A 72,089-nucleotide genomic window follows, 5' to 3' on the forward strand; every position below is an offset into this window, starting at 1 on the left:
GCCGTCATTATAGTGACTTGTTCGGCTCCGGGAACATGCTTTTCATTCGCATGGATTTGACAGCTGTGACATTCCGCTACCATCTTTTGGGAATCCTCCACCACATTTGGCCAATAATATCCCATCAATTTGACTTTTCTTGCCAACGCCGCGGATGCTTCATGTGCGCCACAAATTCCTTCATGGAGTTCTCGCAGTACATAGTCTCCTTCATTGCGGCTAATACATTTCAACCATGGACATGTATATGATTTCCGGTATAAAGTTCCATCTCGAATTGAGTATCTCGCTGACTGCCCAATTAGTTTTCTGGCTAAGCTTTTATCAACCGGCAAATCTCCATGTTCCAGATATTGGCGGATGGGCATCCGCCAATCTTCATCATCTTCCAGCTCTTCGATGACCATAATCTGATCGACTTTGAATGATGGTGCTGACCTTATTTCCAAATTGCATGCTTTTTGACTCCATGGTTCTCTACTCGCCGCTGCTTTTGCCAACTCGTCAGCCTTTGTGTTCTGGCCTCTCGGAATATGCACCATTTCCCAGACGACTCCCTTGTTTGTTAACTCCTGCGTCAGTCTGCCGACCACCTGATGATACTTAACCAGATCCTCCTGTTTCACCAGATAATTTTTTGTGATCTGATTTATCATGAGTTTAGAATCGCTGTAGATGACCACTCTTTCTGGCGTAAGTTCGTTAAGCAACTTCAATCCGCATATCATTGCTTCATACTCCGCGGCATTATTGGTAGTTTCGAATGTTAACTTTGCCGCATAGTACAGGCGAATAACATCCGGTCCCTTAATGACGACTCCCAGTCCAGCTCCATCTGTGGACAATGCCCCATCTGTGAACATACTCCATTCTTCTTTTTGTGCTTTTGGACATTCGTCTTCATCCCACGTGAACTCATTCACGAAATCGGCAAGTACTTGACTTTTTAGAGCTGGTCTTCCTTCGTAGCGAATATCGAACTCTCCCAACCGAATTGACCACTCCATTAATCGGCCGGATGCGTCAGGTTTCTGTAGTACCTTTCACATTGGGATTCCAGTTCTCACAATGATAGTATGCGCCTGAAAGTATGGCTTTAACCTAGCCGCCGTGGTTATCACTGCGAGGGCCATTTTGTCTAACCTTGAATACCGAAGTTCTGCGTCTTTCAAGACTTTGCTCACATAGTACACTGGATATTGTTGCCCCTCTTCTTCCCGCACCATCACCGTGCATATCGCCATACTGGTGACGGATACGTAAAGAAATAAATCTTCTCCATCCTCTGGCCTGCTCATCAAGGGCGGATAGCATAGCCATCGCTTTATCCCCTCAAATGCTTCTTGACAATCCGACGTCCATTCAAAGGACTTAGATTTTTTGATGGCATTGTAGAAAGGTAGACATCTCCTAGTTGAGCATGATATGAATCGCCCTAATGCCACCAACCGCCCGTTCAGTCTCTGTACTTCTCTTATGTTCCTCGGTGTCTTCATCTCCATCACTGCTTTAACCTTCTCATGATTCGCCTCAACTCCTTTGCCGCTAACAATGAAACCCAGGAACTTTCCTGCTCTTGCTCCAAACGTGCATTTCTCTGGGTTCAATTTGAGGCCATATTTGATCAGTACCTCCAGGATTTCTTTAATATCCTGCGGGTGGTCCTGCATCTTCTTGCTTTTAATGATCATGTCATCTACATAAATCGAGAAGTTCTCGCCTGATTTGTCTGAAAATATCTTGTTCATCATCCGTTGATATGTTGCTCCCGCATTTTTCAGTCCAAAGGGCATCATCTTGAAGCAATAAGTCGCCTGATGAGTTATGAACGACGTCTTGATCTCATCCGCCTTCTCCATTGGTATCTGGTGGTAACTGGATTTCACGTCGGTGAACGATAAAGCTTCAAATCCCGCAGTCCCATCTACCAATATATCAATGTTAGGTAGCGGATACATATCCTTCGGACAAGCTTTATTCAGATCTTTGAAGTCGACGCACATTCTGTACGTTCCATTTGGCTTTTTGACTAGCACCACATTGGCTAGCCACTCCGGATAGGTGACTTCTCGAATTGCATCTGATTCTAGCAAATCCGCCACTGCTTTTTCAATCGCCTTCTGCCGTTCTGGAGCATGTCCTCTCTTTTTCTATCGCACTGGGGTTGCACCTTTGTCCACATTCAAACGATGGGTTGCTATATCTGGACTTATCCCCTTCAGCACTTCATTCGGAGTGGCGAATGCCGACTCGCATTGGATCAACACCTCGGTAATGGTTTTCTTCGTTTCCTTTGGAAGTCCTGTCGCTATCCGTACGTTCTTATCATTTGAGATGGCGAATAGTTCTGTTTCTCCTAACGCTTCAGCCGACAACTTCTCATCAACTTTATCCTCTCCATCTGGCTTCGGTTCAAGTGACAATGTATAAGCTTGTTGAGATATAAGTTGATCCCCTTCAACAATGACTCGCCCTTGGTGTGTTGGCAAATGCAATGTCAAATGCTTCATTGAGATGAGCGACTCCGTTTTCGACAGGAACGGACGCCCCAGAATTATGTTGTAGGCCAATGGGAGATCAACAATTGCGAATTCTAGATCACCTCGCCATTTTAGATTCTTGTCGCCCATTTCTGTCTCCAACACCACCTGTCCACTTGTTTGAGATGATTGACCTCCAAAACCAGTTACATCCATGAATGTATGTTCCACTCGCTCGTCGTCAATTCCCAATTTGTTGAATGCAGTTCGAGTAATGACATTGCAAGAACTGCCTGTATCAATAAGGACCCGCTTAACGTCCCATCCTTCAATGGCCATCGTAATCACCAAAGCATCCGCATGCGGCTCCGTGATTCGCACAAATGAGTAGTTGAGGGCATCCCCCTACGCGTGTTGCTTTTTCGCTGTTCACGGCGAGCCCTTTTTGTTGGAGGCTCATAGATCCCGCCTGCTATCACGTTAATCACCCCTTTTTCTGCTTTTTTTCTGGCCTTGCTTCTACCTCATGCGGGAGCGTTGCTTTCTCATCAATCGTTTCTTTTCTAATGAATTGACTCAGTTTTCCCCTCTCAATCAGCTTTTCAATCTCCCTCTTCAATTCATAGCAATCGTTCGTGTCATGGCCGTTCAATCTGTGGAACCTGCAATATTTGTTAGGATATCGCCCCAAATTGGTTCGACCTTTCACCTCAGGAAACTGCACATCCTTTTTCAGAGGGTTTTTCTCAATCCAAAGTAACACCTCATGACGAGTCGTGTTCAATGGTGTTTGATATCCCCCCCCCCCTTTAAAGGAACGATCGCTTTTTCGAACCAGATTACCCTTAGAATATGCTTGGCCTTGATGGCGGCGATTGTCCGAGGTGGATCTAGCCGCATCTCTTTCTCGCCGGGTTTGAGCTCTATGCTCCCTGTTAACATCGTCCACTTCCATGAATTCTTTTGCTATCTTCATGAGTTCAGCCACTGTGCGTGGTTTATTGCAGATGATTTCCTCCCGCATGCTCCAATCTGTGGTTCCATCCGCCATGATGTTGCGAATGCTCACGATATCTGGGTTCTGTAACCGCACCAGAATATCATTGAATGCGACTACAAATTCCCTTAGGGAATTATAGTTTCTCTGTTTGATCTCCTTCAGCTGCCTATTCGTCACATCCGCTGCCTTACAGCCCACGAACTTTGCACAGAAATCACGACTGTATTGATTCCAGTTGTGAATAGATTCAGTTGGTAGGGACCGAAACCAATCGGATGCTGCTCCTCCCAAAGTGGTCGAGAACAATCGACAAATTATGCTTTCGCTTGCTCCTGCAACATCCATCAACTCTCTATAGTTTCTGACATGCGCCTCAGGGTCAGAATTTGGATCCCCATAATATTTAGGTATCGTCGGTGCTTTTATTCTGTGATCTGGAATAAATTCTCGCAATGATGGGGCAAAAGGTGAATCACTCTGCACCGCTGCTCTTGCCCTAGTTGTGTATCCCATCCGCTCCATCATGCTTCGCAGTTGATCTTCCAATTCAGTATTGGGTTCCCGCCGAACTTCTTCCATCCGTTGCTGATGAATTCTGGGTGACGTCCACCCGCCATACCATGTCGTCACTTGTTCTCGCCGTGGGGCTAACCGCTGTCCAGTTATAGGATCAAAATTCCAAGTATGCTCCCGCCCAGACATATTCCCTCCAGACGTCATCGACCCTGAATGTTCGTGGTCAAAGGGTTCCGTTTGTCGTAGCGGAAGAATTCCTTGCATTCCTGACATTGGTTGGGATGACTGCCAGGTCGGATGGATCGTCATAATAGGATCTTGGTGTGAGTAGTGGTCTGGATGGCTATGTGGTGTCATGCGACTACTCTGACTCATCCGATTTGGCTCTCGAGATGGCTGTGGAAGCGGAGATATGGCAGGAATAGTTGGTTGTTGTGTGGAGATGACAACAGGCTCTTGAGGGGCAGTCGTTACGGCGGTATTATGTTCAGCGATTGCAGTTAACAAACTAATCATTCGATCCCCAGCCGCTTGGCTCATATTCGAAGCCAAGACCTGTCCTGCCATTTGTACAAAATCGCTATTAGACATCTCCATCTCAGTTTGCACTTGGACCTCCAATAAGGGACTCAACTGCCCTGAAGGATTCGACGAGCTGGGTACCACAGGCTGTGTACTCGCAGGCTGCCGTGGACCTCTTGAGTTCGTACTAGCTGATCTAGTTGTAACTCTGGCCGTTCGTGATGGTTCTGACATGTTCTTAGGGTACCTTTAACCAAATGTTGGTAAAAAAGGTCCACGCTCACCGCACCAATGATAACTTGCTAGATTCGATTTGATGATCTTCGCCGCGGTTACCTGCAAAACAGAACCGGAGACAGGATCTCCGGAAAAACTCTCCGACGATCAAGTCAGTTTTATGGGAAGGTTGGTAAATTGATACTGGTATTGTGGGGAAAAGATGTGAAAAAAATGTACCTTCCCATTTGCTTCTATGTCCTTTTTATAAGTGTTCCTAGGTAACCGTCGGGGGCGGTTACTCTTTCCAGACCACGTCCCTTACGTGGCTACAAACGTGGTCTCGTTTGTTTTGAGTGGGAGGTTTGGGAGGTTTAATGCTCCGTTTAGGATTTCGGGGCGGTTACTCATTTTACCCGCTTCCTTTATTCGGAGCCCGTTTGATCTTGAACCATGGGCCTAAATATAGGTTGGGCCCGTGTTTATGATTCGGCCCGGTTTGGTTTCACGGATCATCATATTATTATTATTATTATTATTATTATTATTATTATAAGCTTATTAATGTCCAATATTATCATTAAATTATTTTAAAGTCTAATATCATCATTATTGTTACGTTCGATTAAATTCGGTTAAGTTCGGTATCATTCAGTTAAGTTCAGTAGCATTCAGTTAAATTCAGTTCAGTTCAGTATTCAGTATCATTCAGTTCAGTTCAGTTCAGTTCAGTTCAGTAGCATTCAGTTCAGTTCAGTTCAGTTCAGTTTTTTTCAGTAATAAAGAACAGAGCCTTACTTCATCTTACATTACCTTACTTTAATTACACTCCACCGAGACAATGCATTAGTTGATTAAACATTATTCTTAAGTCATTAACCTTGAGTTTACAACAATTAGGATCTGTGGTGCAATTGTAGCGCGTCTGACTCCAGATCAGAAGGTTGCGTGTTCGATTCACGTCAGGTCCAACTTTTTAAAAATGCACAATACAATCAGAATCTCATAAAAACCGTTTCAAAATTTTATAAATAAAAATTAGTACAATTATTTACTCTTTTTTTCCTGAAATAGTACAATTATTTACTTATTTTAGCTATTATATATATTAAATAATACATGTTGGCTATCTATCTTTTAAAAATACACAATACAATAAAAATCTCATAGAAAAACGCTTTCTATTTTCCTTAATGAAATAATTTGAAAAAGAAGAAAAACAATACCTAAAAGAAGATTAGGTTTCAAAATCATAAAATCAAAAATTTTATAAATAAAAATTAGTAAAATTATTTACTTATTTCAGCTATTATATATTAAATAATACATGTTGGTTTATCTAAGAGCTTTAATTGTACAATTTGTAAAAAAAATTGTGACTGAAATTCTATACGTTAAAAATTAAATTGGTTATTCGCAAAAACATTAAAGCTATTTAGTACATTATCTCTATGTTAAAAACACTATTAAATTACCTTTAGATACTATTGATGTATTCATTTATTCAATATGCTCCATAAGCTGTATGTAAACAATAAGCACATTGATACATTATATTCATCTTTTTTTTTTTTTAAGTAAAAACAGGAAGTTGGGGGAAACTCGACTTATTCCAACTAAATTGGTATAAGACAAAGTAAATCAACTCCATGCAACTAAATTTATTAATATAAAAAGAAAAGAATACAAAAATTGAAAAAATAAAAAAAAATAAAATAAATGAATAGAAAAGGACTTAGATGTCTCGTATTTCTCGAAAAAGTGATTCGATTGCGGGGAGGACAACCAGAATCAAAAGAGAACCTTTCAATAGACTCTATGTCCCAGGCTAGAAGACTAGTTAAATCTTCTATAAACAGTTATATTAGCATCATAAAATACGAACTGAGAACAAAAAGGGGGATACCCATCCCACCACTGATCCATTGAGGCAGTCGTACCTGTGCGGGAGAGGCAATCTGCAACTGTATTCTCCTTCCTGAAAACATGAGAGATGAATACAGTTATGGTGTTAAGAATATCCAAACAGTGCAACCAATCAAGCATGAACTTCCATGGAACTTCTTTCCGTTTTTCCTTCAAAAGGTTCACTGTAACCAAGGAGTCATACTCTATCCAGAGTGGAAACCATTGCCTGGCCTCAGTAGCCTTAATCGCGTATATTACCGTCTACATACATTGTATTCGTCAACTTTAATTGTTTTGTTAAATAGAGGTAAAATTTATTTTATTTGAAAAGGTTGAAAGCAAAATTTATCATTTCATATATTAAGGGTAAATATGTACTACTCCAAATATAATGTGAGTAAATTTGGACCTTTTACTCTTGTTATTATTATTAAGATAAATTACAGAAAAAAATCATGTGGTTTAATGTATCATGAAATTGATGTTTGTTTTTTTTTTCTTTTGTTGGAATGTTAAAATAACAATTTTAGTTTGTTATTTTTTTATCAACTTGAAACTTAAATATATAACGGATAAATGGAATAACTTGAAATATGTCAATTTATTCTATGTCATGCGATCTTTTTAGCATATCATATTTCCTTGAAGAATATGGTTGTGTTGGTCGGAAATATTCTAAATGTCTCTAGGTCATTTTCTTATTTTGAAATGGTACATGAAGAAATAACTATAAATCTTCTGAGCTGTAAATAACGATAAATCTTCCGGCTCACCAGCTCACAGCATATGAGCTTTTTATTCCGTCCTTATTTGAAAATTCTATCTTGTATTTAGAATGATTATTCTTTAACCTCTTTTTAATACAAAAGTCATTTTATATATATATATATATATAAAAACTTATACATTTTTTAGTTAAAAGAAAAAAAAACTCATTATATAATGCAACATTAATAAATAAATAAAAAATGGATAAAGTTCAGTGGTCTCTTCCTTAGTGAAAGTTTGCTCTGTCTCTTCCATTGGTGAGAGTTGTTTTCTGTGACCTAGGTTTTTAAATCTGTTTTTCTTCTCATCGTTCATCCTTCCTATCTGTGGGGAGGCGCGATTCTCTGGCGATTCTTTGTGAGGGTTTTTAGTGGCCTGGTTTTTCTCCTCCTTGTCTCTCTCTGCTGCGATTTGCGGGGTTCTTCTTCCGAGTCTTTTATTGTCGGCGTCAATTTCAGTTCTGTTTTTCACAGGCCTTCTTTTTCTGATTTATCCATGGAATCTGTTTTGTCTGGGTTACATATCAGGGATGAAGAGGAGGAAGGGCTCGATTTAGGGCTGACCCCAATTGAAGGGGAAAAACGGAAAAGGGTTTGTGCCTTGTAGGGCAGTTCGTATCGGATAAACATATCAATTTCCCAGCGATGAAAATCAAACTTTCAAATTTGTGGAGGCATGGCAGAGGAATTTCAATTCAAGAAATCGACACCAATCTGTACTCTTTTGAGTTTTTTCATCTAGTTGATCGTGATAGAGTTCTTGCTGGTGGTCCTTGGTCTTTCGACAATTACGCCTTAGTACTAAACTACTGGGAGGTAGACTCTAATCCTAAATTGGTTGATCTTAGTTGTTTGGAAATATGGATTCAGGTGTATGATTTATCAATTGGGGCTATGTCAGAAGCGGTGGGGAAGCAATTGGGTAATTTCATTGGTTGTTTCCGGGAGTACGACCCCAATAATAGCATTGGTGTTTATCGACAATATATGAGGATCCGTGTTTTGATTGACACTCAGAAACCGTTAAAAAGATTCAAAAAAATCAGGAAAGCTCAAGGAGATTGGACTTTTGTTCACTTTAAATATGAAAGACTTGGGATTTTCTGCTACATTTGTGGTTTGATTGGTCATCCGGATCGTTTCTGTGAACGTTTATTTGAAGCCCATTCATCTGAAATAAAGAAAGAGTGGGGGGAATGGCTTAAAGCACCGATTCACAGGGGTGGGGATCAGGGTGGATCCAAATGGTTACGGGCGCCTGGCGGAGGCAGTTTGGGAGGTAGTAATTGGGGTATTATTAATTCATGGTCTTCCCCTAATAGTAAGGTTCTTTCATCTCATTCAACTGATGCTATTGGAGGTATTGACGCACAGGGAGGTGATGTTGAGATGGTTCCTAATGAAGAAGAAGGGTTAAATCTTCAAGAAGATCGTAAGCGTCGAAGGGCTAAAGATTTTAGGAGTGATAAAGAACCTACATCTGGCAATGAAGAGGGTAGTGTTTTGAAGTCGGGGTCAGAGCACAGTTTAAGCATCAAGGAAAATTCTAATTCACAACATGATATTGAATCTTCCTCTATTCCTGAATCGGCGAGACCTGCAGCCCAGGTCCGCCGGTCCAAATGAGATGTCTTAGTTGGAATTGCAGGGGTTTAGGGAATACCCGTGCAATTCGTAGTCTTACTGAGCTTGTGAAAGATCATTCCCCCGGAGTGGTTTTTTTGATTGAAACTTTATGTGATGATAGGCGTATTGAGATGGTTAGGAAACGGTTGAATTTCAGCAATTGTTTCTCGGTTAATAGTTTTGGTCATAGTGGTGGTTTGGCGGTGTTATGGATGAATGAAGCAGGGGTGGAAATTGTCAGTTACTCGGATCACCATATTGAGCTTCGTATAACTGATAGTTCTGGGGATTGGCGTTTGGTGTGTTTTTATGGGTATGCTAACCGTTTTGAGCAGTTTCTCTCTTGGTCTTTACTTCAGCAAATTGCCTCAACGTCTATTCTGCCGACTTTGTTTATTGGCAATTTTAATTGCCTATTGGATCAGTCTGAGAAGCTTGGAGGGCCTATTTATCCACAATCCTTAATTACTAAATTTTCTGAAGCTATTTCCAACTGTAACTTGCGTGAATTAGTGTTGCTGGGTGATAAATTTACTTGGGAACGTGGTAGGGGGACTAACGGCTGGGTGAGGGAGAAGCTTGACAGGGCTTTTTGTTCCGACAGCTGGTTATTGAGGTTTGAGAATCATAGACTATCAAATTTAGTGGCATCTTATTCTGACCATTCTCCTCTCTTGTTGGATTTTTCGGTTAGGTCTTGTCACAGACGGAAACACCTGTTCAGGTTTGATATGAGTTGGCTTTTGGAAGATGGTTTCGAGGATATTGTGCGTCGACATTGGAATGTGGGTAGAGGTGCTAATATGGTTTCTCGTTTAGCGGCTGTTTCGTTATCTATGGATCAATGGGGCCGCAATTTTAGAAGCTGTTTTACAAGGAAGATTGCAAATTGTAAAAGTATTTTAGAACGGCTTAGAGGTAGTACTGATGCGTCTGATGTCACCCGTTTTCTGGATACTAAAAAGATGTTGGGATGATTTATTATATCAAGAGGAGGTCTCCCTACAACAAAAGTCTAAAGATTTTTGGCTCAAAGGGGGAGATTGTAATTCTAAATTTTTTCAAGCTTGTATGCGAGGCAGATTAAATCATAATAGAATTAGCCGAATTCGTGGTGAGGATGGGGTAATGGTGGAAGGTCAGTTTAGCTTGGGTTCAACTTTAAAAGATTATTTCACTAAGGTTTTTGCTCCCAGCGGTAACTCTGATTTCTCTACGGTTTCTGTTCTTGCTGAAGTGGTTACTGCTGATATGAATGCTATTCTAATTGCTCCGTTTTCTGTTGATGAGTTCAAAAGTGTTGTTTTTCAAATGCAGACGGATAAAGCTCCTGGACCTGATGGTCTAAATCCAGGTTTTTATCAACACTTTTGGAATTTGTTAGGTGATGATGTTTTTTCATGCTTGTTCTGGTTGGTTAAATAGAGGGGAATTTCCGGCTAATCTTAGCGATACCATTATTACCTTGATTCCTAAATGTGAAAATCCGGAATGGGTAAAGGATCTGAGGCCAATTGCCTTATGCAATGTACTCTACAAAATTATTGCTAAGGTTTTGGCGAACCAGCTTAAAGTTGTCCTTCCTGATATTATATCCGAAAGTCAGTCTGCTTTTGTTCCTGGTAGTTCTATCATTGACAATGTGTTAGTTGCATTTGAGTCTATACATTTTATGAAACGCCGGAATAGGGGTAGAGTTGGCAATGTGGCCCTTAAAATTGACATCAGCAAAGCTTATGATAGAGTTGAATGGGGTTTTTTACAAGCTGTTTTGGCTCATCTAGGCTTTCATTCGTAGTGGATCTCTTGGTTAATGCTTTGTGTCACTACTGTTTCATACTCAATTGCTGTGAATGGGGAGTTGCTTAGACCAATTATTCCTAGTAGAGGCTTAAGACAAGGGGATCCTTTATCTCCTTACTTGTTTATTCTTTGTGCTGAGGTCTTCTCCAAACAACTTTATCGTGCTGAATCAGATGGTTTGATTCATGGCTGTAGTATTCATAGAAGAGCTCCGTCTGTGTCCCACCTGCTATTTGCTGATGATTCTTTTTTGTTCTTTAATGCTAGTATTGATGAGACTAAAGTGGTCATGGACATTCTTAGGAGATATGAAGTGACTTCTGGGCAAGCAATCAATTTACAAAAGTCAGGAATATTCTTTAGTCCCAATGTTAATGAAGATCTGCGATTAGAGATTAAAGCACTTCTGAATGTAAGTCTTCCTCTTGACACTGGTAAATATTTGGGTTTGCCTTCTCTGATAAGGCAGTCCAAAGCGGCTATTTTCAGTTTTCTAAAGGAGCGTCTGAGAAAACGGTTTAATAGTTGGGGGACCAAGTTTTTATCTTGTGCTGGTCGTGATATTCTTTTAAAATCTATTACACAAGCGATCCCCACCTATAACAAGAGTACCTTCCTCTATACCTCCACTCACTCCTAATCTCTCGCTGAGTACTATAACCGAGTACTCAGCCTCTCATTTCTAATCTCTAGAAATGATAAAGATTTGTCCTAAACAACAATTGCTAAGACACCTTAGATGATTGAATAATCACTCTAGACTTTTACACGAAAGATATATAATTTGGTGTAAGTATTTGCTTTGCTTTCTCACAGAACTTTGAGTAGAATTTTGGTCAGCGTAATGGCTTGATAAAGTTCTGTGTTTTATGAAGCAACTGAAAGGCCCTATTTATAGAGACGTCTGAGGCATCAGTTATTTCGAATTTTGAAATAACCGTTGGAGGGAAACGGCTTCCTGTCGTTGTCACTCAGTCCTGCTCAGTGCTCTCGGCCAATCAGATTCAAGTATCTTCTGTCTTCGGTCAGTGCTGAGCAGCTTTTAGTCAGTCCGGCAGAATGTCTCTCCATTTATGGTAAGGTCAACTAGACAGCTTTCTGTGTCTTCTGAACTTTACCCAAAGTAGAAATACTTTGTCTGGAAGTTGTTCTTGCTCAGCTGCTGTCTTGTACTCTTTGTCGATACAACTCAGCAGCTTCGTTCCGAAGTTGTTCAACGAAGGTCTTCTCGAACCTTCTCTCGTTGAGCTGCGTTTTGTACACAACGGCAGCGTTTTGCACACGCGGACCAAGTGGTCTTGATCTGTTTGACTTAGGCTTTGACTTCCGTATTGGGCTTAAAGCCTTTTAGTCTTTATGTCTTATAAGCAATATAACTTAACATTGAACAAACACATTAGTATTATAAATCAAAGCATTTAAACTTAGTGTGTTTAGAATATATTTAATTTTACTTAAATAATTTTGTCAAATCAAAATCATGTGGAAAGGTGTTTCAACAATAATATTATTTTTAGAATTTATATAAGTTTAGGAAAATATCGAAATTTATTTCGTCACGTTTTACAGAATTTCCACTGAAAATTCGGTAGAGTCTCCTTTGTAAACGAACGTCCTCCTAGTAATAACTAGGGTCAACCCTGTAATAAAATACACTTCTATATTCAAAATATCAAAAGTCCAAACCGGGACTCCATAGACTGCAATTTATCAACCCGGTTAGACATCAATCATCCATCAATTCCATAACTGTCAATAATTCCAATGTTTTACTTCCAAAATGACTCATCTTCAAACAACATATAAACATTTATATTTATAATTCATATTCATAATATATATCCCGATCAAACTAAATACTCAATAAGTCTAAGAGCATAATTAATTAATTAAGTATTATTTTAAACTTATATATTCTGAATTTTTTTAACGAGGATCCAAAAATTATATTTAACTTAATTATTTTCCTTACAATGATTATATTTTAGTAATTTATAGAGACTAAACGGTAAGAAATTTGGTCAAGGTCTAAGAATTAATATTGTTTCAAATATTCTGAAATTAACACAATATTTTGTTCTGCACTAATTTCGTATGTCATTAGAAAATATCATCGATGGTCGGATCCGCCTACTAGAAAAATTAAAGTTGGTTACTAATTGTACCTCTTTGTTTCTTATGATTCCATCAGTCTATAACCACTCTCAAAACACCCAAACTCGACCGGAAAACTGAACTTTGGTAGATTTCTTAATTTTTCCCGGTGTAGTTCCGATTACCCCTCAAAATTCCTTGCATGCATCAAAAACTAGAGTATCCATAGGTAAATCGATCACACTGAGTCCATTTTTTGTGTTATAATTGCAAAAAAATGAACATATGGTAGAGAAACAGAGAGAATAACAAAAGTGATAAACTCTCTCTAAACGATTTTTAAAAGTCAAAATCCCACAATAAAACTTACATGTACTTGTAGATGGAGTTGAGAGCTTCATTTCGGTATACAGAACGCAAAAGAACAGTGAACAATTGAAGAAGATTAAGGTTAGAGAAGAATGGAGAACAAAAATGGAACTTGAAAGGCAAAGGAAGCAGATGATGCGTACCGGTGCAGACTTATTTCTTTAATGGTGGTCAAATTTCAGATTAGCCCTTCCTCTTTTAATATCTTTTAAATTCTCTAAAAACTAATTACAAGTCATAATTAACTGTTCCAATTCAATTCTAAAAATTTATAATTCTAGAAACTAAATAAGATTTATTGGGATATTATATCAATGTACACTCTGATGTTAAAGTTAACGAAATAAATAAAAAAGAGAGATAATACAAGTCATAATGAGAAGCTTGAGTTATATTTACTGTTCTACACTTTATATATGTTCTGGTGGTGTTAAAAAAAACTAGTTTGCCCTTTTGGAGGCAGTTTAGCTTGGCATCCTTTTGTTAAAATGGGTCTTTAAGGTACTTTGGGCTATTGTTGGGCTTGTCTAAAGCAGATGCTCCCCTCCCTTCTGTTAATTGAGCATTGACAAGAAAGGATATTAATTATTCTGACTTTACATTGATCCTAAGATTAAATTAAACTACATTGTGTAATAATTGACTGTTGTTTTAAGTTTTCAAAAGGTATATAGACTCATGTCTAGTTCTAGGAACCGTGTCACATTCACTTGGAGTTTACTGTAAATATTGTAGAAAACATCATTCATTCCTTTAGTTTGACGAAGAGAAGAAAATTTGATTATCAGGTTAGTTATTTCTCTATTTCCTTCCCTTTTGTTGTTATTTATCATTTTCCTGATTCATTTTGAACGAAAACACTCCATCTGAGAAACATACTAATAAAGTATCCCTTGATGAAATGTCAATATTATCACCTTCTTTAAACATCTTGTGAACCAGTGATTCTGACAAAGAGGCTATTGATTTCTTTACGAGTGTGAAATGATAACTCGTTAGAGGTTGTGTCAAAGAAAGTAGAAGTAATTACTCGATATAAAAGAAGATATTTACTCACGATACACAAAAGCCCATTAAGTTTCTAAAGATTATAATGATGTTAACGTTAACTTGGATCTTTTGTCTGATGATGCAAAAACCAAGCTATAGCTGACAGGGAACCTTAGGGCTCCCTAGGTACTCGGTTTGAACATTGCAAGCGCCCCACACCCCTGAAGAAACTTTGTCATGATAACATGGTAGAAAATTTTGTTTGTTAAAAGATTCAGAAGTAGGTATATAAGGATTCAGATTGTGTTCTTGACCAGAGCAGCATGGTGGTAACTGAGTGCAAATTTGTAGAGAAGTCTTCGTGCAAAATAAAGCAAGCTTGCCCAGATTCCCGACCCCAAATTAGTTTCTGATCTAAAGAATGGAGTAAAAATATAGATTTTGAATTACCAAGGGTATTGTATATTGTGTACCTTATGAGGGAGTTGGAGCTTGATAAGTGCAATTTATACCTGAATTTTTACGGGATTTAGACTCAAATTAGAACCCAAAAGAGCCAAATACTATCCATAATTCTTATAAATTGCCTTATTTAGTTGTTCTCTTTTGTGTCTGATTCTTCTCAAGTGGAGTCAAGAACAGTCAAACTAGGAGAGAGAAAGAGAGGTCACGTGATGCAGCTGCATGAGGAGAAGAAATCTTGAATTCTAATGATGACCGTAATAAAGTTAAAACAATAGTTATTTGCATGTTGTCCTTTTGTGACACATGGGAAGTTGAACAATTTGTTTGTTTGTGAGTAGTTTGTTGTCTACTTGTGCTTGTCCTACTTCGTGGACTGCTTTGTCTTGTCCTAAACTGTTCTACCGTTACTGACTTTTAAGTTGTTGTTTTATTATCTTTATTTTAATGCTTTCTAGTACTCTATTTATAGCTCCTTGCTAGGATGCTATGGATATCAGATTGTATCTTTGAATTATTATCTAGATCACTGGTTGATCTATTATCTATCCAGTTATCATTTTATCTCTTGTTTTCTAAAAATATCTTTTGTGAGTTGAATATGAGCATGAGTGAGTAGTCACCTTACGGGCTGAAACCAGCCTTCGAGAAGGCTTTTTCTTCAACAAAAATGAGAATTGTTCTAAAAGAATGTTCGCGAATGTGATAGGGTCAAAACCCCCTATCTTTAGGTACGTTTTTTAAGGTAGTTTTAATTAGTTTTTGGTAAATAAGCGAACATTTCTCGCACTTGTATGCATTTATATCTTTCATTTAGTTTTTCGCACTCATTTTATTACTTTTTGTAGTTATTAGGCATTTCTGGGTGTTTTTAGGCAAAATATCGCCAAAACAGCACACACTTGAACTTCATCTTATTTATTTCGGCGAATTGATCCACCAAAAGTCACACCAAAAGGAGTTTTTATTCGAATCTAAAGACTGGTAGGTCAATATAGCATCTGGACTAATGATTTTTGGAGTTTGATGTGTGTGTGCAGGTTGAACGTGACCAAAGACAGCAGAAAATCACATCTCGGAGACCCCTAAGGTTCAACTTGCTTAAAATAATTTATTGGTTATCTTAATTTTAATTTGTTTAAAGTGACCTATGACCCCTGAACTGCTTACCATCATCCATTTGACACATGAACTTTTTTTTAAGCGATATGCATTGCAATTTATAAAAAAAAATTAAAACTTAAAAAATAAAAGCCATAATTTATAATTATAAACCTTTAAAATAAATTATGTAACGACCCGGTCTGGAGAGGGTGGCGTCGGGGTAGAAGGCATGAGCAAGGAGCGGCCCTAAGGGATGGCGATGGGGGCAGGAATGAACTGAATCCCACATCCGAAATGGAGAGGGAGTGATTGGGAACTGAATCCCACATCGGAAATGGAGAGGGAGTGATTGGGGCTTATTAGTAAAATGTGAATCCAATACATGCAGACGCGTTTTAAAGCCGTGAGGCCCAATGTGTTGGAATTGGGCCAGAGCGGACAATATTTACATGGTATTGGACCAGGGTGTTACAATTGGTATCAGAGCCGACTCTCCACGTACGATGTGTGGTTCGGGGACGAACCAGGCGGAAGCTGGTGGGCTTGTAACGACCCGGTCCGGAGAGAGTGGCGCCGGGGTAGAAGGCCTGAGCAAGGAGCGGCCCTAAGGGATGACGATGAGGGCAGGAATGAACTGAATCCCACATCGGAAATGGAGAGGGAGTGATTGGGAACTGAATCCCACATCGGAAATGGAGAGGGAGTGCCGGTCCGGAGAGAGTGGCGCCGGGGTAGAAGGTCTGAGCAAGGAGCGGCCCTAAGGGATGACGATGAGGGCAGGAATGAACTGAATCCCACATCGGAAATGGAGAGGGAGTGATTGGGAACTGAATCCCACATCGGAAATGGAGAGGGAGTGATTGTGGCTTATTAGTAAAATGTGAATCCAATACATACAAACGCGTTTTGAAGCCGTGAGGCCCAATGTGTTGAAATTGGACCAGACTGGACAATATCTACATGATATTGGACCAGCGTGTTACAAATTAACTTTTTGTTTTATATATTTTGGTTTTATATATTTTGGTGAGGTTTTTATAGATTTAGGACTTAATCGTAATATTTTTAAGGACATATTTCGTAAGTTTAGAGTACCAGTCAATTTTTTTTATTTTTTATTTTTTTTATTTTTTTTTATTTTTATTTTTATTTTTTGTATAAGTTCAGGGGTCAACTGTTTATTAAGCGATGAAAGACTTTCCAAAGATGGCAAGCAAGCATGTCACTGTTGGATTTCAGCAGCACCCATTGCTAGGCTAGTGCGTGCTGAGCTCGAGCTCGACCACTTGCACTTTTTGCCTTGGTTTTATTCAAATGCTACTGCGTGCTGCCATCCTACAACCATGTTGCTCTCTACGCCGCTTCCTCGTCATCTCTCATCGTTTCTCCGTTTCCCCAAATTTCTCCTCCATTTCTCAACCGCAGGTGACGTACACTTTCACTTTCAATTTTGTCATTTCAAAGCATATCCTGTTACTAATCATTATTATTATGTGAAGATATCCGCTAATTGTTTATATTGCGGGATTTTTTCAACATAATTTGCAATTTTAATCGGCTTGTTGCTTTATCCTGACAGGTCTTGAGTCATTTCGACGAGGAAACTGAAGATTTTTTGCCTTGGTTGGAGAGGAAAGCGGGTGTTGCAGTTTCATCCAAGCTATACATTGGGAAATCCCCACATGGCAGGTTTTTTCTTTTCTTTTCCGAGTTATGGAATTATCAACTGCAATTTGTCTGAATTTTTACCAAATTCTGTAAATTTGATGATGAATGTGTGGCTTCATATCAATGGTTGGATAGTATTATTAACGTAAGCAATTAAGTACCTTCATATACATCGAATTTCTCAAAACGGAATGTTTATGCCCACCACCACCATTTGAGTTTCACAGGAAAGTGTTTCTAACTGCCCCTGCTATGTGTAAAGAAATGCCTGGATATTTTGGCCTGGCATCTCTTTGTTGTGGGTGTGCCATTTTTATCTGGTAGCTGTTTGGCACATAAGGTTGTTATGATTGTGCCTTACAACAAACAAATGTATCCTTCTACCTGGGTGTATTCCTATATTTTAGAAGTATCTGGAGCTTTTACGGGTGAAAGTGCACTAATGTCCCTGAACTTTCTCGAAAGTTTTGAAAATGCCCCAAAATTTTAATGTGTAAACGAAGCTATCAATTTCAGTTTCATTCCAGAAAAAGCTGTTTTGACCAGAATCAGATGATCAACTTGCTCGAAATGCCATGTTGGTAATATGGCACGTAAGACTGTTATGATTGTGCGTACACAAATGTGTCCTCCCTTAAATAGCTTATTAGGTGTGTTCCTATATTTTAGGAGTAGCTGCAGCTTTTACGGGTAAAAAATGCAATAATGTCCCTGAGCTTTCTTGATAGTTTTGAAAATGCCGTAAAAGTTCAATGTGTAAAGGAACCTATCAATTTCAATTTCATTCCAGAAAAAAATTGTTTTGACCAGAATCAAATGATCAGCTTGCTGGAAATGCCATGTTGGTATCTATGTAATCCTACATATGCTGACTTGGATTCCATATGTTAACTCGGATGACATGTAATAAAAGAAGTCAACTTGATAACAAAACACATCATCCATGTCATTGTATGCATTATTACATGGATGCCAATGTCAGGTTTCCAGGGGCTGATTCTGGTCAAAATGGCTTTTTTTTTTCTGAAAAAAAGGGAGTAGAAATTGGGGAGTTTTGAGACACAGGTTGAATACTTGTGATATTTAAATATTATTTGGAAAGTTGAGGTATGGTCTATACATTTTATTTTTACTAGAGCTTGTATTAGTTTGTACTTTGTAAACAAGGGTTAATTGTTTTTTTATGATTTTTATTTTTTATTTTCTTTATCTTTATAAGTTTATGGATGTAAACTCGTTTGCTTAAGATAAGCAGCAAGTTAGCAACCATCATTGGAAAATATTTTTCTGTTGTGAAAATGTGTCCAATGATGCATCTCTCTCTCTTTCTCTCTTTCTCTCTCTCTTATTATATATATTGTTGGTCTGATTATAATATGTATAAATTCAGGTCATTATTTGCTTCAGAAAGAATACAAACTGGAGACTGCATCTTGAGGGTTCCATATAGTGCGGTATGGGTGTATTTTGCTTTTTCTGTTGGAAGAGTAATTTGACTGTAGTAAGCTATAACATAAAGTGGTTGAAGTTTTATTTACACGAATTTGCAGCAAATAGCATCAAATAGTCTACTCCCAAAACTTTCAGTCTTGTTAGACAATAAAATTGGGAGTGTTGCAAAGCTTGCTCTTGTGCTTCTGGTTGAGCAGAAAGTTTGCAAGGTAAAATATAATACGTGTTCTATATGGAAATTATATGTTTCATTGAAGAATAATTTTCAAATCTTAACATTATATATTTATATGCTTCAAGAGAGTTCTTATGTATTTTCTTAGCTGTTACACTGAAATTTGAGAAGCTCTTTTGGATCTTGTGGCCCCTTAATAGTTTTTATTTTAAGTGCTCAAAATAACAATATAGAACCTCGAGGTGAATCTGACATTGAACAAAAAGGTCAAGTAGCACATGAAAAATAATGTCATATAGAGCTTTCCTTTCTCAGTCCTAAAGTTAAGTCAGGACATAAAGCCGGTCATCTTTGTGCTTTGACAGAGAAAATTCGTCTCTTTTGAAAGTTGTCTTGTTGATTTGGCTACACATAAACCAAAAAGAGGAGGGATCAAAGATAAAGGTTTTTTTTTCACACGTGTCTCTCTATGCCTTCAAGTTATCCAACTCGGTTTAGTTGCTATCCAGAAAATTTTAACAGTAAATAGTAGATACATGATTGACTATGCTGCATTCTAATGCAAGTAGCATTACTAATGACTATTTCCCCTCTTCTTTCCCTTAATAGGAGGAAACTGAATGGGGCCCTTACATCAGCTGTCTTCCTCAGCTTGAAGAAATGCATAGCACGGTGAATGTTATAATGTTGTTCATTTTCATGAAAAGAATTTTTCTTTCATTAATTCTAAAATTCTCTACAAATTTTGTTTCATCTTTCATTTGCTACACAATACCTATTTCACTTTGAGTGATGCATTTTTACTGTTCTGGTCCTTTTGGATCCATTTGGTGTTGCAATCAGTGGTTTCATACATGCTCTGTCCTGGGCTGTTGTATTGGAAGAACTACTATATATCTGTAGGACAATCTTCTTTTTTATTCAAAATCATTCTACCTTCTTAAAACAAAACGGTAAACAGGTTGACATGGCCATGGTTCAAAGTTCAAGGTTGGGTCAAACAACAAGAATTTTGCCTGTCATATTGCCCTTAATAAAAGAATAAGGGAAAAGTACAAAAATAATCCATGTGGTTTCATCGATTTGCAAGCAGAGAAACGTGGTATTTTTATTGTAAGAGGGGGCATGTGCTTTACACAATCAGCAAAAAAAAAAAAAAAAAAAAAAAAAAAAAAAAAAAATTGACTAATGGTGTTAGTATTCAATGATGTGCCATGTTGACTTCGATGACTTGTAATGTTGACTTGTTGAATTTTCTGACATGGCACATATGAAATACTGAATTGATTATGTGGCATGTTGACTTCGATGACTTGTAATGTTGACTTGTTGAATTTTCTGACATGGCACATATGAAATATTGAATTGATGATGTGGCATGTTAACTTGATGAGGTGGCAAATGATATTAGTAAAATTCTTTTTTTGTTAACTATGTAAAGCACATGCACTCTTTTGCAAAAAAAAAAAAATATACCACATTCCTCTACTTGCAAATTGATAAAACTACAGAGGTCACTTTTGTACTTTTCCCTCAAAAAAAAATATATATTCAGGCATCTTAAGTTGTGAGGTTCAAGCTTGAGTGGCTTATTTCAGTGCTATTTCTTTCTAGGGAAAAGTACAAAAATAAACCTTGTGGTTACGCCCATTTTCGAACAACACCCATGTGGTTTAAAAGTTTGCAAAGTGGTACCATGTATTTCATTCCGTTAGCAAACACGTACCAAATTGACTAACGGTGTTAAAAGTTAAAGGAAAAAGAGTTAGTTTGGTCCTTATATTTATTTATTTTTATAAATTGACCTCCTTATTATCTAATTATCACAAACAAACCTCAAAATAAAAAATAAAAATCAAATATACCATCTTCTCCATCTCTCTTTAATTTTTTATTTTTCTTTTCTTCTTTCTCTCTTCTCTCTCTTAATTTCTCTCTCTAAAATTCAATGTGTTGATCAATAATCTATGATTTTCTGATTAAAAGAAAAGCACCATTATTCCCAAATCCCATTCGATTTAAAGGGACTCTGCCCAGCTAACGAATTCGCTCAACAACATCAATGACAAACCATGTTCTATTTGATATTCATCAGAAACATAATAGAAAGAAAAAGGTTGAATCTTGCCAGTGCTGATATGTTATCATATAGATGATTTGAACCTGCTTTCAACCATTGCTCAAACTCATTGAAAAGCACATAATAAAAGTTGAACTTCTCCTTTAATTACTTTGGTTTTCAAAACGTACTGAGACTAGTATACATAAATTTTTTGGTATTTCAGTATCCTTTTACTGAATTCGAGCTCGGAAGGCTCTCAAAGTAAATAACTGTTTTTGTCATATAAAAAACTCGAACCTGAGACCTTACTTAAACTGAAGTAGCTAGCTCCCAAAACTATACTATAAGGCTCAAACTTGAGCCTGTAACTGTGGTTATGTCCACACTTTGGGTTCATCTGTACTAGGTATAGCTTTGCACTAGACTAAAAATGTGAGCATATAATTTGTTTCTATAAGAAATTTTGAAGTTGTCTACTTCCCATGGGAAAACTGGCGAATAGCATCAGTCAGGATTCAGGAACATTGCTTCTTCGGGGCTTTGGCCGGACTTCCAAACCTTGAATTTCAATTCATCTGAAAATTTATCAGTCCATTCTTTAAGCAAGGAGATTGAGTAAGGTCCTGCTTTGAACCCATGTGAACTCAAACAGTACCATATGGATTAATTTCTATTGGAAGTGTTAAATAACCGAATGGGATTTGGGAACTATGGTGTTTTTCTTTTAATCACAAAATCATTGATCAACACATTGAATTTTAGAGAGAGGAATTAAGAGAGAGGAGAGAGAAAGAAGAAAAAAATAAGAAATTAAAGAGAGATGGAGAAGATGGTATATTTGATTTTTATTTTTTATTTTGGGGTTTGTTTGTGATAATTAGATAATAAGGAGGTCAATTTATAAAAATAAATAAATATAAGGACCAAACTAACTCTTTTTCCTTTGACTTTTAACACCGTTAGTCAATTTGGTACGTGTTTGCTAACGGAATGAAGTACATGGTACCACTTTGCAAACTTTTAAACCACATGGGTGTTGTTCGAAAATGGGCGTAACCACAAGGTTTATTTTTGTACTTTTCCCTTCTTTCTAACTGATCAGAAATACATTTGTGAGGTTCAAGCTTGAGTGGCTTAGTCTTTCGGTGTTGTTGCTTTCTAACTGATCAGAAACACATTTGTATTTAGGCATTTTATAGTTTTTCGTTGTTTGAAAATTCTGGAGCAAAAGTGAGTTGGACATGATTTCTCCAAGCTCCGTTTATGAGGAAACAATCAAACAAAAAGCTCAAATAGAAAAATATTTCTTTACAATGGAACCAGTAAGTACATTTTGCTTTTTATTGGTTAGTTTACAAGCTTGGAATCTGAAATTTTTGTCTTGCAGATGTGAACTGTAAATCCAACTTCTATACACTTTTTCCTTCTTTTCACCAGCTTTTGCCTGTTTCATAAGCCATCTTTCTTCTAAGTTCATTTACTCATTAGACTGGGCTTTTAAATTAACAAACAATCTTATACGGAATTGCACAATCAGGGTTTCTTTTTACTGTTTTGACTTGTAGAAATTATAATATCCCAAACAAGTTCTTGAAAAATTAAAAAGATCTAATCATGTCCGTCCAAAATTAGAATGGAGAACATATTAGCAGCAGTAATCTCATGTAAAGCTCCCATTTTGGCTCAAGTTTTTGCAGATGATAAAGTGGAGAGTAGTTAAGATACTAATCTTTCCACTTCTTTGGCTCTTACTATCTCAAGAAAAAAGTAAAGAAATGGGGATAGAAAGAGATTAATAGATGTGTTAGCATCAAGCTATTATCCTATATTTTGATAATAGCTTGAAAGAAAGAGGAGTTTGGTGTTATGATCAGTATGATGGGAAGAAATATGTGTCAGTATCTCATATCCTTGAAGATATTTTGCCATTTCAAGATATGAGATGATGAAATCCTTAAAACTTCAAATCATACTGATTCAGGCTTAATTGTACCTAATGAAGACGTGTGATTGTTAATGCTCCTTGTGTATTTTTGTCATAATAATTTTCTCCTTTGTAGATTCTTGAGGATTACCCTCAAATTTCAAGGAGCATCACATTTCAGGATTTCATGCATGCATATGCTATAGGTGAGGAACTTCTTTTGATAACTTGGGTCATTCTCTGTTTCTGGTTGTTCGTACTTAAATTCCTGTTTTGAACATAAAGAGCTTTTTCTACCATTAAGAACATTCAAATCTTTTTAAAGATTTTCTCCCTCTTTAACCCCAATTGGTTACTCAATACTGTTTTTTCTAATCTGCAAATATTTTTCCAACTTTGTTGCTCAAACAGCTATCTTGTATAAAGTATAAATGATGGGTTGAATACTATGAGTTAATCAAACAGCTAATCTTGTATAAAGTATAAATGGACTGGATGATGGTCCTAATGATATAGATTGCTTCAGAAATACTTAAATTTGTATGTTGTGAAAAGAAAAATCAGAAAGCTGATTTCGTTTTAATTTGCTGTTGCTGTTTAAGTGCTAGCACTAACTCCTTTTGGAGTATGTCAAGCTATAACGATAGTTTCCTGGAATTCAAGATCTCCTTTGGGAAGATTATTTGGGAACTTCTTTCCCCAGATTAATTGCTACTTAGTGTAGTCTGCTTTGTTGCTCTTTTTTTTTTTCCCTTTTCCTGTTTTTTTTTTCTTAGCTTTCCTTGTTCACCAAAAAAAGAAAGCTATGGTGATATTTTTTTGTATGTGTGTGAATATGACAGTTAAATCTCGAGCTTGGGGAAGCAGAAAAAGTGTATCTCTGGTAATGCCTTATCATGAAATTATATTGAAACCTTATCTGAATTGATTCTGGTGTAAGAGCATCTGAATTTTTGAAATATTTATAAAATTGTCCAATTAGAACCCTAGTGTCTTTACTATTATCTATAATAGAGTGCATAAATATGGATCTTGACCTGAAGGTAATACTAATATATTAATTATTTAATACAATTATTTTAAATTGAATATGTAAATATATTTGTCATGATTGTTTTCCCAGTTCAGTCTTATATTTTCTTGGTTGTACATGTACATTTCTTTAGGTATAGTGGGACATGATTTGTTATATCAATTATCTGACATTATACTTCTCTACTCACATGTACATGCACCTATAACAATTCGTTAATTTTGATTATATTATTAAGTTGGCATGCATAAAACTTAATTCTGTTATTTTATTTTCACTTTTGTTAATTTTTAAAGAGATTTGGCCACAAGTATGGACTAGATCATCTTTAATGCATTAGGGTTTGGATATGGACAGGTATTTCAAAATCAGCTGGACTAATGGACAAAACAGCCTTCAAAAATCATTTACAGAGTTTCTGGAAACCCCCATTTTGGGTGGAATCAATTCAATTGAAATTCTATTTGCACAATTTTCATGTTTGGAAAAAAAAATACAAGAAGTGATTTTCTCATATTTTAGAGTAGCTTGTGATGTGTGAATTAGGGCAAAGATGGCCCAATTTTGTGATAATTCAATTAAGAGTAGCTTGTGAAGGACATATTTTCTCAATTACTAATTCTTGTATATTAGATATGTTTTCCAAACATAGGAAATGGTTTGGTACTGAATTGAATTCTAGTAAATAGATTCAAATATTTTCTTGCATGGGATTTGATCCAAACAAGGTTAATGTATCGGATTTGGTGTAATTCAATCGAGTCCGATTCGATGACAATTCTTGTCTTCTGTGTTCATTTTTTCATATTAAAGTGCTTTGAATCATTAGGTTATTCTGTAGATTCCATTTGCAGATTTCCTGAACCATGATGGGTTTTCTAAAGCTGTTGTATTAAATGATGAAGAGAAACAATTCTCCGAGGTATACTCTTTCTTTTGGTGACTTATTTATGTTTCCTTCTATGTCTAATTATCACGAGTGCAATAGTAGAATGGCACTTGTGAGTTGTTTTAACTAAAAAACTATCTTTTTTTTCACTTCTATTTCTTGGAATCACAATATGATCTGGGAGCTTTATTAATTTTATTTTTTTAAAAAAAAATTCTTCTGAGTTTGATCTTGTGTCATTTCTTCTAATCCTTATTTGCAGGTCATTGCTGACCGTGATTATGCAGCTCACGAAGAGGTCAGAGATTGAAATATTTCATCTCCATTCACATGAAGTATTTCTGTGTCTGAAATGTGAAAAATAATCTTTTTTATGAAGCTCAACCACTTTAAGCGCATTATTAAACTTTTTGAGCAAAATAGCTAGGATCAAATTACAGTAACATAGTTGCATGCTCAGTGTACATTGCTTTAGGGTAATCCTTTCTATAGGTCCTCGTTTAGCCCAATCCTCACATGAGGATTCCCATCTCTTCTATGTGCTTGTTACAGATGTAATAAATTGTGAATTATTAGGAAGTTGAACTAAAAGAAAAGATTCTAAGTTAATGAATATGGAATAAGATACTTTTTTTAAAAGAAAATAAAAATAAATTCATTCGAGACATTCATGCAGGTACTTATTAGGTATGGAAAATTTTCAAATGCTACCTTGCTCCTGGATTTTGGGTTTGCACTACCTTATAACATCCATGACCAGGTTAGCCTTGGATCCGAAGTTGCAAGTCTGCTTAGTTGTATGATCTTGCAAGGAGTTTTCATACATCAAAGATGTTTCGGCTCAATTCTCAATATCTGTAGTAAATAATTGACAGACTCAGTATTATAAAGCTGTCTATATTCTGCTTTCAATATTTAATTAAGAATGTAACTGTTGTCACTGCTGTTCTCTGTTTCAGACCTTTTCAGGAATTTATAGTTCACAGTAAATTCACTTAATCAGTATTGAAAAGCTGTATATATCTTTATTTTGAAATTTTTAAATGAGGACTCTATCTTTTCATCTTAGTGAGATTACTATAATATCATGTTCCATTAGTGCTTTTCATCCTGTATTCCTATTAGTAAGTATGCTTTTACAAATGATTTTGGTGTTTCTAGGTGAAGATACAGCTTAATATACCCCATGATGATTTATTGCGTGAAATGAAGTCGGAAATTCTCCAAAAATATCATTTACCGACAGTTGAAGATGATAATGGCGTAGACTCTTCATGGAATACTTTTGTAATCAAGTCAGTACTCAGGCTCGCTTTACAATTTGATATTGAAAATTATGTTGAATCATTGGTGGAGCTATCTCAATATTGTTTTGTTAGAATAAACAACAAAATTAGAGCAAATCTTGAGTTTTGATTGAATAGTATAAATGCTTAAGGTCTTGAGCAAAAGCTTTTAGCTATTGCAATATGTTCTTTATCCTGCAACTGTGATGTTTCAATTAGATAAACATGCTCCTGATTATGATATCTGTGCTAAACATTTGCCTCTTTTGAATCTATAAAATTATGTCCAAGTTAAAATGAGCAAGTTTGTCTATATTTCAATTTGTTTACATTCATAATCACTAATATGCTTATGGCGCATTTTTCATTTAAATATTGGAGGTTTAAATCGTTGCTTTAGTGCTCAATCTGGCATGACTTGAGGTAGTTGTTATGAATGTACAGTTCCTTTTCTGACGACTTCATCATCACACAGGGAAGTGAAATCGGCTTCAGGAAAAGGGAAGGGTCTGCCACCGTCACTTCGTGCATTTGCACGTGTTTTATCTAGCATCTCTTATGAAGGTGCGTTTCAAATTGTACTGATTCACCTGGTCTGAAACTCTTATATGTTGCAGAATTGGTAATATTTTTTCCAAGCCAGTTCATGTAAAATTTGTTTATTCATTTTACTAATCAGTAAAGTGGAATATTCAGATCTAAGCAATTTGGTCAATGAAGCTGCTCGAACTGATGGCCGTTTGGCTCGTCAAGCTCTGAAAAATGGCAGCAGAGAGATCCAAGCACACGAGTTCTTGTTGTTAAGAATCGATCAAATTATTCAGGAATACATTGCCTGTATAAAGGTAAAGAATTCATGCATAGTTTCTTCTAATTCATAGTTCATGTCAGGCTCTAGGTTATAAAACTACTGAAAATTTGCTGTTTAAAGACCCAAGTGAGCTATGTTGCACGAACACTCCTCTTTAGTAGCGTGTATGTGTTTCGTGTCCGTTTTCGTTTGAAGGCTATTTTGTGAAGGTTATGTTTTAGAAATAACGCTCCTGTGTCCGTGTCCGTGTCCGTGCAAGTTGTTTGAAGCTTTTGTTGATGTAAAGTACAGGAATTGGGGCCTGCTAATGCTAATTCAAGCTTCGAGTGTAAAAGATACAGTCTTCGAAAGCAAATGGCTTTATATCTCCTTATGGGTGAGCTTCGTGTCCTTGAATCTGCATCTGCATGGCTCAAAAATTACTGTGCAGTAGACACTGATCATGGAAGCTGGCAATTAGGGGATAATACAAGGGCATAATGGGCAGAAGAATAGAGAGATTAAAGCTGTGATAACCATTTATTGTATCCCATGGAAGGTTGAAAATGTGAAGATCCTTTGAGATTTTGATCGCTGGTAAAATTGATCACTGGTAACACTACAAAACGTGAAAATGTGTCCCATGGAAGGTTTTTTTCTTTTCTTTTGAGATTTCAAATACTTAATTTTTGAATTAAATTATAATTCATAAAAATTGATTGAAAACAAATTAAAGGTAGGGCTAGGCACCTTTAAGTGTTGAGGCTCAGTATCGCTTTGATGTGTTCGAGGCTAAAACTTTTTTTTGTCCAGCTCTAACTGGTTGGGCCTTAGATAATTGCCTCTCTAGCTCTAGGGTTGGCTCCGCCACTACTAGAGATAGAGACAGTGCAGGGTTGGCCCGCTGCTACTACAGATAGAGACAGTAAGCACGGGTGTCGACATGCTGTCGACAGACAGATAAGGGTGACAAAGCTGATCAAACTAGTAACCGAATTGGAAACTGGAAAATTGAACAAAAAAAACCAATTAACTGAACCGACTGTTTTAGTTTTGGTTTATACAAGTATTTTCTTCGATTTTCAATTTTGGTTTTGAATGTAGAATAATATATATATTATATCAAATCTAAAAAAAAATATTATTATTTAAATGTGAAATTGTATAGACTAATTGATGAATTGTTATATATAATTAGGTTATGTTTAATGGCCTTTATTTTATTTTTCTCTGTTATAATATGAACTTTAATTAGGTTGTATTCTAATTGATTTTGTTTGAATAATTAAAATTGCATGATTTAAATATTCAATACAATAATTATTTGTATATTATTGTTTAAATATTTAGGGTTGGATAAAAATTATAGCTAATGGTTACTTTTGTTTAACCATTGAAAAAAAAAAGAATAAAAAACGTTAATAGGAAAACCTAACTGAACGGTTAACTGCCAGAGATAATGGTGAAGCATGGGGGTGTCGATAAGGTTGGTCCTGATAATTTATTGGTTCTAGATGAAAAAAGAAAAAAAAAATGATCCCTTTTAATAAAAAAAAAAATTGTACATAAAAATTAAAAATGATGTATTTTGATAGATAATAAATAAAAAAAGTAAGTTGTCAAAAAAAAATAAAAAAAGTATTTCATTAATAAATATACGGTACGTATTGTTAAGTTCATTAGATACATTTATTTATCCAAAATGAAAAAAATATTTCACAATTTCTTTAAATTAACCTTCAACTTATATTTAAAATTTCAATTGGGTCTCTCTTTTTTTTTTTTGAAGAATGGTCTCTTTTAAGTAAAAAATATTAATTATTGGAACCATTTAAAACTTAAATGGTATTAATATAAATATATATAAAAAAAAAATTACTCTATATATATAGACCTACAATTCTTTTGGGCTCCATTCAGTCTTAGATCCTAGACCGGCGTATTCATGTCCTTGGTTCAGGGTCTGGTCTAGGTATCGACGCGCTCTTCATAGTTAGATGAGGGCGATGAAGCCGATCAAACTGGTAACTGAATTGGAAATTGAAAAATTAAACAAAAAAATCAGTTAATTGAATCGACGGTTTAAGTTTGGATTTATACAAATAGATTTCTTCAATTTTTAGTTTTTGTTTTAAATGTAAAATATTTCGGTTAATAATTCATGTTTGAATTTATTTATTTATGTTTTAAATGTGAAATTGTACAAAAAAAAAAAAAAAATAATTGATCAATCATTGTATATAATTAAGTTATGTTTGCATATGATTTTTTTTTTCTATAATGTGAACTCTAATTAGATTGTAATTTAATTGATTTTAGTTGGATATTTACGTGATTTAAATGTTTTTTTTGGGTAATGAGAGGAGGGTGAAAACCCAAACAAAATAAGAAAAAACAAACAAACATATTAACGACTTATTTTATGGGAGTGTCGGCCAAGCTGATCCCCACGAAGAATAGCTTGGAGGTCGACGGGAGGCACATCACACTTGTGATGATCCAAAGTGATCCTGCGAAGTTCGTCATCCAGTCAGCAATCTGATTTCCTTCACGAAACGTATGAATCAGACTTAGCTCCCAATCTCGACTCATGTACTCCTGACATCTCATCAATAGCAAAGCTAGTCGATGATGCCCGCTAGTCACCCCATGTATCATTGCCAGTACAGTCTGTGAATCAAGTTCCACTTGGACCGTTCTGTAACCTCTATCCCAAGCCATTTTAAGCCCAAAGTAGCGACCCTAGAGTTCGGCTAATACTGTCGTACAAACGCCGAGATTCACCATAAATCCACATCTCTAGTGTCCCTGCTCATCCCTGATTAAGCTCCATGCTGATGCTTGGCCTTGGTTCCCTTTATTGGCACCATCAGTATTTACCTTAATCCAGGACGGGTTCGGTGGATACCAGCGAATCCAAATATCCCTACTTTTAGCACATTCGGCATTAACTAGCAAAAGTCGTGCATTTATAACTTCCTTCGCTCGAGCCATGACGAACACCACCTTATCTCGTACCCACTCCTCATCTCCAAACACCATTTGACAGCACCATTTCCAAATCCACCATAAGCACATTAAGAACAGACACGACCAGGGGATACCATCATACAGAACCATATACGTTAAGTTCTTCCAAAGCCATTTTTTTGCAATCTATATTGAAAAAGCGGGTACGATGAGTACTTGGACTGAATCTGAGTCATATTTCTACCGCTTTTGGACAATCACGCAAAACATGTATTTGGCTTTCCGTTTCTCCACACTCAATACAGTCCAAACTATCTGTAAGGTATTGTTTTTGAAAGTATAAAAATTATAACTATTTTTTTGAAAGAATAAAAATTATAACTATTAAAAGAAATAAATAAATGTAACTGAAAAACTTAACTGAAAGTATTAGCTAATCGTTAATAAGATAAATTGGTATTAATGGACCGATTTCAAGTTTATTATATTAAAAATCGATAGTTTCAGTTAATAAAAAGGATGAGTATCAAAATAGGTCTCAAGTGTTTAGGAAAATATCAATTTAGATGTCACGTATAAAATAGTCATTTACAAAATAGTACTAATTTTAAGCCTCGATATATATGACACATCATTTTCATATTTCTCTTTCCATTTACAGTTGGCAGAACTTAACGGAATAATATGAATAACGTGTCACGTTTCATTATCGAGACTTAAATTAGTATTCTTTTATAAATGTTAAGCTTATATTTATATTATTTTATATATAGAGTCTAAATTAATAGTTTTTTTAAAAACTTTAAATCTATTTTATTACCTTATCTTTTAATAAAGGTTGTGCATGTTTGTTTGTTTTGTTTTATTTTTCGGATGCTAATTGAACCGTGAGAGATGAAGGTTGTGCATGTATATTTTCTTTTTGCTCCAGGTCAAACCGTGTAGAGGTAAAAAAAAAAAAAAAAAACATTTAAACTCAACTAATATTAGTTGAATTTATTTTTCACACTTCAAACAATTAAAGGCAGACTCCTCCACTATTTGTGTCCAATTGCTTTATATTGAAAACGTTAAGTACACAATTTTACAATTTCTTACCATTAATGATAGTGTCTACATATTTTTAGGCCTAATTTGTTGAAATTGGTCATTTTACCCATTCAACTAATCGAATGTTCTATTTACCCCCTTAACTTCATAAAAATGGTATTTTTTACCTCTTTAACTTATCCAAATTGGTCATTTTACCCCTCGCCAACTCATCGAATGTCCTATTTACCTCTTAACTTCATAAAAGTGGTATTTCCCACCTTTTATAATCCTTTTTACCCCCTTAACTCCATAAAAGTAGTATTTCTTACCCCTTTATAGTGCAAAATTAATATAACTTATTCAAATGAGTTTGAAACTATATTTTTTTTTAATATCAACTTTTTTATTTTGTTTTAATTTGATAATTATAGGGTTTTGCTATACGTCGCACCTATTTTACTTACCGTCGCCTCCTGTTTGACATTTTTACCCTTTTCATTTTTCATTCAAAAAAGTTAAATTCTCTCAACCCTGAAGAACAAAACGAAGAAAAATCATGCCTTCAAAACAAAGAAAAATACTTAAACATCTAAGTTCCGTATTTACCAATAATCTGAAATTTAACGAATCGAACTTAAAACGATTTTTTTTCGTTGAATTTGCTCTAAACGGGTAGCCCATACGGTCCGGTCCATGGACCGGTAGTATGAACTACCTGTTTTTCCTAGGTAAAACGGGTAGCCTACCCGTTTTTACCTAGGAAAAACGGGTTTATTTTTTTTAATTATAATAAATATTAATTATAGATAAATTATATATTGATTGGATAGAAAAAACGTATAGATAAATTATTGATTGTAAATAAAAAATACGTATTGAAGTGTCCAATTAATTTTTGTTTGGTAAACTATATTTATTTACCTTTTAGAACGTAAATTTAATTATACGTAAATTATGTATTGACTGGATAGAAAAAACGTATATATAAATTATTGATTGAAAATAAAAAAATACGTATTAACGCGTGCAATTAATTTTTATTTGTTAATTTATATGTATTTATCTTTTAGAACGTAAATTTTTTTTTTGACAACTTTTAGAACGTAAATTTAATTATTGATAAATTATGTATTGATTGGATAGAAAAAAAGTATAGATAAATTTAATTATAAAAAATACGTATTGAAGCGTCCAATCAATTTTTAATATTTATTATAATTAAAAAAATAAAATAAACCCGTTTTCCCTAAAGGAAAACGGGTAGCCTACCCGTTTTTCCTAGGTAATTTATATCAAATAAAAATGATTTTCGTAGAAATTGTTTGGATAATGGTATTTAAAAGTAAGTGAATATAAGTTTAATTAGGTAATTTTATTTGTATTGAGGTGTAATTGAAGAGCATAGTAAGTGATGGTAGGTGATGGTGAATTTTTGATAATTTTTCTTACATCCCAAATTTGAGGAGAATCATGGTACATATTTTTTTCTTCAAAAAAATACCATCTGTCTTTTATTTTATTTATAAAAATGAAATGATATAAAAGTAATTTTATATAATTACATTATGAAATCATCATTTATCTTACATTCTATCCAAACATAACAATCTATTTCATACACATCACTTAGGCCATATTCTTTATTACTTAATTTCAGTAACAATCAGTTCAGTTCAGTTCAGTTCAGTAGTAATCAGTTCAGTTCAGTTCAATTCAGTTCAGTATTCAGTTTCAGTATTCAATAATTTATCATTATTTATTATAATTATTATATATTATTATTATTTATATATAATTTATTATTATTATCATTATTTATTTATAATTTCAGCAATTTATTATAATTATTATAATTTATTATATATTAATTTATCTATTTTCATTATAATTATATTTATATATAATTTATGCTTTGTCATTATATATATTATCATTATTTATTATAATTATAATTATTTGGTGCAACTTATTTGCAAATTTTGCGAAAAGTAAATAAATATTAGTATATTAATACGTTTACATTACAATGCTCTAAAAAATTAACTGGCTCAACTACCTTAATATCTCAAATAGTGCAATTTTATCCCTAATATTAGAAGCCAATAGCAATTTTACTCTTAACATTGATAAATTGAGTCAAGATTTTGTATTCATATGAAAATTCATATTTAGACGTTAGGAGTAAAATAACCCCGGACCCAAAACGTTAAAGGTATTTTTGTACCTTAATACTTAATTGTAATAAAAAGTTAAGAGTGTGTATTCATATAAAAATTTGTATTTAATTTCATAGGCTTTAAATTATATATAAATTTGTGTTTGTATGTAATTTATATTTTTAATTTAAATTAGACTCATTTTTATTTAATGTCATAGGATTTTATCGAGCCTAGATTTTATTTGATATTTAATTTAGTTTAATCTTTAATAATATGTTTATTTATTATTAATATTATTTTTTTTTGGTAGAAATAATAATATTATGATAACTTGCTAGATTCGATTTGATGATCTTCGCCGCGGTTACCTGCAAAACAGAACCGGAGACAGGATCTCCGGAAAAACTCTCCGACGATCAAGTCAGTTTTATGGGAAGGTTGGTAAATTGATACTGGTATTGTGGGGAAAAGATGTGAAAAAAATGTACCTTCCCATTTGCTTCTATGTCCTTTTTATAAGTGTTCCTAGGTAACCGCCGGGGGCGGTTACTCTTTCCAGGCCACGTCCCTTACGTGGCTACAAACGTGGTCTCGTTTGTTTTGAGTGGGAGGTTTGGGAGGTTTAATGCTCCATTTAGGATTTCGGGGCGGTTACTCATTTTACCCGCTTCCTTTATTCGGAGCCCGTTTGATCTTGAACCATGGGCCTAAGTATAGGTTGGGCCCGTGTTTATGATTCGGCCCGGTTTGGTTTCACGGATCATCACATGCCTCCCCCTTAGTTTGGCAAGAGCCCTTTAGGGTCTTTTCATATGCTATAGGGGACTCTTCGTCTTCGTCTGGATATTCAAAATTCGAAAGTGGTTCTTTCGTTCTCCGTCATTTCTTCTCCGGCGTCAACCCTTTAGCGTTCGTTCTTCTCTGTGTTCTCTTTCACATGTAAGTGTTCCTTTCCGCAACTTGTAACTCGTTCGACCCTTTTCTTATTTCTGCTCGTCTTTCTTCGTTAATATGTCGAACCCTGACCTCGATTTCGCACCGTTCGACGAAAATTACGTTCGCGAGGTGTCTCATGAGGTTGATGAGATGGTTGATGAAGTTTCAACCAGCTCTCCTTGGTCTGATTCCCATCCCGCCGATTTTCTCCATCTGGCGAATACAACTGATGAGGGTCTAGGTTTTGACCCTAAGAAGTTGATTCCACCACCTGTCCCAACTCCCCGTTTATTACCAAAAAAGGACAGGTTGGGAAGCCTAGTTTGCCGCGAGACGATTGATGACTTGTGGGAGCAGTATCCTTGGCTCCAAGGTCTGGAAACCATCATTCCCGGGGAGAATAGAGGGCCGGGCGACTACCCAAAGGGGCATTTCACCATTTTTGTCGCCCAGATTATCTGCGGTTTCACGTATCCGCTGGCGGATGAGATTGCTTCCATCCTTGGTGGTTATGGAATCGCACCCGGACAACTGCATCCCAACGGATGGGCCGACTTAACCTTGGATAAATTTTTGGCGGATTGTCTGGAGGTTCCCCTCTCGCTCAAGATTTTCTCCAAGCTTCATCATTTCAAGAGTTCGGGGGAGTACTTTACTTTCATCCGACAGAGCGGTTACTACGGCTTTGATGAGAAGTCGAACAAAATCCGCGAGTGGGATAAGTCCTATTTCTTCATTAAGTTCCATGAAGGGAATCCAAACTTTCTTCGCTGCTGGGGCTGACCCAATGTAAAGAGTTTCAACTTTGGTTACCCCAGCAAGGACGAATCCGATATTATAAAGTTCTTGAAGAGCACTCCTCCTTTTGTATGGACATATGATCAGGCATTCCATATGCTAAGAAGTCGAGTAGCGATTGCCTACCGCGAGGGAGATCGTGTTGTCTATATCCCTTATCGCGTTTTTGTACAAGGTACTATTAACTTATTTCCAAGTTGATGATTTCTTTTAACCCTTTGCAGGGGTGATCCTTTATCTCAACTCGCTGCAGATCGGGAAGCGAAAGCCCTGGCGAGAATGAAGAAGCGGATGGCGGGAACAACTTCCGTTGCAGGGGCGAATTATCCTGTGGGGGCGACTCCTTCTGTTGAGGCGGCTTCCCCCCTAATTGCTTCCGTTTCACAGGGGCCCCGCTTCTGTTTCTGAGGAGCTTCCCTTAAATAGGAAGCGGAAGAGTAATGTGGATGTGGAGTCTTCTCCCCCTAGGAAGAAGAATACCTCCGTATCCTTGACTGTCGGTGGTACATCTACGTCCACTCCATCCAAAGCCAAGGGCGGTCCCCCATTTCATGAGGTATCATAATTTATTCTCTCTTCTTGCGTTATTTATTTTCTCTTGTCAGTTTTCGCTGTTCTCCTGACCCTTCTCCTTGTGTATCCATAGCCGATTCCTGATATCAGCGGATGGTGGACCAGAACCTTTGGTAAAGCCGTGAGCTTTTCCTGTAGGGACATTGTTTCTTCCATATGCAATGTCCTTGGGCGACTTCCCTCCGCTTCTCGTGTGCGCGAACAGGTGCCGCTTCCGACTGCCATGGAGGGGATTGAGAAGCGAGCTATAGAGGTATATTGCTTTCCACTTATGTTCTATCCTTCAAACCCATGTCTTTATTCGCTCTTTTTATTCGCGTATCGCCTTATATGCAGATTATCAATTTCGCGGAGGGTGCTCTCTGCAGGGATGCTGAACGAGCTAGAGAGTTGGAAAGCCTTGGTACTGAATTGGCGACTCAGAAGTCGCTTTTTGATGATGTCCAAGGCAAAGTAAAGGTCCTTGAAGGTGCTTGTCAGAAGGCTATGAGCGAGAAGGAGGAAGCTCTCAAATCCCTCCAGGCTAAGTCCGATGAGCTTCAGAAAGTCATTGATGATCTGAATTCGTCCAAGGAAGCCTTGGAGATGCAAAAGAGGAGGGCCGAGGAGATCACAGCTGAAGATGGTGCTCGCATCTATTGGTATGGAGAGCGGATTCATGCGGCTTATGAGCATGGACATCCAGATCATGTACTTAATCGCCCCAAGGTTCCCATTCCTAAAAAGGATTTAGCTGAGAAATGGGACAAGTTGGAGGCCGAGGATGCTGATATGGATGAGGTACTTCTCCTGGATTGGCAGAGTTTTTATGATTCTCCAATTAGCTGTGAGATCCCAAATCAGAACGTAGAAGGAGGGGCACCACAAGATGTTTCCCACGTTGAACAAGATGTTTCTCGCTCTGATGCGGTTACTGATTTGATTGTTGGGGATTTGCTTGAAGCAGATCATCCCACAGGAGAAGATGAAGGAGCCGCTGAAGGCGAAGGGGGCAATAGAGGCGAAGGAGAAAAAACTGTAGTATAATTTTATTTATATCCGAACTGTTGTATGTAACAAACTGCCAGTATATATATCAACCGAGCGACCTTGCCGCCGCTTTTCATATATGTGCAATTGTTGTTTTATCCTTCGTCGCTTTAATGCCGGTTATTTTCGTATGTGACCCTTGCCTCTTGCCGACTTCACACTTGTAATTTTTCGTAGTTAGTTTTGTTTTCATTAGGGTGGCCAGACCCTTTTCGCAATTTTTTGAGTACTCGTTTATTCGCTTAATTTTATGCCTTATAATTTTTCTTTCAAAAATAATCATAAGGTTAATCATAAGGTTTTGCGAATGATGCGTAATCATGCATCCGCCTTTCTTTAATAGGCAACACATTTATGTGTGTTTAAGATTAAATATAAGGTTTTGCGAATGATGCAACAATTGAATATCTTTATTGATAAAGAAAAAAGACTTCTTGTTACATGGGTATACAAACTGTGCGGGATCAAAGCCTCATTAAAACCTTTTATCAGAAAACCCAGTGGGAAAAACTCATAAAAGGAAAAAGAGTACTTGTCATTTCCCTGAACTACTCGGCCTGTTTATATAGGCGTAGATTCTCTAGATTCCAGGTGCGCGGGAGCTTTTTTCCGCTCATTTCTTCTAGTTCAAAAGTCGATGGTCCCAGCTTCTTGGATACCTTGTAAGGCCCGAGCCAGTTGACGCCTAATTTGCCTTTGCCTTCTCTGGATTGTATTTTATCCGCTTTTTTCAAGACCAAGTCGCTCTTGTTGATTATCACCTTTCGCACCCTTCTGTCATGATACTTCTTGATTCTATTGCGGTATACTGCCATTTGCATGTAAGCTTTTTCTCTTCGTTCTTCTACAGAATCCAATGCATCTCTAATGTTGATAGGATTTTGGGTGTCACAATAATAAATTATCCGATCTGTGGGCGACTTGATTTCAACAGGCAGGACTGCTTCGGCTCCATAAACCAGCGAGAAAGGTGTTTCGCCTGTTGCTGCCTTTACAGAAGTTCTATATGCCCATAGCATATGAGGTATCTCATCCGCCCAACATGTTTTTTTATCGCCTAGCCGCTTCTTGATTCCCTGAATCATGGCCCTGTTGGTAACCTCTGTCATACCATTCGATTGGGGATGATTTACAGAAGAAAAATGATTTTTGATCCCCATGCTTTCGCAATATGCTTTGAATTTTTCACAGTTGAACTGGATGCCATTATCAGTTATAAGCGTTTGTGGGATTCCAAACCGCATGATAATGTTCTCTCGTAAGAACTCGATCATTCGCTCAGGTGTTTGAGCGGTTACTGCCTCCGCTTCTACCCATTTGCTGAAGTGGTCGACTGCGACTATCAAGTACTTCCTTTTCTTTGTCGTTTCTGGGAACGGGCCCACTATATCGATCCCCCATGTTGCGAATGGCCACGCCGTCATTATAGTGACTTGTTCGGCTCCGGGAACATGCTTTTCATTCGCATGGATTTGACAGCTGTGACATTCCGCTACCATCTTTTGGGAATCCTCCACCACATTTGGCCAATAATATCCCATCAATTTGACTTTTCTTGCCAACGCCGCGGATGCTTCATGTGCGCCACAAATTCCTTCATGGAGTTCTCGCAGTACATAGTCTCCTTCATTGCGGCTAATACATTTCAACCATGGACATGTATATGATTTCCGGTATAAAGTTCCATCTCGAATTGAGTATCTCGCTGACTGCCCAATTAGTTTTCTGGCTAAGCTTTTATCAACCGGCAAATCTCCATGTTCCAGATATTGGCGGATGGGCATCCGCCAATCTTCATCATCTTCCAGCTCTTCGATGACCATAATCTGATCGACTTTGAATGCTGGTGCTGACCTTATTTCCAAATTGCATGCTTTTTGACTCCATGGTTCTCTACTCGCCGCTGCTTTTGCCAACTCGTCAGCCTTTGTGTTCTGGCCTCTCGGAATATGCACCATTTCCCAGACGACTCCCTTGTTTGTTAACTCCTGCGTCAGTCTGCCGACCACCTGATGATACTTAACCAGATCCTCCTGTTTCACCAGATAATTTTTTGTGATCTGATTTATCATGAGTTTAGAATCGCTGTAGATGACCACTCTTTCTGGCGTAAGTTCGTTAAGCAACTTCAATCCGCATATCATTGCTTCATACTCCGCGGCATTATTGGTAGTTTCGAATGTTAACTTTGCCGCATAGTACAGGCGAATAACATCCGGTCCCTTAATGACGACTCCCAGTCCAGCTCCATCTGTGGACAATGCCCCATCTGTGAACATACTCCATTCTTCTTTTTGTGCTTTTGGACATTCGTCTTCATCCCACGTGAACTCATTCACGAAATCGGCAAGTACTTGACTTTTTAGAGCTGGTCTTCCTTCGTAGCGAATATCGAACTCTCCCAACCGAATTGACCACTCCATTAATCGGCCGGATGCGTCAGGTTTCTGTAGTACCTTTCACATTGGGATTCCAGTTCTCACAATGATAGTATGCGCCTGAAAGTATGGCTTTAACCTAGCCGCCGTGGTTATCACTGCGAGGGCCATTTTGTCTAACCTTGAATACCGAAGTTCTGCGTCTTTCAAGACTTTGCTCACATAGTACACTGGATATTGTTGCCCCTCTTCTTCCCGCACCATCACCGTGCATATCGCCATACTGGTGACGGATACGTAAAGAAATAAATCTTCTCCATCCTCTGGCCTGCTCATCAAGGGCGGATAGCATAGCCATCGCTTTATCCCCTCAAATGCTTCTTGACAATCCGACGTCCATTCAAAGGACTTAGATTTTTTGATGGCATTGTAGAAAGGTAGACATCTCCTAGTTGAGCATGATATGAATCGCCCTAATGCCACCAACCGCCCGTTCAGTCTCTGTACTTCTCTTATGTTCCTCGGTGTCTTCATCTCCATCACTGCTTTAACCTTCTCATGATTCGCCTCAACTCCTTTGCCGCTAACAATGAAACCCAGGAACTTTCCTGCTCTTGCTCCAAACGTGCATTTCTCTGGGTTCAATTTGAGGCCATATTTGATCAGTACCTCCAGGATTTCTTTAATATCCTGCGGGTGGTCCTGCATCTTCTTGCTTTTAATGATCATGTCATCTACATAAATCGAGAAGTTCTCGCCTGATTTGTCTGAAAATATCTTGTTCATCATCCGTTGATATGTTGCTCCCGCATTTTTCAGTCCAAAGGGCATCATCTTGAAGCAATAAGTCGCCTGATGAGTTATGAACGACGTCTTGATCTCATCCGCCTTCTCCATTGGTATCTGGTGGTAACTGGATTTCACGTCGGTGAACGATAAAGCTTCAAATCCCGCAGTCCCATCTACCAATATATCAATGTTAGGTAGCGGATACATATCCTTCGGACAAGCTTTATTCAGATCTTTGAAGTCGACGCACATTCTGTACGTTCCATTTGGCTTTTTGACTAGCACCACATTGGCTAGCCACTCCGGATAGGTGACTTCTCGAATTGCATCTGATTCTAGCAAATCCGCCACTGCTTTTTCAATCGCCTTCTGCCGTTCTGGAGCATGTCCTCTCTTTTTCTGTCGCACTGGGGTTGCACCTTTGTCCACATTCAAACGATGGGTTGCTATATCTGGACTTATCCCCTTCAGCACTTCATTCGGAGTGGCGAATGCCGACTCGCATTGGATCAACACCTCGGTAATGGTTTTCTTCGTTTCCTTTGGAAGTCCTGTCGCTATCCGTACGTTCTTATCATTTGAGATGGCGAATAGTTCTGTTTCTCCTAACGCTTCAGCCGACAACTTCTCATCAACTTTATCCTCTCCATCTGGCTTCGGTTCAAGTGACAATGTATAAGCTTGTTGAGATATAAGTTGATCCCCTTCAACAATGACTCGCCCTTGGTGTGTTGGCAAATGCAATGTCAAATGCTTCATTGAGATGAGCGACTCCGTTTTCGACAGGAACGGACGCCCCAGAATTATGTTGTAGGCCAATGGGAGATCAACAATTGCGAATTCTAGATCACCTCGCCATTTTAGATTCTTGTCGCCCATTTCTGTCTCCAACACCACCTGTCCACTTGTTTGAGATGATTGACCTCCAAAACCAGTTACATCCATGAATGTATGTTCCACTCGCTCGTCGTCAATTCCCAATTTGTTGAATGCAGTTCGAGTAATGACATTGCAAGAACTGCCTGTATCAATAAGGACCCGCTTAACGTCCCATCCTTCAATGGCCATCGTAATCACCAAAGCATCCGCATGCGGCTCCGTGATTCGCACAAATGAGTAGTTGAGGGCATCCCCCTACGCGTGTTGCTTTTTCGCTGTTCACGGCGAGCCCTTTTTGTTGGAGGCTCATAGATCCCGCCTGCTATCACGTTAATCACCCCTTTTTCTGCTTTTTTTCTGGCCTTGCTTCTACCTCATGCGGGAGCGTTGCTTTCTCATCAATCGTTTCTTTTCTAATGAATTGACTCAGTTTTCCCCTCTCAATCAGCTTTTCAATCTCCCTCTTCAATTCATAGCAATCGTTCGTGTCATGGCCGTTCAATCTGTGGAACCTGCAATATTTGTTAGGATATCGCCCCAAATTGGTTCGACCTTTCACCTCAGGAAACTGCACATCCTTTTTCAGAGGGTTTTTCTCAATCCAAAGTAACACCTCATGACGAGTCGTGTTCAATGGTGTTTGATATCCCCCCCCCCTTTAAAGGAACGATCGCTTTTTCGAACCAGATTACCCTTAGAATATGCTTGGCCTTGATGGCGGCGATTGTCCGAGGTGGATCTAGCCGCATCTCTTTCTCGCCGGGTTTGAGCTCTATGCTCCCTGTTAACATCGTCCACTTCCATGAATTCTTTTGCTATCTTCATGAGTTCAGCCACTGTGCGTGGTTTATTGCGGATGATTTCCTCCCGCATGCTCCAATCTGTGGTTCCATCCGCCATGATGTTGCGAATGCTCACGATATCTGGGTTCTGTAACCGCACCAGAATATCATTGAATGCGACTACAAATTCCCTTAGGGAATTATAGTTTCTCTGTTTGATCTCCTTCAGCTGCCTATTCGTCACATCCGCTGCCTTACAGCCCACGAACTTTGCACAGAAATCACGACTGTATTGATTCCAGTTGTGAATAGATTCAGTTGGTAGGGACCGAAACCAATCGGATGCTGCTCCTCCCAAAGTGGTCGAGAACAATCGACAAATTATGCTTTCGCTTGCTCCTGCAACATCCATCAACTCTCTATAGTTTCTGACATGCGCCTCAGGGTCAGAATTTGGATCCCCATAATATTTAGGTATCGTCGGTGCTTTTATTCTGTGATCTGGAATAAATTCTCGCAATGATGGGGCAAAAGGTGAATCACTCTGCACCGCTGCTCTTGCCCTAGTTGTGTATCCCATCCGCTCCATCATGCTTCGCAGTTGATCTTCCAATTCAGTATTGGGTTCCCGCCGAACTTCTTCCATCCGTTGCTGATGAATTCTGGGTGACGTCCACCCGCCATACCATGTCGTCACTTGTTCTCGCCGTGGGGCTAACCGCTGTCCAGTTATAGGATCAAAATTCCAAGTATGCTCCCGCCCAGACATATTCCCTCCAGACGTCATCGACCCTGAATGTTCGTGGTCAAAGGGTTCCGTTTGTCGTAGCGGAAGAATTCCTTGCATTCCTGACATTGGTTGGGATGACTGCCAGGTCGGATGGATCGTCATAATAGGATCTTGGTGTGAGTAGTGGTCTGGATGGCTATGTGGTGTCATGCGACTACTCTGACTCATCCGATTTGGCTCTCGAGATGGCTGTGGAAGCGGAGATATGGCAGGAATAGTTGGTTGTTGTGTGGAGATGACAACAGGCTCTTGAGGGGCAGTCGTTACGGCGGTATTATGTTCAGCGATTGCAGTTAACAAACTAATCATTCGATCCCCAGCCGCTTGGCTCATATTCGAAGCCAAGACCTGTCCTGCCATTTGTACAAAATCGCTATTAGACATCTCCATCTCAGTTTGCACTTGGACCTCCAATAAGGGACTCAACTGCCCTGAAGGATTCGACGAGCTGGGTACCACAGGCTGTGTACTCGCAGGCTGCCGTGGACCTCTTGAGTTCGTACTAGCTGATCTAGTTGTAACTCTGGCCGTTCGTGATGGTTCTGACATGTTCTTAGGGTACCTTTAACCAAATGTTGGTAAAAAAGGTCCACGCTCACCGCACCAATGATAACTTGCTAGATTCGATTTGATGATCTTCGCCGCGGTTACCTGCAAAACAGAACCGGAGACAGGATCTCCGGAAAAACTCTCCGACGATCAAGTCAGTTTTATGGGAAGGTTGGTAAATTGATACTGGTATTGTGGGGAAAAGATGTGAAAAAAATGTACCTTCCCATTTGCTTCTATGTCCTTTTTATAAGTGTTCCTAGGTAACCGTCGGGGGCGGTTACTCTTTCCAGACCACGTCCCTTACGTGGCTACAAACGTGGTCTCGTTTGTTTTGAGTGGGAGGTTTGGGAGGTTTAATGCTCCGTTTAGGATTTCGGGGCGGTTACTCATTTTACCCGCTTCCTTTATTCGGAGCCCGTTTGATCTTGAACCATGGGCCTAAATATAGGTTGGGCCCGTGTTTATGATTCGGCCCGGTTTGGTTTCACGGATCATCATATTATTATTATTATTATTATTATTATTATTATTATAAGCTTATTAATGTCCAATATTATCATTAAATTATTTTAAAGTCTAATATCATCATTATTGTTACGTTCGATTAAATTCGGTTAAGTTCGGTATCATTCAGTTAAGTTCAGTAGCATTCAGTTAAATTCAGTTCAGTTCAGTATTCAGTATCATTCAGTTCAGTTCAGTTCAGTTCAGTTCAGTAGCATTCAGTTCAGTTCAGTTCAGTTCAGTTTTTTTCAGTAATAAAGAACAGAGCCTTACTTCATCTTACATTACCTTACTTTAATTACACTCCACCGAGACAATGCATTAGTTGATTAAACATTATTCTTAAGTCATTAACCTTGAGTTTACAACAATTAGGATCTGTGGTGCAATTGTAGCGCGTCTGACTCCAGATCAGAAGGTTGCGTGTTCGATTCACGTCAGGTCCAACTTTTTAAAAATGCACAATACAATCAGAATCTCATAAAAACCGTTTCAAAATTTTATAAATAAAAATTAGTACAATTATTTACTCTTTTTTTCCTGAAATAGTACAATTATTTACTTATTTTAGCTATTATATATATTAAATAATACATGTTGGCTATCTATCTTTTAAAAATACACAATACAATAAAAATCTCATAGAAAAACGCTTTCTATTTTCCTTAATGAAATAATTTGAAAAAGAAGAAAAACAATACCTAAAAGAAGATTAGGTTTCAAAATCATAAAATCAAAAATTTTATAAATAAAAATTAGTAAAATTATTTACTTATTTCAGCTATTATATATTAAATAATACATGTTGGTTTATCTAAGAGCTTTAATTGTACAATTTGTAAAAAAAATTGTGACTGAAATTCTATACGTTAAAAATTAAATTGGTTATTTCGCAAAAACATTAAAGCTATTTAGTACATTATCTCTATGTTAAAAACACTATTAAATTACCTTTAGATACTATTGATGTATTCATTTATTCAATATGCTCCATAAGCTGTATGTAAACAATAAGCACATTGATACATTATATTCATCTTTTTTTTTTTTTAAGTAAAAACAGGAAGTTGGGGGAAACTCGACTTATTCCAACTAAATTGGTATAAGACAAAGTAAATCAACTCCATGCAACTAAATTTATTAATATAAAAAGAAAAGAATACAAAAATTGAAAAAATAAAAAAAAATAAAATAAATGAATAGAAAAGGACTTAGATGTCTCGTATTTCTCGAAAAAGTGATTCGATTGCGGGGAGGACAACCAGAATCAAAAGAGAACCTTTCAATAGACTCTATGTCCCAGGCTAGAAGACTAGTTAAATCTTCTATAAACAGTTATATTAGCATCATAAAATACGAACTGAGAACAAAAAGGGGGATACCCATCCCACCACTGATCCATTGAGGCAGTCGTACCTGTGCGGGAGAGGCAATCTGCAACTGTATTCTCCTTCCTGAAAACATGAGAGATGAATACAGTTATGGTGTTAAGAATATCCAAACAGTGCAACCAATCAAGCATGAACTTCCATGGAACTTCTTTCCGTTTTTCCTTCAAAAGGTTCACTGTAACCAAGGAGTCATACTCTATCCAGAGTGGAAACCATTGCCTGGCCTCAGTAGCCTTAATCGCGTATATTACCGTCTACATACATTGTATTCGTCAACTTTAATTGTTTTGTTAAATAGAGGTAAAATTTATTTTATTTGAAAAGGTTGAAAGCAAAATTTATCATTTCATATATTAAGGGTAAATATGTACTACTCCAAATATAATGTGAGTAAATTTGGACCTTTTACTCTTGTTATTATTATTAAGATAAATTACAGAAAAAAATCATGTGGTTTAATGTATCATGAAATTGATGTTTGTTTTTTTTTTCTTTTGTTGGAATGTTAAAATAACAATTTTAGTTTGTTATTTTTTTATCAACTTGAAACTTAAATATATAACGGATAAATGGAATAACTTGAAATATGTCAATTTATTCTATGTCATGCGATCTTTTTAGCATATCATATTTCCTTGAAGAATATGGTTGTGTTGGTCGGAAATATTCTAAATGTCTCTAGGTCATTTTCTTATTTTGAAATGGTACATGAAGAAATAACTATAAATCTTCTGAGCTGTAAATAACGATAAATCTTCCGGCTCACCAGCTCACAGCATATGAGCTTTTTATTCCGTCCTTATTTGAAAATTCTATCTTGTATTTAGAATGATTATTCTTTAACCTCTTTTTAATACAAAAGTCATTTTATATATATATATATATATAAAAACTTATACATTTTTTAGTTAAAAGAAAAAAAAACTCATTATATAATGCAACATTAATAAATAAATAAAAAATGGATAAAGTTCAGTGGTCTCTTCCTTAGTGAAAGTTTGCTCTGTCTCTTCCATTGGTGAGAGTTGTTTTCTGTGACCTAGGTTTTTAAATCTGTTTTTCTTCTCATCGTTCATCCTTCCTATCTGTGGGGAGGCGCGATTCTCTGGCGATTCTTTGTGAGGGTTTTTAGTGGCCTGGTTTTTCTCCTCCTTGTCTCTCTCTGCTGCGATTTGCGGGGTTCTTCTTCCGAGTCTTTTATTGTCGGCGTCAATTTCAGTTCTGTTTTTCACAGGCCTTCTTTTTCTGATTTATCCATGGAATCTGTTTTGTCTGGGTTACATATCAGGGATGAAGAGGAGGAAGGGCTCGATTTAGGGCTGACCCCAATTGAAGGGGAAAAACGGAAAAGGGTTTGTGCCTTGTAGGGCAGTTCGTATCGGATAAACATATCAATTTCCCAGCGATGAAAATCAAACTTTCAAATTTGTGGAGGCATGGCAGAGGAATTTCAATTCAAGAAATCGACACCAATCTGTACTCTTTTGAGTTTTTTCATCTAGTTGATCGTGATAGAGTTCTTGCTGGTGGTCCTTGGTCTTTCGACAATTACGCCTTAGTACTAAACTACTGGGAGGTAGACTCTAATCCTAAATTGGTTGATCTTAGTTGTTTGGAAATATGGATTCAGGTGTATGATTTATCAATTGGGGCTATGTCAGAAGCGGTGGGGAAGCAATTGGGTAATTTCATTGGTTGTTTCCGGGAGTACGACCCCAATAATAGCATTGGTGTTTATCGACAATATATGAGGATCCGTGTTTTGATTGACACTCAGAAACCGTTAAAAAGATTCAAAAAAATCAGGAAAGCTCAAGGAGATTGGACTTTTGTTCACTTTAAATATGAAAGACTTGGGATTTTCTGCTACATTTGTGGTTTGATTGGTCATCCGGATCGTTTCTGTGAACGTTTATTTGAAGCCCATTCATCTGAAATAAAGAAAGAGTGGGGGGAATGGCTTAAAGCACCGATTCACAGGGGTGGGGATCAGGGTGGATCCAAATGGTTACGGGCGCCTGGCGGAGGCAGTTTGGGAGGTAGTAATTGGGGTATTATTAATTCATGGTCTTCCCCTAATAGTAAGGTTCTTTCATCTCATTCAACTGATGCTATTGGAGGTATTGACGCACAGGGAGGTGATGTTGAGATGGTTCCTAATGAAGAAGAAGGGTTAAATCTTCAAGAAGATCGTAAGCGTCGAAGGGCTAAAGATTTTAGGAGTGATAAAGAACCTACATCTGGCAATGAAGAGGGTAGTGTTTTGAAGTCGGGGTCAGAGCACAGTTTAAGCATCAAGGAAAATTCTAATTCACAACATGATATTGAATCTTCCTCTATTCCTGAATCGGCGAGACCTGCAGCCCAGGTCCGCCGGTCCAAATGAGATGTCTTAGTTGGAATTGCAGGGGTTTAGGGAATACCCGTGCAATTCGTAGTCTTACTGAGCTTGTGAAAGATCATTCCCCCGGAGTGGTTTTTTTGATTGAAACTTTATGTGATGATAGGCGTATTGAGATGGTTAGGAAACGGTTGAATTTCAGCAATTGTTTCTCGGTTAATAGTTTTGGTCATAGTGGTGGTTTGGCGGTGTTATGGATGAATGAAGCAGGGGTGGAAATTGTCAGTTACTCGGATCACCATATTGAGCTTCGTATAACTGATAGTTCTGGGGATTGGCGTTTGGTGTGTTTTTATGGGTATGCTAACCGTTTTGAGCAGTTTCTCTCTTGGTCTTTACTTCAGCAAATTGCCTCAACGTCTATTCTGCCGACTTTGTTTATTGGCAATTTTAATTGCCTATTGGATCAGTCTGAGAAGCTTGGAGGGCCTATTTATCCACAATCCTTAATTACTAAATTTTCTGAAGCTATTTCCAACTGTAACTTGCGTGAATTAGTGTTGCTGGGTGATAAATTTACTTGGGAACGTGGTAGGGGGACTAACGGCTGGGTGAGGGAGAAGCTTGACAGGGCTTTTTGTTCCGACAGCTGGTTATTGAGGTTTGAGAATCATAGACTATCAAATTTAGTGGCATCTTATTCTGACCATTCTCCTCTCTTGTTGGATTTTTCGGTTAGGTCTTGTCACAGACGGAAACACCTGTTCAGGTTTGATATGAGTTGGCTTTTGGAAGATGGTTTCGAGGATATTGTGCGTCGACATTGGAATGTGGGTAGAGGTGCTAATATGGTTTCTCGTTTAGCGGCTGTTTCGTTATCTATGGATCAATGGGGCCGCAATTTTAGAAGCTGTTTTACAAGGAAGATTGCAAATTGTAAAAGTATTTTAGAACGGCTTAGAGGTAGTACTGATGCGTCTGATGTCACCCGTTTTCTGGATACTAAAAAGATGTTGGGATGATTTATTATATCAAGAGGAGGTCTCCCTACAACAAAAGTCTAAAGATTTTTGGCTCAAAGGGGGAGATTGTAATTCTAAATTTTTTCAAGCTTGTATGCGAGGCAGATTAAATCATAATAGAATTAGCCGAATTCGTGGTGAGGATGGGGTAATGGTGGAAGGTCAGTTTAGCTTGGGTTCAACTTTAAAAGATTATTTCACTAAGGTTTTTGCTCCCAGCGGTAACTCTGATTTCTCTACGGTTTCTGTTCTTGCTGAAGTGGTTACTGCTGATATGAATGCTATTCTAATTGCTCCGTTTTCTGTTGATGAGTTCAAAAGTGTTGTTTTTCAAATGCAGACGGATAAAGCTCCTGGACCTGATGGTCTAAATCCAGGTTTTTATCAACACTTTTGGAATTTGTTAGGTGATGATGTTTTTTCATGCTTGTTCTGGTTGGTTAAATAGAGGGGAATTTCCGGCTAATCTTAGCGATACCATTATTACCTTGATTCCTAAATGTGAAAATCCGGAATGGGTAAAGGATCTGAGGCCAATTGCCTTATGCAATGTACTCTACAAAATTATTGCTAAGGTTTTGGCGAACCAGCTTAAAGTTGTCCTTCCTGATATTATATCCGAAAGTCAGTCTGCTTTTGTTCCTGGTAGTTCTATCATTGACAATGTGTTAGTTGCATTTGAGTCTATACATTTTATGAAACGCCGGAATAGGGGTAGAGTTGGCAATGTGGCCCTTAAAATTGACATCAGCAAAGCTTATGATAGAGTTGAATGGGGTTTTTTACAAGCTGTTTTGGCTCATCTAGGCTTTCATTCGTAGTGGATCTCTTGGTTAATGCTTTGTGTCACTACTGTTTCATACTCAATTGCTGTGAATGGGGAGTTGCTTAGACCAATTATTCCTAGTAGAGGCTTAAGACAAGGGGATCCTTTATCTCCTTACTTGTTTATTCTTTGTGCTGAGGTCTTCTCCAAACAACTTTATCGTGCTGAATCAGATGGTTTGATTCATGGCTGTAGTATTCATAGAAGAGCTCCGTCTGTGTCCCACCTGCTATTTGCTGATGATTCTTTTTTGTTCTTTAATGCTAGTATTGATGAGACTAAAGTGGTCATGGACATTCTTAGGAGATATGAAGTGACTTCTGGGCAAGCAATCAATTTACAAAAGTCAGGAATATTCTTTAGTCCCAATGTTAATGAAGATCTGCGATTAGAGATTAAAGCACTTCTGAATGTAAGTCTTCCTCTTGACACTGGTAAATATTTGGGTTTGCCTTCTCTGATAAGGCAGTCCAAAGCGGCTATTTTCAGTTTTCTAAAGGAGCGTCTGAGAAAACGGTTTAATAGTTGGGGGACCAAGTTTTTATCTTGTGCTGGTCGTGATATTCTTTTAAAATCTATTACACAAGCGATCCCCACCTATTGTATGAGTGCTTTTCTACTTCCTAGATCGTTATGTGATGAACTTCAGCGTATGATGAACTCTTTTTGGTGGGGTATGAAAGGTGATGGTAAGAGAGGAATTCACTGGTTTGACTGGAATCATTTATGTGGAACCCGTGAGAGTGGAGGTTTGGGTTATAGAGATCTGTTTACATTTAATCTCTCTTTTGTTGGGGAAGCAAGGTTGGAATTTCATACACAGCCTGGATACTTTGGTAAGTCGTATTTTTAAAGCTAAATATTTTCCTCAGGAGAACTTTCTTTCCTCTAAACTGGGCTCTAATCCCAGCTATGTTTGGAGAAGTATGTGGGCTTTACGTGATATTCTATGTTTGGGCTTAAGGTGGCGGGTTGGCACTGGTGAGAAAATCTTAGTATGGAAAGACCCTTTGCTTATTCGTGATGTTGATTTTATTCCTAGCCAAGGGGCTGATTCTAGTTTGATGACTGAAAGGGTCTCGGATTACATTATTCAAGCGGAACGTCATTGGGATCGGGATAAGGTAATCTCTAATTTTAATGTTGTGGAGGCTCAAATGATTAATGAGATGTTTTTGCCTTTTATTCCAAGGGAAGATAAACTGATTTGGCATCATACAAAAAATGGATGTTACTCATCTAAAGCTGGTTATAAAGCTTATGAGGCTAGGTATCGTGGTCGGAATGTTGTTCAAGGTTGGGATAAACTTTGGAAACTGCAGGTACCCCCCAAAATCAAGTTCTTTATGTGGAAAGCTGTGAAAAATTGACTGCCTACTGGGATGAGACTTCAAGGCAAAGGTATGGAAGTATCTTTATCTTGTTTATTTTGTGATGAGGAGGTCGAACATGCATGGCATTTATTTTTAGATTGCCCTTTTGCCGGGGATTGTTGGCGCGCGGCTGGGATTTCTATGCCGTGGGACAGCTCTACCGAGTTTGGTGATTATATATTAATGTTGTGCAATAGTAGATCATCTCAGTGGCTTGATAAAATGGCAACTGGTTTATGGTGTATTTGGGGGGCCTGGAATGATTTTTTGTGGAACGGTAATCAGAAGCCTGCTGGTTCGGTTGTGCAGCAGGGGCTGCTATTTCTTGCTTTGTGGCAACAGCAGCAATATCGCACAAATTCTTCGTTAAGGACTTCTGAAGCGGCAATCAGATGGAGTCGTCCTGCTGCTGGGTTCATTTCTTGTGCTGTTGATGCCTCGGTGTTCCAGGAGTCAAATCAGTTTGGGTGGGGGGTTGTATTACGTGATGATCGGGGTCAGTTTTTAGTGTGTTCCAGCGGCTACGCTTACGGCAATCACTCGGTAAAATTTGTTGAAGCTTTTGCACTTCTAAATGCTTTAAAACTGATCTCCCATCTTGACTTGCAAAATGTTATTTTTGAAACTGATTCAAAAATTATTGCGGACTGTGTTAATTCCGTCTCCATGGATTTCTCCGAGTTTGGTGCTGTTATTTTAGATTGCAAACATTTTCTGTCCAGTCGTACCGGTTGTCTGGTGACTTTTTGTCCTAGATTAGCGAATAGAGTGACTCACTGTGTAGTTAGGAGAGCTCTTTCCAATGCTAATTCTTTTATTTCATTCATTGTTCCTGATTTTTTTGAGTCTGTACTGAATTCTGAGATTGATCCTGTTTAATAATACTCCATTTTCTTCTGAAAAATAAATAAATAAATAAATAAAAAAACTGAAAGCATACAGAAGAAATTGAAGATGAATAAATCGTGATTTTTTAAGTAGTGGGATGAGAAGATTTTTTTTGCAAAAGGTAAAAATTAGGGTTAAGGTGCAAAAATACCCCTAACGTTTTGGACCAGGAGCAATTTTACCCCTAACGTCTAAAATGGTGCAATTTTACCCCTAATGTTAGAAGCCAAGAGCAATTTTACCCCTAACGTTAATTCGTACAAAAAGACAGTATATCTTTTTTTTTTTTTATTTTTTTTTTTCACATCTCAACTTATGTTTGTGATTTGTTACTGATAAAATCATACACGTGTGAAATATAGATGACAAGATTCATGACCGAGAAGACAGTTTGATGAATTATTTCTCAAATTGACCCAATTTATGAACGTTAGGGGTAAAATTGCTTTTGGCTTCCAACGTTAGGGGTAAAATTGCACCATTTTAGACGTTAGGGGTAAAATTGCTCCTGGCCCAAAACGTTAGGGGTATTTTTTCACCTTAACCCTAAAAATTATAATTATAATCCCTGCTTTAATTAATTAGTTTTTGGTAATAACAGAATAGTACTACTAGAGCAAAGCGTATTATTAAATTGCAACCTTACTTTGGAAAATGCCACATCATCGATCCGACAGTCTCACAACTGAAAATCGCAGCCATTCATTTAAATAACCAACGGTTCATATTTCTCTAGGAGAACATCCTCCACGGATCGACTAAGCTTCTTCTCCTTAGATAATTGTATAAATACTTTCAGAACCTGCCCACTTTTCCATCTGTTCCAGCAATCTCTCCTTCTCTTCCTCGATTCGTTTCTCAAATTTCCAATTCAAGCTTTCGTATTCAGGTCAGTTCTTGTGCAGTTTTTAATAATTTCCTCTTCTGTGTTTTCTGATTTCCGAAGCAAAGCTCTGATTGTCCTTTAAATCTGAAATTGGGATTTTGTTAGTCTAGGGTTTTGATTTGTATTTTTCACATTCTTCAATTCTCGAAAGTAGATCTAGATTTCTTATGATTGTTAGGGTTTATCATTCTCAATATAATTGATCAATTCAATAAATCTTCTTCTACAGATCTAGGTGAAAAAAATGTCTGGGCGTGGAAAGGGAGGCAAGGGGTTAGGAAAGGGAGGAGCTAAACGTCACCGGAAAGTGCTTCGCGATAACATTCAGGGAATCACGAAACCAGCAATCCGGCGATTGGCTCGTAGAGGTGGTGTAAAGCGTATCAGTGGGTTGATCTACGAAGAGACCCGCGGTGTCCTCAAGATCTTCCTAGAGAACGTGATTAGAGATGCCGTGACTTACACCGAGCATGCTCGCCGGAAGACGGTTACCGCCATGGATGTGGTGTATGCCCTGAAGAGGCAAGGCAGGACGCTGTATGGGTTTGGTGGTTAGGGCTTTTGATTTGAGAAATTTGGGCTTATGGTTGGGTACTTGTAAATTGACTTAATGGGTTGTATTTTGTGGTATTTTGTAACTCAGCCCTTGAATTTGGAATCAAATGCTAGTGCACTTTTGCTACACATTATATATTTATAACTTTTTTTTTTTTTTTTTTTTTTTTTGCTGAACAAGAATACAAATAAAACACAGAAACACCAGGAAAGGGGGGAAAAAAACAAATTAACTGGGGGCTTTTCTCAACTTATAATACAGGGTATGAAACCAACAATTTGAAAGGACATTATAGAATTTAGTAAGAAATTCTCTTTGGAATGATATCCTTACACTAGGCCCACCTACCAAAAAAAAATGCATCCAAAAATTACATTCCATTAGAGAGCTTCTATATTTTAGTATTCGATAGAGCAAAAAAAAAAAAAGTATTAATTGGATAAATTGAACTGAAAGAGTAATTATCCAATTAAAATACAAAGAAAAATGTGATAAAGTAGGAATGGAGGCCACCAATGTACCATTTATAATTATATATAAAAGCAGATACAACCATTCTAATAGTTGTGTACTACTTTTTCATCAAAGTAACAAAGAAAGAGTTGCCACTAGAGGTGCTCTTAGGATATGAACCAAAGTTTCATCCGTCTTTCGGCCTCTCCATAAAGAGATTAGACGCTTTCAAGTGTAATGGCTTAAGAGACGTTTTTGAGTATGCATCTGTTTAGCCATTAGTCATTCCAAAAGGAGATTGACTTCATGTTTCCAATGCTCCAAGCGAGACGCTTGGTAAAGGTATTGAAGACCAGCCGAATGGTTCACCAAAGGTGCAATCTATTGTTTAAAATTTTCTTATTCCAATGGAAGATTATGTCCTAACTGTATGTCGCAGACAATATCCGAACCTAGAATGATTAAGGCTCTTCCCAAATTTGCTAATTAAGTTTCAGACGAGGACTGTATTACTGTCTTCCGCTTTTTGAATACATATCCTGCCCATCACTTTGGGGTGGCATACTATATCCCATAGAACTAAATGGACTTTCTGGTTGTTCTCATGATATCCCCAAACAAACTACCAATTGAGTTTGTCTATCTTTTTTAAGGTAGTAGTCAGAAGCTAGTTTGTTTACATCACGTGGTATTCAGAGCAACAGATCTGACTAATTGAATTAAGGTAATCCTTTCGGGCGAAAAGGGTCAGTTAGCTTTCCAAAAACTGAGTTCGAATTTAATACGCTCAATTGTCTTAGCAAAGTACTTTTGTTTGTCCTTTCATGATGTAGAGGAACCCCCAAATAATTGCATAAGCACTTAGTAAGAGGGATTTTGCAGGTATTGCTCAAATTTCGAGCCAAGCTGGCCGAGACATTCTTTGAAACGTAAAGTCTGGATTTTTGTAGGTTAATTTGTTGGCGCGAAACATCACAACAGTTGTCCATCACCTCTAGAAAAACTTCAATTTGGTGGATGTCAGCTTTGAGGAAGATAACTAGGTCATCAACGAAGAATAGATGGCTGATTTCTGGCCCTTTTCACGAGAGGCATATCAACTTTAATTTTTTAGTGGCAATAGGAGCACTTATCATATGGTCTATTCATGCCATACAGAGGACAAATAGGTACAATGATATATGGTCCCGTTGTCTTATCCCTCTCATACCTAGAAAAAGTTTAGACATCTCCCTGTTGATCATGACCAACATGAAGCTACTTTGAACAAATCTATTAATCACTTCCTTCGAAGCAATTGGAATTCCGGCTTCAATTATAGTATCAACGATGAAATTCCAATTTAGATGCTCGTATGCCTTCTTTAAATCAATCTTAATAGCTAGCAACCCTTTTTAGCCCTTTTTATTCTCATGGAATGGGCGACCTCTTAAGCAATAACCATGTTATCTATAATCTGTCTGCCAGGAACAAAACTGCACTGGGTAGGAGCGTTGGTTTTATGAGTTGAAAACGATTAGCAATAATTTTGTCCACTATTTTGTAGATTATATTGCAAATACTGGTAGGTCTTAATAGGAGGAAGGATATATGGTTGGCCACCTTCGGGATTATGACTAAAAGGGTTTGGTTGACATGTTCAACAGTGATAGTGCCTGTAAAGATCCCTAACACAAACTTAGTCAAACCTTCTTTCACTGTATTCCAATGTCTTTGATAGAAGGCGGCATCAATGTCAAGAGCCTTGTAAGGAACCATGTTAAAAATAACATTTCTAATGTCAACGTCAAAGATGGGCCGGAAAATAGCATTGTAGTCTTCTGTCTGAACAACTGGAAAGGAGAATTCAGTACTCGAGATATGCCTCTGCTCCATATTGTCCTCAAACAACTTCATATAAAACTCAATTACAATTTTTTGAATTTCATCTACCGAATAACACTAATTCTCTTTACCATCTTGGATTGCTTCAATCGTATTTTTCTTTTTTCTAATTATAGTAGAAAGATGATAAAATTTGGCGTTCCTGTCTCCCTATTTTATCAATTTGTTCCTAGATTTTTGAAACCAGCGAACCTCTTCATGTCTGAGGACCATAAGGAGCTCATACTAGAGAGATCTTTCAAATCGCATTAAGCTTTCATCTAGGAATCGTGCGAGACTTATCTGTATACCATTCAGCCTATTGAAAATTTTCCTCTTTCATGCAAATATGCTCCCAAACACATGTTTATTCCAATTCGTATCCTGTTTTTTAAATTCAATGACAGCCGAGATAGGGTCCATAAAAGGCTTCCAAGAATTCTGAACAACCTAATAGAATCCTTATGTAGATCTCTTGACATAAGGTACCGAAAAGGATGAAGCTCATTGTTTCCCACTTTATTGTGCAGTCAAAAAAGTATAGGGGCATTAATCTAAATGTCAAAATGGAAGATTGAAGATCGTAGCCTTTGGTAAGGAAGTGCAGCTTTTGGAGTTACCATACACTTCATCTATCCGAAGAACTACAAATCTCCCTCTCCAAGTATAGCGATGGCCAGCAAAACCAATGTCTATAACCCAACAATCGTTCATTTGATACGAATGGTTAAGGCATCTTCGAATATAGTGTTGGCTATGTTGAAACACCTTTCCACATGATTTTGATTTGACAAAATTATTTAAGTTAATCCATGATTAAGGGACAATTAAATTTAAGTGCTTTGATTTAATTGTACTAATATGTTTGTTCAATGTTGAGTATAAATATAAATACAAATAGAAATAAAAAGTAAGACAGGACGAAGTCAGCATAAGATCATAGCACAAGCTGAGTAGAGTGGAACTCAGCGTGAAAGAAGATAAGTTATCTTCAGAACATAAGCTTAACGATCAAGCTAATCAACGAAGCTGAGTGGAACGAAACTCAGTATCAAAAGTAGAAAAGTCTTCTTGAAGAACTATGGCTTGCAGAACGAAGCTGACTATGGAAGCTGAGTAAAAGAGAACTCAGTATATGGATTGACAACAATCAAAGACAACGACTATCAAGATCAAGCTGAGTGATCTTCAGGACAACATGAATGATCCGTTTGCTAAAAAACAAGCTCCGACAACTGTCTGCACCAATAATAGAAACCTTGGAATTACGCAAAAGCCAAATTCGAGATGCATGGGTCAACTGTTTTTGTGCTAAAAGACAAACTGGCACAAGAAGACGAAATCTGCAAGAAGAAGACAAATCTGACGAGTGGAAATTCAGACGACAGGATTGGCCTGCAAAACTGAAGCTGACCAGAACTTGTCTAAAAAAGGAGCCGTTTGGATCAACGGACAAATCCAAAGTTCAAACCATTTCTGCTTCACAACCTCAACTATATAAGGACATGATAATTCTTGGATCATAAGCCGATCACAACAAGAACAAAAAGAGTATACATACAAAGCACACAAAAGCCAAAAGAGATCTTACACCAAATTTCTATTCTTGTGTAAAAGCTAGATTGATTTTCTGTAATCATCTAAAGTGTTCTTCATTCGAAAAGAACAATTTGTATCAATTGTAAAATTAAGAGTGTTGTGCTGAGTACTCGATGTTGAGTGCTTAGTGGTAGAGAAATCTAGGTGTTTGGTTATAGCACTTAGTAGGAGTTGAGTAGACGAATAGAGGAAGGTACTCTTGCATATTCAACTGCCTTGTAAACGGTTTGTGCTCTACCTTTAAAGAGCTCAGTATTGGATTTAAAAAGCCCGGAGGGATTCTGGGGACTGGACGTAGGCGGAGAGGCCGAGCCAGGATAAGTCGTACTGAGTAATCTCTAACTCTCTCTCAATATATATATATATATATATATATATATATATATATATATATATATATATATATCTGTATGTGTTGCTTGTCATATTTACTCAGCATATAAATTGTTTAAACTGACATTGAGTAAATAAGAGTGTTGAGTTGGAAGCTGACCACAATAGTGTCAATTCCCAACTCATACGTAAAACAGTTCTAGTCAACATCTGACTAAAGCTGTCTTACACTATAATCAGCCGTGCTGACCAAAGCTGAGTTAACTAACTCAAGAAAATATATTAAGTCAGGTTAACTAAAACAAAAAAGTTATATTAGTTCCTAACCCCCCCCCCCCCTTGGAACTAATCACACGGGACCAACAAGTGGTATCAGAGCTTAAAAGCTCACTATTCAAAGATTTAACAATCTTGAGCTGATCCCGATAAATGGCTGAGAACAGCACTCGTTTCCTTCCAGGGAACCAAACAACACAGATACTCCCAGAGGGATTATCAATTAGTCGGCCTCCCCTATTCTTTGGATCCAATTATACATTCTGGAAGAATAGGATGAAGAACTTTATTCAAGCCACAAATATGAGTGCATGGCTTGCAATAGTTCAAGGCCCATATATGCCTTATAAAACTGTTGACAATGAGAAAATTGTTAAGAGTGAAACTGAGTGGTCAGAAGATGACCTTAAAAAATTACAAAACAATGCTTCGGCAATCAATATGCTTCACTGTGCATTAGATGCTGCAGAATAGAATAAGATTTCAGGTTGCGAGTCAGCACAGGAGATTTGAAAAAAGCTTGAAGTAACCTACGAAGGTACAAGCAAGGTCAAGGAGTCAAAGGTGAACCAACATATGAGACTATACGAGCTATTCGAGATGAACGACAATGAGGACATCTCTGGAATGAACGCTAGATTCACCAACATCATAAATGAGCTAAAGAGGCTCGGCAAGAATTTCACTGAAGAAGAGCAGGTGAAGAAAATCCTGAGAAGTTTGTTGAAACACCTTTCCATATAATTTTGATTTGAAAAAATTGTTTAAGTATAATTGAAATACATATTCTAAACACACTAAGTTTAAATGCTTTGATTTATTCTACTAATGTGTTTGTTCAATGTTGAGTTAAAACTGTTTGTAAGACACAAGAATTAAAAGGCCCAAGCCCAATACAAGCGTCAAAGCCCAAGTCAAACAACTCAGTACAACTCGGCCCGCGTTTGTCAAAACGTTGCCGTTTTGGACAAAACGCAACTTAGCATGAGAAGGATCTAGAAGACCTTGGGGAACAACTTCAAGATGAAGCTGCTGAGTAAACTCGACAAAGAGTACAAGACAGCAGCTGTTTAAGGAAAACTTCCAGACAAAGTATTTCCCCTTTGGGTAAAGATCAGACGACACAGTATGCTGTCCAGTTGACTTTACCATAAAAGGAGAGACAGTCTGCTGAGCTGACCGAGGACAAAAGATACACAAATCTGATTGGCCGAGAGCTCTGAGCAAGTCAGAATGACAACGACAGGAAGCCGTTTCCCTCCAATGGTTATTTCGAAATTCGAAATGACCGATGCCCAGACGTCTCTGTAAATAGTGCCATCAGAAGCTTCATTCAACACAGAACTTGATCAAGCCATTACGCTGACCAAATTTCTACACAAGTTCTGCAAGCAAAGAAGCAAAGCAAATCTTACACTACAATTCATATATTTGTGTAAAAGTCTAGAGTGATTATTTCAATCGTCTAAAGTGTCTTAGCAAATCATTGTATAGGACAAAACACTTATCATTTCTAGAAGATAGAAAGGAGAGGCTGAGTACTCGGTTATAGTACTCAGCGAGAGATTAGGATTGAGTAGAGGTATAGAGGAAGGTACTCTTGTTATACTCAGTTGCTAAGATTGTAAAAGGTTTGAGGCTCTACCTTTAAAGAGCTCAGTAGAGGATTCGAAATCTCGGAACATGTTCCGGGGACAGGACGTAGGCTTAGAAGAAGCCGAACCTGGATAAATCTGCTGAGTAAAGTATTTCTTACCTTTAACTCCTTATTTATATTGCTTGCTTAAAATAACCAAAAACTGACCAAGTAAAAAGGTCAAGTTGAGTTGTGCGCATTAAACGTCTGAGCTCAGGAATAGACTCTAAGTGCTATCTCCTGACTCAAGCTAAGAAACTGACCTAGTCACCAGTTGACTAAGCCAGTATCTTGCTGTTTACTCAGCGCCGCTGTTAAAACCTTTTTCCTTAGAAAAAGAAGTCTGCCCTAATTGCGAAAAAGTTTAAATAGTTCCTAACCCCCCCTTGGAACTATACTTGCAACCTTATAAGGGACCAACAAGTGGTATCAGAGCTTAAAAGCTCACTGTAAAAGGTCTAACAACCTTGAGCTGATCCCTACCATGGGCGAAAACAGCACTCGGTTTCTCCCTGGAAACCAAACAACTCAGATACTGCCTGAGGGGCTGTCCATTACTAGGCCCCCCTATTCTTCGGGTCAAACTATACCTTCTGGAAGAATATGATGAAAAATTTCATTCAGGCTACAAACATGAGTGCCTGTCTATCTATAGTCCAAGGCCCATTTGTACCTGTCGAAGTTGTGGCTGGCCAAACAGTTGTAAAAGCTGAGGCCAAATGGACAGAGGATGATCTTAAGAAGCTCCAAAATCACACTTCAGCTATCAATATGCTTCACTGTGCGCTCGATGCTGCAGAATATAATAAAATCTCAGGTTGTGAGTCGGCACAAGAGATCTGGAAAAAGCTGGAAGTCACCTACGAGGGAACAAATAAAGTAAATGAGTCCAAGGTGAATCAACAGATGAGACTGTACGAGTTGTTCGAGATGAACAATGATGAGGGCATTTCAGACATGAATGCAAGGTTCACCAACATCATTAATGAGCTCAAGAGACTTGGAAAAATCTTCACTGAGGAAGAACAAGTCAAAAAGATACTCAGGAGTCTTCCTAAAGATTGGCAAGCAAAGAAGACAGCAGTTGAGGAAGCTCAGGATTTAACCACCTACAAATATGACGAACTCATCAGTTCATTGCTGACCCATGAGATATCTATGAAGAACTTCGAGGTGAAGGAAAAATCTGAAGACAAGAAGCAGAAAACTGAAGACAAGAAGCAGAAATCCCTTGTCATGAAAGCTGACTCCACTGACGGGAGCTCAACTGATGATGAGGAGATGGCTATGTTCACAAGGAAGATGAAAAGGCTATTCAGGAAAAATGACAAATACTCTAAGAAGCCTTACAGAAAGTTTGATAAGTATAAAGCTGACTCAAGCGACAGCAAATACAAAAAGGACAGCTCAAAACCCATTACATGCTTTGAGTGCCATCAAACCGACCATATTAAGTCAAGCTGCTCCACACTAAGGAAAGACAAGAAGAGTGGCAAAAAGGCAATGGTGGCTACATGGAGTGACAGTGATGAGTCTTCATCCACAGAAACTGAGGCCACCGAGTCAGCGAAGATATGCTTCATGGCTGACGAACTTGCTGAGCCATGCATCTCTGAGCATGCTGACCTATCCATCGCATCAGATGACGAGGAGCAATCAAATGAGGTAAATACTCTTCCCCAGCTCAGAAACGATATGGTTAATGCCCTGAGTGATCTCTACACACTTGTCAAGAAGTGTAATAAGAAAGTTAGAGCACTTAGCAGGCGCTGTGACGAAGTGGAAGAGGTCAAATTGAGTGACCTCAGATTCCTTCTTCAGGACAATTCAACTCTGCATGATAATATGAAAATCATACATGAGTCTGTCTCTGAAGTCCAATCAGTTTCATTGAAACTGAGAAAGGACGTCACAACTATCCAGAACCAACTAAAGGTTCCAAATAAAAGAAACATTCCTCTGAGAACTCAGTACCAAGGTACTAAGCAGAGATGGAATCCCCAGCGAAAAGTCCAGTGTGACTTTTGTGGGAAGAAAGGACACACCACTAATGTGTGCTGGCACGCTCAGCACTGGGGTGCTGACACGTCAGTGAAACATCCTAAACAGAAGGTCAGTTGTGACTTCTGTGGAAAGAATGGCCATACTGTCCATGTATGCCGCCATAAAATAAAATATGATGCTTTACCTGTTGCACCTAACAAGCAAGGACCCAAAAAGAATTGGGTACCTAAAAGTAACTAGTTACAATGCAGGTAAGCCTGAGATGTGCTAAGAAGTCAAAGATGTGGTATATTGACAGCGCATGCTCAAGGCATATGACGGGTGATGAAACTCAGTTCATCACGTTTGAGCGTAAACGAGGAGGGAGCGTAAGTTTTGGAGACAACAAGAAGGGTAAGATAGTAGGGTCAGGAACCATCGGAGGTAATCCTACTATTGAATCTGTCTCCCTAGTTAGCGGACCCAAATATAACTTACTCAGCGTAGCTCAGCTATATGACAATGGGAGAAAAGTTATATTTGATGCTACTGGATGTAAAATATACGAGGGTAAAACAAATGAGTTAATCTTAACTGCCCCTCGCATAGATAATGTCTTTATGCTAGACTTAGAGAAAAAGTTTTCAAAAACTGTGTGCTTAGTATCAAAGGAAGAAAATTCCTGGCTATGGCACAGGAGACTTGGTCATGTAAGCATGGACCTCCTGGCCAAATTAGCAAGAAAGCAATTGGTTGAGGGTCTGCCCGAACTTAAATTTGAAAAAGATCAATTATGCCACGCTTGCCAAGCTGGAAAACAAACCAAACAATCTTTTCACAGCAAAAATATTGTCTCAACTAAGCGTCCGTTAGAGTTACTACACTTGGATCTCTTTGGTCCAGTCCAGCCGCTGAGTCTGGGTGGAAGAAGATTTTCCTTGGTCATTGTAGATGACTTCTCTCGGTATACGTGGGTCATCTTGCTGACCAGCAAGGATGAAACCTTTGAGACATTTTCAAATTTGGTTAGAAAAATTGAAAATGAAAAAGACCTAAAATTAGCTCACATCCGTAGTGATAATGGTGGAGAATTCAAAAACCAAAAGTTTGTTGAATTCTGTGAAGCCAGCGGCATTGACCACAATTTTTCTGCTCCTAGAACACCTCAGCAAAATGGGGTTGTAGAAAGGAAGAACAGAACTCTGGTTGAAATAGCCAGGACAATGCTGGATGAGCATAGGCTTCCAAAGTATTTTTGGGGAGAGGCTGTTAACACAGCATGCTATATTCTTAATAGGGCTCTAGTTAGACCTATATTAAAGAAAACCCCCTATGAACTTTGGAAAGGACGAAAGCCCAATATTGGATACTTTCGTGCATTTGGCTGTAGATGTTTTATTTTAAATACCAAAGATAGCTTAGTAAAGTTTGATTCAAAAGCTGATGAGGCTATCTTTTTGGGCTACTCAACAAACAACAAAGCATACATAGTTTTTAATAAGCGAACTCAAGTTTTAGAAGAGTCAGTACATGTAGAGTTCGACGAAACTAACCCTGCAGGTAGATACCAGCCGCTGACCGAAGATGATCCACACTCAGTAACCACTGACCAAGATCCAGCTACTGAGTCATTCACGAAAAGGCTGACCAAGAGTAAGAGTGAACTTAAGATTACTTTTACTGACCCATCTACTTCTGCAGAGATTGTTGAAACACAGACAGCACAAGACATGAATCTACCTAAAGAGATAAGGATCCCAAGAGGGCACTCAGAAAGTGCAATCCTTGATTCTGCTGGGAATACCCTGATGACGAGGAATCAACTCAGGAAGTACCTCAGCAATGTTGCTTTCGTCTCAGTTTAAGAACCGAAGAATTTCGCTGAAGTTGAGTACGATGAATTCTGGATGAACGCAATGCAAGAGGAGCTCGATCAATTCAGAAGAAACGATGTATGGGAGCTAGTGCCTCATCGAAAGAGTCAAAAGGCCATTGGAACAAGATGGGTCTTCAGGAACAAGATGGATGAATAAAGGAATGTAGTCAGGAACAAAGCAAGGCTTGTAGCTCAGGGCTACAGTCAGCAAGAAGGTATTGACTACGGTGAGACCTTTGCCCCAGTGGGAAGGCTAGAGGCAATTAGAATTCTATGTGCATATGCATCTTACATGAACTTTAAATTATTCCAAATGGATGTCAAAAGTGCATTTCTTAATGGAGTTATAAACGAGGAGGTTTATGTTAATCAACCTCCAGGTTTTGAGGACCATAAATTCCCTAACCACGTTTATAAACTCAAAAAGGCTCTGTACGGCCTCAAGCAAGCACCACGTGCTTGGTATGAGAGGCTGACCAGTTTCCTGCTGACTAGAAATTACGTCAGGGGCAAAGCTGATACAACCTTATTCATTAAGAGAAAGGGTAAAGATACCCTGCTGGCCCAAATTTATATTGATGATATAATATTTGGTGCAACTAACGAATCAATGTGCAAGGAGTTTAGCAAACAAATGCAGACTGAGTTTGAAATGTCCATGATGGGAGAACTCAACTTCTTCCTCGGTCTTCAAATTAAACAAGGAAAGAATGGCATCTTCATCAGTCAAGCCAAATATGCCAAGGAGATATTAAAGAAATATGATTTGGAAAATTGCAAGCCAATATCCACTCCTATGGGCACTGACACTGTCCTCTGCGCTGACGAGAATGGTAAGTCAGTAGACAGCAAATTATATCGAGGTATGATAGGCTCTCTACTTTACTTAACAACCAGTAGACCGGACATTCAGTTTTTAGTATGCTACTGTGCTAGATATCAATCTAACCCTGAGGAATCTCATTACATTACTGTAAAAAGAATCCTTAGATATTTGCAAAGCTCAGTGAACGCAGGGTTATGGTATCCCAATACTCATGATTTCACACTCATCGGATACACTGACACTGACTATGGACGGGATAAGCTGGAATGAAAAAGCACCTTTGGAGGATGTCACTTCTTAGGAAGTTGTCTGGTATCCTGGTTCAGCAAAAAGCAGGCGCCAGTAGCCTTGTCTACCACTGAAGCTGAGTACATTGCTGCTGGTCATTGTGTTGCTCAAGTCCTATGGATTAAGCAACAGCTTGAAGACTATGGTGTTCAAACGAAGACAATTGAAGTCAAACGTGACAACAAAAGTGCAATTGATCTTTCAAAGAACCCAATTCAACACAGCAGAATGAAGCATGTCAACATCAGACATCACTTCATTAAAGACCATGTACTCAAAGGAGAGATCAAGCTGACCTTTGTCCCAACGGACGAACAGCTTGCGGATATCTTCACGAAGCCACTGGCTCGTGAGCAGTTCAGCATACTGAGAGAAGCTATTGGTATGTTTAATCCTCTTCAGTAAATTCCTGAACTAAATGAATATGCATGCTGAGTGAATTACTATGCTGAATGATTGTTTTTGCTGTGTACTCATTGAAATTAATTGAACAGCAAATACTGAGTAAACTTGCATACTGAGTAAGTTAGTTTAAACTTGAACTTAGAAATCATCCCTTCATGCAATACTGACCACTCAGAATATCAAACGCTTAGTATTCTAAACGCTGAGTGTTAGATCTGTTAGAATAAATACAATAGCACGCGTATAGCCCTAGGATGACGTATACACCGTATGTGTCATAAATGCCAGGATCTTTGTCGGTTCACAATCCCAAGGCAAAACTGACACATGGATTCGATTAAGATCCACACCACACCTTACCTCTATAAATAATGGGTAATTCCCCATTTTTATTCTTTACGCTTATCGAATACTCTGGCAAAGAAATTCTTTCTCTCTAAAAATCCCTCTAAGCTTTCCCATCCTCAACAATGACTAAGATTTCCTACAACATCTCCGGTGCTGGCCACTCTAAGCCCAGCTCCGATGACACTTCCAGGCAAACCTCTATGCCGGAACCTACCAACGTCACCTCGCCGAGCAAAGAAAAAGCTGGCCAAACCTCTGGTCAGGGAAAGCCTGTAAAAGTCAGGACCTACTCCAAGGTCTTTGAAAACGTCCGCGAATGGAAAGTTGAGCCCTCAAGATGGGTATCAGAAAACTTCGTACAAAACGAACAACCCTTCTGCGAGTGGATTTCACAAAATGGCTGGACGGAGCTGTTTTCGGTTAGGGATGACACCTACCCTGACCTGGTAAGGGAGTTTTACCACAACCTCCGCGTTGCAAATGACAACACTGACTATCTGTGTACAGTGGTGAAAAAGAAAACCATCTTCATCAACCCTCTCTACTTAGGCAATCTGCTCAAATTAAAAACTGAGGGAGCAAGGCTGAGAAGATCTGGAGATCAGGATGGAACTGGGTATGCAACTAACTTTTGTAAACCTGAGGGTCACTCAGGAGAAGTCTCAGCTTCATCTATGGGTCAGCACCAGAAGATGGCTCATTATCTGCTGACCTACTTCATCTACCCAAAGATCAACTGCACTACCTCAGCAACAAACTTCGAGCAGTGCTTTATATGGCATATGCTGACGTACACACCAATCAACATGCCAGTTTTTCTTGTCGCTGGCTTCCTACGCAGCTCTGGTACGCTGAGGCTTGGATCAATCATCACCAGAATCCTGATTGACCACAAAGTTGATCTCGAAGGTGAAGAGAAGACTCGAGGATCTGAGATCACAGCGGCTTCGCTGAGAGCACTAAAATTTGGACAGCCTTTGAAGAAAGGTAAAGCTGCTGCTGCTGCTGCTGGACAAGCTGAGGGAACTGCTGAGCCAAAGAAAGGGAGAAGAACTAAGGCCCCAGCTTCCCGAAAGAGAAAAGTTGCTGAGACTCCTTCCAAAAATGTTGAGTCTCCAGCTAAAAGGCAGAAGTCAGCTGGTAAGTCAGCTGAGAAACAAAGCAGACAAGGTGAGCATGGAACTGAGGAAACTGCTGAGCAACCTCAGAAAAAGCAGAAGCCTTCTACACTGACTCCCCTCAACGCCATACCTACAGACTTTGTTGTACCGGGTGACTCTCACTTCACCCAGTGTCAAGGTACAGTAGCTGAGCATGACGAACATGAGGTACAACTGGATGATCATTTCACCTCCCAATTAGAGGAAAAACTCGATGGTGACAGTACAGAAGAAGAAGAAGAAGAGGCCAGCGGTCAGGATGACGCTGAGGACTCTGAGGAGACAGCCAGCGAACATGAGACTGAGCATGCTGCTGGAGAAGAGCAAGTACTTGACCAACACAATGTTGATCAAGTCCAAGTGCAAGCTGACCAGCCTCATGATGAGCAACAAGAATCTTCTCCTTCTCACTCAGGAGATCCTAGTCAAACTGTCACTCCACCTCGTAGAAGAAGAAAGTTGGTCAAGGCCAGTGAGAAGCCTGTCAGTGAACCTCTTGTGCCACCACCAACTCTTCCTGACTTTGTTATCTCAAAGCCAACTAAGGACCCCTCTACTGTTAAGCTGAAATTTTTCAAACGCCAACAAACCTCTACTGCTTCAGCGTCCTTAGAAAAGCAAGCCTCTGTTTCTTCTCAACAGGAACATGCCGACCAAAATGCCTCTGCCACCTCAACAAGTCAGGTTGAGCCAATTACTGTTAATGCTATTACTCCAAGCATGGTGCTGACTCCAAACATTTCCGCCCCCGTCAGCACAGACAGTATTCGTATTACTACTTCCCCAACTCATCTATCTGTCGATCAATCAACTATACCTAAAACTCAAGTGCAGATTGAAAACACTATTCCAGTCACTGACCAGGTCACTCCTTTCACTCCTCTTCCTTTCGGTCACACTGATGTCCCTGAAGGCTCTCAAAGCTATCTGAATGCCACTGAGTCCGGCAAAAAGCTCATTGACTCAATGCAAGCGTTGATCAGAGACCTTCAACATTCCACTCCTCCTGCTGCTGGGTCTTCATCTATTGGGACTACTCAGCTCTCCCAGGTCACTCAGCTTCTCAACGAAGTTAAGGGACTCAAGGACTTGCTGAACGTCATCATTTCTTTTCAAGCACAGCAAGCTAAGCAGGATTCAATCGCCAAGCTGGCTGAGATCCAGCTGAAAACTGTGCAACACTTGAACTCTTTACAACAACAAGTTCAGAAATTGTCAGCTGTGAACACCGACTATACCACTTCATCTGAAGTCAAGATGCTCTTTGCTCAGCTTCACACCGAGCAACTCAAGACAAATGAGCAAATGGTTTCTTACAATCAGTGCTCAGTGGAGCAAATTGGTGAGGCTATTCGCTTGCTAAATCTGAATAAGCAAGAGATGGATACTGACGCAATGAAACAGAATGAGATGATGTCTATCACACGCCAAACCTTCAACCACATTCGTCATACCAATATTCAACGTCAGTATTACGACACAGCCCTTTTAAAGACCTTTCACCAAGTCTTTGCTGGTCTTACTGAAGCACTCATCTGGCAAGGCAAAGCTCAGGTGTTTAACGTCAACATGATCAGTGCTGCTGAACTCAACATACCCGAAGAGGTATCCACTGATGGAGTTGCAATTTTTGACGACGTAAATGAAAGCGCTGAGAAACTTAAGGCGCTGTCCCAAGAACTGACTCGAGCTGTCTTAACTGATGCCTTCAGACTTCCTCCTCCTGATGCTGACAAAACGGGGGAGAAAGAACAAGCAGCTAGAGCTCAGCATGAGCGAAGTCAGTCGCAACACAAGAAAAAGAAATAGATAGGCTAGCTCAGTATAGACTAAGTCAGATATAATCTATATGCCTTATCTATAAGTTTTGTTGTGTAAACACTGACTACTATCAATATATCATATCAATATATCATATCTGCATCTTTTATTCCTACTCCTGAGTTATGATATATGTTACTGTGTACTGAGTTATTATGTATCTTCAATTAAATCAGCTATGTTTAAAACTTATAAATCTTATTGACTGAATCAAATGCTGATAACATGTTTGACATTGACCTATGTGTTTATAAAAACATTGTCTGTTAAGAACTCATTGAACAACAAATTACTCAGCGCACTCTATATGATTAAACCTTCCGCTTTATACTGAGTAAATAGAATATGTTTAATAAGCTGACCTATATCTAAAAACTGACCTTAGACTTACTCAAATTAAACCTTTAAATGTTTAGAGTAAAACTAAGTCAGTAGCTCAACCCTTACGAGGGAGTTTGCTAAGTTATAATAGGTCAACTATCATGGGGGAGCTCAATACTGAGTTCTTCGCTGAATAGTTTTGCCAACATCAAAATGAGGGAGTTTGTTGAAACACCTTTCCACATAATTTTGATTTGACAAAATTGTTTAAGTATAATTGAAATACATATTCTAAACACACTAAGTTTAAATGCTTTGATTTATTCTACTAATGTGTTTGTTCAATGTTGAGTTAAAACTGTTTGTAAGACACAAGAATTAAAAGGCCCAAGCCCAATACAAGCGTCAAAGCCCAAGTCAAACAACTCAGTACAACTAGGCCCGCGTTTGTCAAAATGTTGCCGTTTTGGACAAAATGCAACTCAGCATGAGAAGGATCTAGAAGACCTTCGGGAATAACTTCAAGATGAAGCTGCTGAGTAGACTCGACAAAGAGTACAAGACAGCAGCTGTCTAAGGAAAACTTCCAGACAAAGTATTTCCCCTTCGGGTAAAGATCAGACGACACAGTATGCTGTCCAGTTGACTTTACCATAAAAGGAGAGACAGCCTGCTGAGCTGACCGAGGACAGAAGATACACAAATCTGATTGGCCGAGAGCTCTGAGCAAGTCAGGATGACAACGACAGGAAGCCGTTTCCCTCCAACGGTTATTTCGAAATTCGAAATGACCGATGCCCAGATGTCTCTATAAATAGTGCCATCAGAAGCTTCATTCAACACAGAACTTGATCAAGCCATTACGCTGACCAAATTTCTACACAAGTTCTGCAAGCAAAGAAGCAAAGCAAATCTTACACTACAATTCATATATTTGTGTAAAAGTCTAGAGTGATTATTTCAATCGTCTAAAGTGTCTTAGCAAATCATTGTATAGGACAAAACACTTATCATTTCTAGAAGATAGAAAGGAGAGGCTGAATACTCGGTTATAGTACTCAGGGAGAGATTATGATTGAGTAAAGGTATAGAGGAAGGTACTATTGTTATACTCAGTTGCTAAGATTGTAAAAGGTTTGAGGCTCTACCTTTAAAGAGCTCAGTAGAGGATTCGAAATCTCAGAACGTGTTCCGGGGACAGGACGTAGGCTTAGAAGAAGCCGAACCTGGATAAATCTGCTGAGTAAAGTATTTCTTACCTTTAACTCCTTATTTATATTGCTTGCTTAAAATAACCAAAAACTGACCAAGTAAAAAGGTCAAGTTGAGTTGTGCGCGTTAAACGTCTGAGCTCAGGAATAGACTCTAAGTGCTATCTCCTGACTCAAGCTAAGAAACTGACCTAGTCACCAGTTGACTAAGCCAGTATCTTGCTGTTTACTCAGCGCCGCTGTTAAAACCTTTTTCCTTAGAAAAAGAAGTCTGCCCTAATTGCGAAAAAGTTTAAATAGTTCCTAACCCCCCCCCCCCTTGGAACTATACTTGCAACCTTATAAGGGACCAACAAAGTTTACCCAAGAGCTGGCAAGCTAAGAAAGCTACCGTGGAGGAAGCTCAAGACCTGACCATCAAACTGGGCACATTAAGTCAAGTTGCCATAATCTAAAGAAAGACAAGAAGGGAAGCAAAAAGGCAATGGTGGCCACATGGAGTGACAGCGATGAGTCAACATCATCTAAAGTTGATGCCACCGATTCAGCAAACATATGCTTCATGGTCGATGACGCTGCTGACCACACTCGATCTGAGCGTGCTGACCTCTCTGAAGAATCTGAACAGGAGAAATACTCAAATGAGGTAACATCCTTACATTTGCTTAGAAAAGAAATGATTAACGCCCTGAGTGACTTATATACACTAACTAAAAAGTGTAACAAGAAAATAAAGGCACTCAGCAGGCGGTGTGACGAGATTGAAGAGGTCAAACTTAGTGACCTCCGATATCTTCTCCAAGACAACTCAACTTTGCATAGTAACATGGAAATTATGCACAAGTTTGTCTCGGAGGTCCAATCAGATTCAAAGAAACTGAGAAAGGATGTCACAAACCTTCAGAACCAAATAAAAGGTTCAAACAAATCCCATGCTGAGTACTCAGGTACAGGTCAGCGCAGATAGTTCACTCAGTGTGACTGTTGTGGGAAAAGGGGACACACAACAGAGGTGTGTTGGTATAACAAGCGGATTGTCCATTGTGACTTCTGCGGAAAGAAAGGACATACCACTAAGGTATGTTGGCATGCTCAGCACAATGGTGTTGACCAACAACAAAGTCACCCAAAAAGGGTAACTTATTGTGACTTCTGTGGTAAACAAGGCCACACCGTCAAAGTATGCCATCACAAATTAAAACATGACTTTGCACCTGTCTATGCTAACAAACAAGGCCCCAAAAAGAATTGGGTACCTAAAGATTAGTGATCTAAAATGCAGGTGAGCCTGAGATGCGTGGAAAAATCGAAACTATGGTACATTGATAGCGCATGCTCGAGGCACATGACTGGTGATGAAACTCAGTTCATCACACTTGAGCTTAAACGAGGTGGAAATGTAAGCTTTGGAGACAATAAGAAGGGTAAGATAGTAGGATCAGGCACTATCGGAGGTAACCCTACCATTGAGTCAGTCTCCTTAGTTAAGGGTCTCAAATATAACCTATTGAGTGTAGCTCAGCTTTGTGATAGCGGTAGACAGGTTATATTTGATGCTACTCAGTGTCGGATACTCGAGGGAAAAACAAATAATTTGATTTTAACTGCCCCTCGTGTTGACAATGTATATATGCTGAGTTTAGAAAAACAGTTTTTCAAAAATATATGCTTAGTATCTAAAGAGGATAACTTCTGGCTATGGCATAGGAGACTTGGTCATGTAAGCATGGACCTCCTTGCCAAATTAGCTAGAAAGCAATTAGTTGAGGGATTGACCAAATTGAAATTTGAAAAAGATCAATTATGTAATGCCTGTCAGCAATGTAAACAAACGAAAAAGTCTTTTCAAAGTAAAAACATTGTCTCAACTAGAAGACCATTGAAATTACTACATTTGGACCTTTTCAGACCTGTCCAGCCACTCAGCTTGGGCGGTAAGAAATTCTCCTTAGTCATTGTAGATGATTTCTCTCGGTATACTTGGATCATCTTGCTGAGTAGCAAGGATGAAACATTTGAGATGTTCACCACATTGATTAAAAAGCTTGAAAATGACAAAGACCTAAAAGTAGCTCATATTAGAAGCGACAATGGTGGAGAATTTAAAAACCAACAGTTTGACGAATTCTGTGAAGCTGGTGGAATTGACCACAATTTCTTTGCTCCTAGAACGCCCTAACAAAATGGGGTGGTTGAAAGGAAGAACAGAACAATTGTCAAAATTGCTAGGACAATGCTGAGTGAAAATAGGTTTCCAAAGTATTTCTAGGGTGAAGCTGTCCACACAGCATGCTACATACTCTACAGGGCTTTAGTTAGACCTATTCTTAAGAAAACCCCATACGAACTTTGGAAAGGACGAAAGCCCAACATTGGCTACTTTCGTGCCTTTGGGTGTAAATGTTTTATACTCCACACAAAAGATAACCTTGCTAAATTTGATGTTAAAGCTGACGAAGCGATCTTTTTAGGGTACTCAACTAACAGTAAAGCATATAGAGTGTATAATAAACGAACTCAAGTTGTTGAAGAGTCTGTCCATATAGAGTTCGATGAAACTGACCCTGCAGGAAAGACAACTCAGTCCGCCGAAGATGAACCGAGCTCAGCTTTCGGTGACCAAACAGGAGCTATTGAGTCATCAATACAAGGACTGACCAAAGGTAAACACGAACCCGAAATTATCTTTGCTGACCAATCTATTCCTGCAAATATTGTAGAAACACCTATTCCAGACAACTCAATATTACCTAAAGAAATAAAAATTCTAAGAGGAAATCCGGAGAAGTCCATTCTTGATGCCGCTGACAACAAGCTGATGACAAGAGATCAGCTTAGAAAGTATCTCAGAAATGTTGCATTCGTCTCAGTAAATGAGCCAAAGAACTTCGCCGATGCTGAGCATGATGAATATTGGATCAATGCTATGCAAGAAGAGCTTGATCAATTCACAAGAAATGAGGTATGGGACTTAGTACCAAAACCTATGAATCAAAAGACCATAGGAACTAAGTGGATCTTTAGAAATAAACTATATGAGCAAGGCAACGTAGTCAGAAACAAAGCCCGACTTGTAGCCTAAGGCTATAGTCAGCAAGAG

The 72,089-nt window shown here is 38.2% G+C and overlaps 2 protein-coding genes and 2 non-coding genes across 6 annotated transcripts; all 4 read left to right on the forward strand.

Moving 5' to 3' along the window:
• Positions 1-5,633: 5,633 nt before the first annotated feature.
• TRNAW-CCA (transfer RNA tryptophan (anticodon CCA)) lies at positions 5,634-5,705 on the forward strand. The gene has a single exon. It is a non-coding gene; the product is annotated as a tRNA-Trp (tRNA).
• Positions 5,706-17,050: 11,345 nt separating this feature from the next.
• LOC136226824 (uncharacterized) lies at positions 17,051-27,800 on the forward strand. 3 transcript variants are annotated; one of them, XM_066015483.1, is made up of 14 exons: positions 17,051-17,282; positions 17,437-17,546; positions 18,916-18,979; positions 19,076-19,186; positions 19,762-19,824; positions 23,275-23,344; positions 23,981-24,021; positions 25,013-25,093; positions 25,323-25,358; positions 25,737-25,820; positions 26,222-26,355; positions 26,822-26,910; positions 27,043-27,191; positions 27,444-27,800. In XM_066015483.1, exons 1-14 carry the CDS (start codon positions 17,172-17,174, stop codon positions 27,588-27,590), a joined length of 1,290 nt encoding a protein of 429 aa, XP_065871555.1. In that variant the 5' UTR covers positions 17,051-17,171; the 3' UTR covers positions 27,591-27,800. The 3 variants fall into 3 exon arrangements, with proteins under 3 accessions (XP_065871555.1, XP_065871554.1, XP_065871556.1); XM_066015482.1 differs by having other exon boundaries at positions 27,449-27,800; XM_066015484.1 differs by lacking the exon at positions 17,051-17,282 and having other exon boundaries at positions 17,472-17,542; positions 27,449-27,800.
• A 15,881-nt stretch (positions 27,801-43,681) lies between these two features.
• On the forward strand, positions 43,682-43,753 carry TRNAW-CCA (transfer RNA tryptophan (anticodon CCA)). Its single transcript has one exon. It is a non-coding gene; the product is annotated as a tRNA-Trp (tRNA).
• An 8,129-nt stretch (positions 43,754-51,882) lies between these two features.
• LOC136225673 (histone H4) lies at positions 51,883-52,718 on the forward strand. Its single transcript, XM_066013777.1, has 2 exons — positions 51,883-52,037; positions 52,264-52,718. Exon 2 carries the CDS (start codon positions 52,279-52,281, stop codon positions 52,588-52,590), a length of 312 nt encoding a protein of 103 aa, XP_065869849.1. The 5' UTR covers positions 51,883-52,037; positions 52,264-52,278; the 3' UTR covers positions 52,591-52,718.
• The last annotated feature ends 19,371 nt before the right edge of the window (positions 52,719-72,089 follow it).

This window comes from Euphorbia lathyris, chromosome 4 (genome assembly GCF_963576675.1).
Source record: "Euphorbia lathyris chromosome 4, ddEupLath1.1, whole genome shotgun sequence".
Lineage (NCBI taxonomy): Eukaryota > Viridiplantae > Streptophyta > Magnoliopsida > Malpighiales > Euphorbiaceae > Euphorbia > Euphorbia lathyris.

Excerpts from the sequence above, each read along its gene's own strand:
- LOC136226824 (XM_066015482.1), top strand. The coding sequence starts at position 17,172 with ATGCTACTGCGTGCTGCCATCCTACAACCATGTTGCTCTCTACGCCGC. Across the intron at positions 19,187-19,761 it reads TTGAGCAGAAAGTTTGCAAG|GAGGAAACTGAATGGGGCCC; the intron begins GTAAAATATAAT and ends TTCCCTTAATAG. Across the intron at positions 26,911-27,042 it reads ATCTAGCATCTCTTATGAAG|ATCTAAGCAATTTGGTCAAT; the intron begins GTGCGTTTCAAA and ends TGGAATATTCAG.
- LOC136225673 (XM_066013777.1), top strand. The coding sequence starts at position 52,279 with ATGTCTGGGCGTGGAAAGGGAGGCAAGGGGTTAGGAAAGGGAGGAGCT.